This window comes from Balaenoptera musculus, chromosome 3 (genome assembly GCF_009873245.2).
Source record: "Balaenoptera musculus isolate JJ_BM4_2016_0621 chromosome 3, mBalMus1.pri.v3, whole genome shotgun sequence".
Lineage (NCBI taxonomy): Eukaryota > Metazoa > Chordata > Mammalia > Artiodactyla > Balaenopteridae > Balaenoptera > Balaenoptera musculus.
In genome coordinates, this window is record NC_045787.1 from 167847212 (window position 1) to 167913826 (window position 66615).

Here is a 66615-nt window from a genome sequence, read left to right on the forward strand (position 1 = left end):
GAAGAGGGCCATGTAGACCCCCGGAGTTCCTGCCGCCGCAGCATCCCCATCTTCCCCGCGGATCCGATAGAGGATGGATTCTGGGTATGCGGGACTGGCCAGAATGGACCGGGGTAGTAATTTGGGGAGGGGAGCGGCGATCAGGCCCTCCACCAGGACAAAAGCAGGGTGCCTTCTCTTAGGTCACTCCTCCACCCCCCACCCCCGCCCCCGCCCCCAGCGCCGCCGGCCGCCCACCTGGCTCCGCCCTCCGTTCCGCGCCGCCTTTGCTCCGGGCCGGGTTTTGCGCGGCTCCGGCCCGGCTTGGTAAGGGAGGGTTGCCGGGGTGGGGGGGAGGGGGGGCGGAGGTGGCAGAGTCGCGAGTCGCAGCGGCGGCCGCGGCGGGCAGAGGAGATGCGGCCGCGGCGCGCCCCCGGTCCGGCCGCCGCGCAGCGCCCCCCCCGGAGCCGACGCCAGCGTGCCGGGGGCCGGGGCTGAGCCCCCTTCACCAGCGCAGCGCAGCGGGCCCGGGGGCGGGGAGAGCGCGCGCCCCCAGCCCCCCTCCCCACCCCGGGATGCCTGGCTGAGCCGGCCGGGCCGGGACAGGTGCGCGCACGAACCCCCCCACCCACCCCCCACCCGCGCCCTCCCGCCCTCGAGCTCCCTCCCGCGCACTCGCGGCGGCCGCGGCTCCGAGGTAAGCACCCCGGGGCGTCTGCAAGAGGGGGGGCTGGGGAGGCACTATCCCGGGGGTGTCTGTCGGCACGCAGCTGGGGGCTGAATTGTTGGCTGGGGTGGCCGGGTCAGGCGCTATAATGGGGGGCCTGGGGGCCCCGCCACTGCGAGGGGGATGGATTGGGGCCGGAGAGGGGGTTTGTGGAGCTCTGTAACGGGAGGATCTGCCGGCAACGCAACTGGGGAGGGGGCTGGATTTTAGGGGGGTCGCAGTATGGAGCGATATAATGGGGGTCCAGTAACAACGCTTTGAAGGGTCTGGATTTGGGCCTGGGGCGCTGAATGAGACTCCATAATGGGGGTGTTTAATGGCACCGCAGCTGGGGGGGGCCTGGATTGTTGACTGGGGGCCTGTATGTGGAGCTATAATGGGGGTTCTGTCGGCACCGCAACGGGTGGAGGTTTTGTCCGGGGGGACCGTAGGAGGCACAATAATGGGGGCTCGCGGCTGCGCCGCTGGGGAGCTGGATTTGGGCCCAGGTGGGGGGTTCAGGGCAGGCAGGGGGCCTGCTGGCCGGGGGTGAGAGGTGGTGCTGGGGGGCGGGGCCCTGGGCGCTAAGTCGAGGGCCCCCCGGGGCTGGTGCGGTGGTCCCGGCGAGGTGAGGCCCCTCCGCCCCACTCCGCGGTCCAGCCGCCGCACCTTGGGCGCCCCTGAGCCCTCTCCAGTCTCACGCCCGGCCCAGAAGGAGTCCAGGGCCCGGGCCGCGGGGGAGGGGCCGCGGCGGGGGGAGAGAGTCAGCCGGTCCGGATCCCCCCCGCTGCAGTGGGAGCCCAGGGGTTCGGGGCCCCCCAAGAGCTGACAAAGGGACAAAGAAAGCGTCTCTCTCCGAGAGCGCTGGGAGGGGTGGGGGGCGCCGAGTGTGGCCCCTTCCCGTGGGCGCTGATTGGTCTCCAGGGTGGGGGTCACGTGCCCCCTGTCCCGCTCTCCCCCTCGGGGTGCCCTCCGAGTTTGGGGCACCTCCGCCCTGCTCTGCCCCTGCCCGGACTTGTAGGCGCTGAAGCTGGGAGTTTTTGCAAGCGTCCTGGGGCTGGGGGCGATTCCCAGACCCTCAACCCCTGTTTGGCCCTCTCTGGCTGAGGTCTTTGGCATCCTCCCCGTGAGGCTGTCATCTTTGACCCCCAGACTGGAGGGGAACTGGGGCTTGGGGTTAGGGGATTGGGCCCTTAAGTTTTGGGGGTCTCTTTTGGGTTTAAGGAGGAAGGGGGGGGACTAATGGCTGGGGCTTCAGAAGGGCCCCCCAGTTTGCAAAATTGCATTGCTTCATATTTTTCTGGGTTCCCTCAGCTTCTCAAGGGTACAGCGCAGCCTCCAAAATCAAAGTTCAGTACCCCCGGGGCATCCCCTCCCCTACAGACACTGGCCAGTTCCTTTCCCACATCCTAGTAGATATGTTTTCTTTCAAGGATGAAATTTTTGAATGTATCTGAGCAATTGCTGAAACTCTATTTAGACAGAGTACAGGGTGTGGGGACAGGCTGGGAGTCATAGGTGGGGTCAGGATTCTCCTGGGAGGGGGTCCAGAGCTCTTAGGGAAGGTAGCTGGGGGGTCCCTGTGGCACAGCGGACCTTGGATATCGGGTAGGTGGCAGCCTGGCAGGAGACTCATTAAACTGTAGCGTGTCCACCCTGAACTGGCCCATTCCCAAGAACAGACAGGGTGACAGAGGCCCAGGGAGGCGGCAGAATGGGTGGAGAGGGAAGCCAGGCCTCTCCACTGCTGGGGCTGTTAGATGGGGTCAAGGGGGAAAGGAGCCTCCACATCTGCTGAAACCCAAAATGCCAGCCCAAAGGTTTCCTTGGAAACCCCGGCCCCCCACCCAGCCAACCTGGGCAGGGCAGAAATTAGACCTGGAGCTTCCAACGCCCCACCCCTCTCCAAAAAGAAAAAAAAGCATCATAGAGAAGGCTGGGGCCTGAGAGGAGGGGTGCTGCTGTGTGGCCTCAGACAGGTCTCTAGCCCTCTCTGGGCTGCGATCTCCCCAGAAGGTTTTAGGACCTGAGTGGACGGAGATAAGGCAGAGAGAGGTCCCAAGGAATACCCTGGATTTGTAACCTCTCCCTCCAGTCCCCACCTGCCTTCTGCCAGGGCTGAGCACCCATGGGGCCTAAGGGTCCTGTCGCCTCCTCTGCTTTGAGGTGAGAGCACGACTCCCAGCGGAGGTATTGAGTCACCAGGGAGGGGCCATTCACTTCTGTCCTCTGGTCAAAGAAGGTGCTGGAGATGTGAGCTGCAGGAGGGTTTGGCATCTGCAGTGGCCGCCCAGGGCTTGAGCCGAGAGTTGCTGGGGTTACCGGGGGCTGGACCAGGAAGATAGAAATCAAACTGTCCTTGCAAAGGTGACCCTGACGTCAGCTGGCGGGACAGGTAAGCTGGGTCCCCCGGGGCTGAAGGATGTGCCGGTCGCTGCCCATCTCCCGGGAAGGAGGGTGTCCCTAACTGACCCTGTGGTGTGGCCCTGTCCTGTGTGCCCTGCCCTTTGCCAGGTGATGATGGGGAACCCAGAGAGGACTCAGCCCGGGTCAGGACAGGTGGAAGCAGGGATGCCAGTGCCAGCATCCCCTGCCTGGAGGAGGGGATGCTGGCACTGGCCTTGAGGGGTGAGAAGGCGGTTGCCAGGAGGCGAGGGGGACAGGGATTCCAGGTGGAGGAAGCAGTGGGGAAAACCACGGAGGGGTGTGTTGGGGGACTCCTGAGTGACTGGGCTATTTTAAGGGTGGGAGACAATAAACAATGAGGCCTGAGAGGTGACAGGGGCCGCGGATGCCAAGCTGGGGAGCGGGCTTTATCCCGAGGGCAATAGGGAGCCATCGAAGATCTTAGAGCAGGGGAGGGAATGGGCCACGTTTCAGACCTTGAGCAGCCGTGGGGAAGGATAACTACCAGGAGACAGGTTTTCCAGAATGCTGGAAAAATGTTTAGGATACAGTGATTCCAAAATTCTTAGCCATTTAAGGGGCTGCAGATTCTCAGACTGATTCATCCAAGACCCAGCGGTGATTGGGGTTGACCGTGGGTGGGGCCTCATTTAGCAGAAACAGGGACACTGAGGCTCATGGCAGCCTGGGAGGGGGCCCCGGCCGCCTGCCCCACATCCCGTGGTCAAATTATCTAGGAGTCGGCTTCAGGGGACAGACCCGCACGCTAGATACCCCCACCATTGTGATCGGTGTAGGTTTGGCTTGCCAGAGCCAGGGTTTGATGTGTGGCCTGAGAGGTCTGGGCCTGAGCCACATAATTCTCTCTTATTATCACAGTCGTTCATCACCTGCCCTTGAGGGATGTCCAGATGAAGTGGCAGGCATTAAAATGCGCTAAGGAGGTGACTTGGGAGGCCAAGGACCCCTCTTCCATCTCTTTGGGCAGGGATACAGGGGTGGCCCCCTACCAGCCACCCTTGAAGCTCCTTCACTGGCCCCAGGGTCCAAAGGTGGTAGCCCCAGGGCCTGCTGGGAGGGAAGCCCAGTCTAGTGAGGACTACATTTCCCAGGATGCATTTTGTCCCAGGCTGAGCCTGCCTTCCAAGAGCTGACCTAGGAGAGAACTTCCCAACTGCAGGATCCCAGAGAGGATTGTGGGTACATGGGTTTTCAGGAGGGCCGAGGGGGAGACCTGGTCCAGAGCGGTAGGGGAGGTCAGTCACTAAACAGATGCTCCCAGTGGCCTCCGTGTGCCTGGCCCTGGGCTGGGTGATGCTGGGATCGCAGAGAGGGAGATTTAGCTCTAGTGCCTGGTTGGCTCTCAAGGGTCTTCCAGGCTCAGGGAGGGGAAACAGGCAGACCCTGGCCCTCTTGGCTACATGGGATCAGAGTTGGGGCAAAATGGGGCTGAGGAAAGCTGGCTCTTCCCGGTGGATCAGAGAAGATGCATCGAGGAGGGGCATTGCCGCTAAGACCATGACGGATGTGTAGGAGTTCACCAGGGGGGGAAACCACATGTTTTCTGATAGTTTCAGAACCTTCTCCCTTTCCTGAAGGCCCAGTTAGAATCCCCTGGGGCAGTTGAGACAGCCCCTCTGAATTTTTGTCTTTAGAGATTGCCACAACAGTTGGAGCAGACTTACCTGGGTTGGAATTCATCTCTTCATTCACTCACCCCCTCATGCCCCCTCTCTAAGCCTCAGTTTCCCCATCTGTGAAAAATGGATGCTATTCTCTCTCCCTTAGGGTTGAACATTTAAACAAGAGGATGCAGGGAAAATGCCAGGTCTGGACCTGTTCTTTTCTTACTCTAGAAAAAGGAATAATTATTTTTTTTAATAAGTTTTATTTATTTATTTATTTATTTATTTTTGGCTGTGTTGGGTCTTTGTTGTTGCACACGGGCGTTCTCTAGTTGCGGCGAGTGGGGGCTACTCTCCGTTGCGGTGCGCGGGCTTCTCATTGCGGTGGCTACTCTTGTTGTGGAGCACGGGCTCTAGGCGCGCGGGCTTCAGCAGTTGTGGCATGTGGGCTCAGTAGTTGTGGCTCGCAGGCTCTAGAGTGCAGGCTCAGTAGTTGTGGCACACGGGCTCAGTTGCTCCGCGGCATGTGGGATCTTCCCAGACCAGGGCTCGAACCCGTGTCCCCTGCATTGGCACGCGGATTCTTAACCACTGCGCCACCAAGGAAGCCCAAAAAAGGAATAATTTTGAAAAGCAGAAGCTTGTGGCCTCTGGTCCTGATCTCATTGAGAGCTGTGGGGTCTTTGCTCTCATTTCATGAGTTGACAGATATTTAATGACTGCCTACTATGTGCCAGGTGCTGAGAACCCAGCAATGACCAAGGCAGACCAGGCCCTGCCCTTGCCAAGCTCACACTAGATGGGAACATGGACACTAAGGAAAGAAAGTGAATCGAGTGTAACAAGTGCCCCGAGGACAATGACACTGAGAAGGGCGGGGCTCTTTTAGCTGATGATGTCAGGGAGGGTGTCTCTGAGGAGGTGGTGTTTGAGCTGAGACCTGGAAAATGAAAAGGAGCCAGTCATGCAGAGAACTGGAAGAGCCTTCCAGGCAGAGGGCACAGCCCGTGCAAAGGCCCTGGGGCAGGACCGTGCATGGTGTGTTGGAGGAACAGTGAGGAGGCCCCTGTGTCTGGAGCAGAGGGAGCGAGGGGGAAAGAGGGAGGAGAGGAGGGCAGGGAGGGGACGGCGCAGGTCATGCAGGTCCCTGTGGGCCACAGGGAGGACTTGGGCTTTTATCCCAGTGAGGTGGGAGCCCTGGAGGACTCTGGGCAGAGGAGAGGCGGGGCCTGACTCAAGTGCTCACAGGCGCCTTTTGGCTGCTGCAGGGAGCACAGACTGTGGGCAGCAAGGGCCAGAGCTGGGGAACCAGGGTGGAGGGGTCTGTGCTGGTCCAGATGAACCATGATGGGGGCCAGCCAGGGTGAGGCAGTAGAGGGGAAAAGAAGTGGGTGGGTCAGGGTAGATTTTGGACTTGCTAGATGTGGGGGACTGAGAGCCCCTTTCTCTGGGGGCACATAGTGTTAAGGTTAAGAGTGTGGTGTCTGGACCATATGGCCTGGGTTCAAAAACCAGTCTGGCCTTTTCCTAGCTGTGCAACCTTGGGCATATTACTTGCCCACTCTGAGCTGCCTACAATTCCTCACCTGTAAAATGGTGAGGAAACCCCTCCTACCTACCCCACCAGTACTTTCTGCAAAGCTCTTTGCACAGGGCTTGGAACACAATAGGTGCTGTATAAATGTTTGCTGTTATTCCCCTTTGAATGTCTAAGTCCCAGGGTCTGGGAAGAAATGAGGCACAGATTGGGGTGGCAAATTCCCCGAGGTCACCCAGCAAAACGGGGGCCCCTGTCCCCTCACCGTTTTGCTCCATTGATGCACAGTTCTCACGTCCCAGCCCCCAGAACCCACGTCACTGTGCCAGCATCTCCACCATTCCTGAGCCCTGACTCACCAGGACTTGTGGTCCGCTACGACCCCAGGACCATCCCCCAGGACCCATTTCCCGCCTTTGTCTTCTTCAAGTTCATCGCCAGGTCTTCCTTTCCCAGCAGCACTTGGCACGGCCCCTCCTGCCTCCCGCCCAGCATCGCTCAGCGGTGTCCCCCTCCAGACCTGCCTTTCTGGTCTCATCCCACTTGGGGATCCCTGTGGCCTCCCAGACAGGGCCTCTAGGGAGGAACAGTGACTGGGGGACTTCTGGTTGGGAGGATCAGCCTGGGGGAGAAGAGGGCTCCCAGAAACCCAAGTGAGAGGGGCCGGGCTCACCATCTTCTGCTTCCTCCAGATAGAGGACCACAAGGGCGGGGACCAGATCTGTTTGCCCTCCCTACAGTGGAGCCCCCTAGAGCCGAGCCTTACTCCGCTCTGTCCCCCAAAGCTGGGTCCCAAGAGCAGCACCCTGCTCTTCTGTGTTTCCTCCAAATTGTGGTTGAGACCGGGGTACGTTTGCCCCCAGGCCGGCTCAGGGCCCCCCACTTGGGAATCTGTGGGTTCCGGACCCCCAAGCCCCAGCGCCATCCCGGATTCCCTAGGAGCCCCCAGCCCCCTCGAGTGGCCCCCTCCCAGGCCCCCTAATTACCCGCTGGGCATAAATGACACTTTAATTTCCTCGGAATGGTCGCCGCATCACCAAGAAAGCAGCGCCCCCCTTCCCTATTCCTAATTACAAGTTGCTGCTTCCGATTTGCCTCCTGGCAGCCAAGTTTCCAAACAGTGATTAAAATTAATTACCCAGGAGCACCCCCTGTCTGTCTGGCTGGGAGCCCCGGGGACCTGTCCATGTCCCCCACTCAAGGTCCTGCTTCTGCCACCTGGTCTCCCCACTGGCTCTCTGAGTGGCCTGGCACTGGGGCAGCCTCTCTCTGGGTCTCTGCTTGCTTATCTGCAAAATGTTCAATTAGGCTGTGCAGCCTCGTTGACAGATGGCACATTGTGGGCACCCGGTAAATGTCAGCAAGAGGCAGTTTAGCCACGTGGCCTGGGTTCGAATCCCAACTACACCCTTCTGTGCTGTGAGACCTTGGCCAAGTGTCTTAACCTCTCTGAGCCTGAGTTTTTCCCTCTGTGAAATGGGGATAATGGTGCTGGTCGCTGCCTCATAGGGTTGACGTGGGCAGGAAACCAGTTCAAACATGTGAAAGGCCTGGTCCAGCAGCCGGCACACAGTAGGGGCTTCATCAAATTTTAGCTTAAATCCCTGCCCTGCTGGGCTGCTGTGGGGTGCACCGGGGAGTCGGCTCGGGTACTCTGAGCACCATCCTCTTTAAACGAGATGCCCAGCATTAACTGGGTGCTTACTGCATGCCCGGCTCTGTGCATGATCCTGGTCAGGGCTGAATCCCCGGCCATGTTGGCACACGGTAGGTGCTCAGGAAGTCTGGAATAAACAGATCCTTGTAGCTCTTTCATAAATTGGATCTTTTTGTGGGACATTCATTCAGCCTGTATGTGTTGAGTGCCTACTGTGCACCAGACCCCTTGCCCCCGGGGAGCCAATGTTCTCATCCCTGATTTACAGAGGCAGAAGCAAACCCAGAGAGGGGAAGGATGTAACCCTAGGCTGCACAGCAGTCAATATTTATTAAGCACCTACTCTCTGGAGCTCATTTACCCATCCTGATAACCCGTTGGGGATGGTTATCATGCTCAAGTCACTGATGGGGAAGCTGAGGTTCCGGGAACCGAGAACACAGGGAGGTAAGGCTGAGGACCAAGGGGATGTGCTGGCCGCCTCCCAGGCTGGGGAGGGACGAGTTAACCAGCGTGGTGCGAACGTTGCGGGGCGAGGGAGCCCCTCTCCTCAGCGCCCCCGTGGCCTGGGCCCCAAGGGACTCCCTCTGGCCACTCTGCCAAGTTCCTAGACAGCCCCGGAGCCCGGCTGGGCTGCGCTGGGGGCAACTGAGGCAGGTGGAGGAGGCAGCTGTAAGCAGAGCTGGTAACTAGACCTGGACGACGCAGGGGCCCGGCTGCCTGGCCAGGTTACTTGATCCCCCCGGGGACGCCGGGCCCCGGAGCTGGAATCCTGGGGCGGCCAGGCTGACAGGAGCTCCTTCCATGGAACTGGAGACGGGCATCCCGCCCCCATCCTTGCCACAGCAGATGGAGAAACAGGGGCTCCGAGCCTGGCCTGGGGTCACTGAGTCACCTGCTGTGGTATGGAGAGGCCCAGAGAGGGCAAGCTGCTGGCCCAAGGTCACTCAGCAAGGTCATTTCACAGAGAGTAAACACGTGTGCCAGGCCCTGTTCTAGTGCCTTATTTTACAGATGAGAAAATTGAGGCTCTGTGTCTTGTCTGGAAAAGGGGGAAAGTCCCAGGGCTCCTCTCTTATGATATGGCAGCCTCCCCGCCCATCGGCATCTCCTTGCTGTTCCTTTGACGGTTCCAGCCTCCAGGGCTTTGCCTTTTCAGTTCCCTCTTCAGGAAATCCCCTGACCACCATCCAAAGCAGCCCCTTTGCCATCACTCTCCATCATTCTCTGCATTTTCATCTTCAGGCTTCGATATCATTGTCAGAAGCTGAGTTCTGTTTTTTGGTAATGCGTGTACCCCTATCTCCCCACTGGACTGGGAACCCCCCAAAGGCAGGGCTTTGCAACTGTCTTGGCCATCGCTGCGTCCCCATGCTGGGAACAGTGTCTGGCACACAGCTGGTGCTCAGTAATTGCTCATCCAATGAGTGAATGAATAGTTTCCAATTTGGGGTACTAAGAGCCAGAGCTGGTCATAGATGCGCCCAAGTTGGTGAGGTTGGGTGGAGCCGAGGGCAGGGTCATGGCTGGGGGAGCCCGGGGAAACGGAGCTTGCCAGGGAAGGCAGTTAGAGAAGGCTTCCTGGAGGAGGGGGCGTCCCCGTGTAGACTTTTTTTTGGGGGGGAGGGGGCTGCACCTCACGGCATGTGGAACTGCCCCGATCAGGGATCGAACCTATGCCCCTGCCATGGAAGCGCGGAGTCTTCAACACTGGACCACCAGGGAAGTCCCAGGACTCAGCATTTCTAACCGCTCCCAAGTGAGGCTGCTGCTGCTGGTGGTCCGAGGACCATATTCGAAGTAACAGAGTGTCTAGAGGACCCTTTGAGAGTGTGACACTGGACCCCAGGTGGGAGGTGGGTGCATGAGGAGGGAAGGGGTTGCTAGAGTCCAGCGGTTGGGGGTGGAGACCTGAAATAAGGAGGGAGCCATGTGGGTATCTGAGAGAAAAGGCTTTCAGGAGTGAGGAACAGCCCGTGCAAAGGCCCTGGGGCAGGACCGGGCCTGGTGTGTTGGAGGAACAGCGAGGAGGCTCACGTGTCTGGAGCAAAGTGAGCAAGGGGGAGAGAGGAAGGAGAGGATGGCAGGGAGGGGACGGGGCAGGTCGCACAGGGCCTTGTGGGCCCCAGGAGGACTTGGATTTTTACTGGGAGGGAGGTGGGAGCCCTGGAGGGCTGGGGGCAGAGGAGGGGCGGGACCTGACTCGGGTGCTCACGCGCGCCCTCTGGTGGCGGCTGCGGGGAGGACAGACTGTGGGGATGAAGGGTGGGAGCTGTGGACCGGGTGGAGGGGACTGTGGGGTCCAGGCAGCAGGTGCTGGGGGCCGACCAGGGAACAGACTAGTGAGGGGTGAGAATTCTGGATGAATTTGGCAGACCCCACAGGACTTGCTGGCATTGGATGTGAGGGTGAGGAAAGAAGGGGCCGGTGCTGAAGGGAGTTCCGGGGCGGGGGGTGACTCCCAGGTGGGGCCTGAGCCATTAGCGGAGACAGGGAGCCTGTCCGTCAATAGATCAATTTGGTCTATGCGTTCAGCACCATTCCGGTGAAAATCCTAACAGGTTTTATGTTTTATGTTATTTGTTTTGGAACTTACCAGCTGATCCTAAAATGTATGCTGAAGCCCTGGGGTAGCCCAGGTAGCCCTGGCCAGGTGGGAAAAAATGTTCCAGAAGGAAATTTGAACTTTTGACGAAGCTAGAGTAGCTAAGGCCATATAGCACCTGGGAAGGTCGATGGGAGGGTGAAGCCGGGTGGCTTGGGGGGAGTTTCCATCCCTGCCTCAGTTTCCTCATCTCTATAGTGGGACTGTACCAAGGCTTGGAGTGATGGTTGGGAGGTCAGGCAGAGAGCCCGTGCCACAGCGCAAGCCCTCCCGGCTGGGGGTGGACCTCTATCTCTTTATGACCGTCCCTCCCACCCCCATGTCTCCAGGGCTGCAGGCAGGCAGACACGTGGATGCATGGGTGCCCTGCACGCCAAGGGGTGCACACGCTGGCCACGCAGCTCCCCACACCCGGCCCCGGGGTTGGGAGGTAGTGCGGCTCCCAGTGACCAGGTGCCAGGGCCGGCGGTGGGGCCACTTCTGGGCAAGTGGGCGCCGGGCAGCTGCTGGCAGAGACGCCTCGAGTTTCATGGAGAGAAGCAGATGGTCTTGGAGGGGTGGGAGAGGTGCCACCTCTCCGATAACCCCAGGTCAGGGGAGTAAACTGAGGCCAGGTGCAGTGGGTTGGCCCCGACGTGACCCAGACTCCCCCAAAGAGCATGTGGGATTCAGCTCTGCATGATCGTCAAACTAACAAATGTCGATTGAGCGGGTTTCAGTCTTGGCTCCACCGTTTCCATTTGGGCAAGTGACTTCGCCTCTCTGTGCCTCAGTTTCCCCGTCTGTGTAAGGGGCACAGCACCCACCTCTCCGATGTGTTGTGCGGATCAAATGAGTTCATTTAAGTCCTTAAGACAGTGCCTGGCACATCACAAGTGCTTGGTGTTTGCTACTTTTATTCTTTTTTTTTTTTTTAACTTTGGGTTCATTTTTATTTATTTATTTATTTATTTATGGCTGTGTTGGGTCTTCGTTTCTGTGCGAGGGCTTTCTATAGTTGTGGCAAGTGGGGGCCACTCTTCATCGCGGTGCGCGGGCCTCTCATTATCGCGGCCTCTCTTGTTGCGGAGCACAGGCTCCAGACGCGCAGTCTCAGTAATTGTGGCTCATGGGCCTAGTTGCTCCGCGGCATGTGGGATCTTCCCAGACCAGGGCTCGAACCCGTGTCCCCTGCATTGGCAGGCAGATTCTCAACCACTGCGCCACCAGGTAAGCCCTACTTTTATTCTTTATTGAGCTTCTACTGTATGCCAGGCCTTATGCTGGGCAGTGGGGACACAGTGGTGGCCAAGACAGACTCAGTCCCGCCCTCTCGGGGAGCTCAGAGTCCAGTGGGGAAGATGAACAGTTAACCAGGCATTTGGAAGATAGGGTGAGCAGGACCCTCCTGCACAGGCAGGCAGGAGCCCAGAGGAAGTCAATCCGGGCTGATCTGGGGAGTCTTCCTGGAGGAGATGTCTGAGACCTGATGAGCAAGCGTGTTCACCAGGTTACTGGGAGCAGGAGGAAGGTGTTCCAAGCAGAGGGAACAGCATGTGCAGATGCTCAGAGCTGGAGATGGAAGGGAGGGGACTTCATTTCAAGGGCACTGGGGAGCCATAGAAGGGTTTAGAGCAGACGTTCTCAGCTTGGGGTGGTTTTGCCCCCCCACGGGATACTGGGTGGTGTTTGGGGACATTTTTGGTTGTCGCAATTGAGGGGTGCTCCTGGCATCGAGTGGGTGGGGGCCAGGAATGCTGCTCCACACCTGGCAGTGCCCAGAGCCTCCCCACCCCAAAGAATGACCTGGCCCTGAATGTCAACAGTGCCGAAGGGGAGAGACCCTGGTTTAGATCAGGGAAGAAACAAGTGAGATTTGGGTTCTAGAAAGATTCCTTTGCTACCTTGAGGAGGATACTGAAGGGGCGGGACTGGAAACCAGGGGACCAGGTAGGGGGTGGGAGCTGGGCTATGGGGCCTTCAGGGCAGGGGAGGGACTGGGAGGCCGACACCCTTGTCTTTGGCTCAGGAACAACGGGGCTGGTAAGAAAAGCCCAGTTTGGATTTCAGGGTTCCCAGGGTGGTTCTGAGGGGCTAGGGGCAGCTATGGACAGAGGGAGGACAGGAACAGCCTTCTAGCCCCGAGTTGCTGCATCACAAAGTTATGAAAACCAGGAGAAAAAATGAGCCGTGAGGTCCCATCCCGACCTGGGGCCTCAGTCTTCCCATCTGTGAACCGGGTGTTAAGTAAATGCTGGCCTCACTGGGTTGAGGGATGATGGAACAGGTGGTTATTAATCTTGCCATGACCATTCGTACGCTTAACCCCCAGGAGCAAAATCCTGGTAGCAGAGAGCCCTGGGTTCAGTCCAGCTGCCACATCCTCTCTGGTGGGTCGTGGCCCCTCAATCAGCCCCTCAGTTTCCCCATCTGCAAAATGGGCTGAACGTTATACCAACCGTACTAGAGCCATCAGGGGTCTCCATGAAGCAATTCCTGGAAACCACCCAGCCCGGCCTCTGATACTCAATATACCAACAGCAACAACAATAATAATAATAATTAGCATTTACTGAGCACCTGCAGCATGCCAGGCACTTTGCTAACACCACAGGCCTGTGAGGTCGATACTGTTACCATGCCCATTTCACAGATGAGAAACTGAGGCCCAGAGGGGTAGAGTGACCTCTTCAGGGTCACACAGCATGTACATAGCAGAGCTGGGATTTGAACCCTTATGGCCTTGGAGCCCCTCCCCTCACCACAATAATGCATGGCCCACGAGTGGAAGCTGTTGTCCTGAAGTTTCTGAAGTTAAATATTATTCTGATAAGACATGGGGTAAAAGGCACAGAGCACCACCTCACACCCATTAGGATGGCTACTATCATAAAACAGAAAATAGTGTTGGCAGGAGAAATTGGAACGCATGGGCAATGCCGGTGGGAATGTAAAATGGTGCAGCCGCTGTGGAAAAGAGCATGGCAGTTCCTCCAAAAGTTAAACATAGAATCACCATACGATCCAGCAATTCCACTCCTGCATATACACCCAAAAGAATTGAAAGCAGGGCCTCAAAGAAATGTTTGCACACCCATGTTCATAGCCATTCACAACAGCCAAAAGGTGGAAGCAGCCCCAGTGTCCATCAACAGGTGAATGGATAAATAAAATGTGGTCCATCCACACAGTGGAATATTACGGAGCCTTAAAAAGTCAAGGTATTCTGACACTCATTACAACATGGATGAATCTTGAGGACATGATGCTCAGTGAAATAAGCCAGACACAAAAGGACAAATACTGTCTGATTCTACTTATCTGAGGTCCCTAGAGGAGTCACAGCCATAGAGACAGAAAGTAGATGGTGGGGACCAGGGGCTGGGGGAGGGGATGGGAAGTCAGTTAATGGGGACAGAGTTTCAGTTTGGGAAGATGAGAAAGTTCTGGAGATGGATGGTGGGGATGGTTGCACAAGAATGTGAATATACTTAGTGCCACTTAAAAATGGTTAAGATGGGGCTTCCCTGGTGGCGCAGTGGTTGGGAATCTGCCTGCCAATGCAGGGCACAAGGGTTCGAGCCCTGGTCTGGGAAGATCCCACATGCCGCGGAGCAACTAAGCCAGTGAGCCACAACTACTGAGCCTGTGCGTCTGGAGCCTGTGCTCCGCAACGGGAGAGGCCGCGACAGTGAGAGGCCCGTGCACCGCGATGAGGAGTGGCCCCCGCTTGCCGCAACTGGAGAAAGCCCTCTCACAGAAACGAAGACCCAACACAGCCAAAAATAAATAAATAAATAAATAAATTTATTTTTTTTAAAAAAATGGTTAAGATGGCAAACTTTGTTATACATTTTACCACAATGTTAAAAAAAAATGTTTAGGGACTTCCCTGGTGGTGCAGTGATTAGGAATCCGCCTGCCAATGCAGGGGACACGGGTTCAAGCCCTGGTCCAGGAAGATCCCACATGCTGCGGAACACCTAAGCCTGTGCACCACAACTACTGAGCCTGTGCTCTAGAGCCCACGAGCCACAACTACTGAGCACACGCACCGCAACTACTGAAGCCCGCGCAGCTAGAGCCTGTGCTCCACAACAAGAGAAGCCACTGCAATTAGTAGCCTGCGCACCACAAGGAAGAGTAACCCCCGCTCGCCGCAACTAGAGAAAGCCCAACGCCCAGCAACGAAGACCCTACGCAGCCATAAATAAATAAATAAACAAACAAGTAAGTAAATAAATCTTAAAAAAAAAAAAGAAGGCACAGAGCAGACAGAACACCAGAGGTGGGGTGCCCCGGCAGGTAAATAAATACATCAATCAATCAATCAATCAATCAATCAATCTTTAAAAAAGAAAAAGAAGGAACAGAGCAGACAGAACACCAGAGGCGGGGTTCCCCAGCAGGTAAATAAATACATCAATCAATCTATCAATCAATCAATCAATCTTTAAAAAAGAAAAAGAAGGAACAGAGCAGACAGAACACCAGAGGCGGGGTTCCCCAGCAGGTAAATAAATACATCAATCAATCTATCAATCAATCAATCAATCTTTAAAAAAGAAAAAGAAGGCACAGAGCAGACAGAACACCAGAGGCGGGGTGCCCCGGCAGGTGTTGTAGGGAGGAAGCGTGTAGGGTGGGGTAGGCAGCAGCGGGGCTGGTGATCCCGTTGGGGGTCTTGAATGCAGTGTCTGGGGCCTGGCTCGGGGGTCGCTGGGAGCCACGGGACGTTGCTAAGAAGGGGAGGAGCCGGGGAAGGAAACTCTTAAGGAAGCAGAGCCAGATCCGCGCACACGTGAGATGCTGGCGTCCGCTGAGTCACAAATCCTGGAAGTTCAGGGTCACAGAGAGGAAACTCCGCTGTTGCACGCAAGGCCTTCCTGTTTTTTGGCCCTGAATCCTCAGAGGCAGGCGTTCCAGGGCCAAAGTTCCCGCCTCGCGTCCACCTCCACGGGTTCGGGATCCCCGCACCCCGAGGCTGGGGCAGGGCTCAGAGATGTACCTGCTGCTCAGACGGGGAAACTGAGGCACGGGGCTTGCCCGGAGGCTGCGGGTGTCTTCTTGGGGCCTCCGGACTGCACTCCTTCTGGAAGGGGCGTGGAGGACTGGGTTCCAGAGGGTGAGTTCTGCTCACACCGCCCACCAGATCATCACTTGGGACGGGTGGGGGGTGGTCTCCACTCTACACACCTGGAAGTTTCTTCAACTTCCCTTGAGCGGGAGCGGGAAACAGGCCCCCTGTTTCCCTCGACAGGAGGTCGTGAGGTTCCTGTCACAGAGGTATTCCGGGAGAGGGCAGAAAGGCTGTTATTGGGAAGGAAGTCAGATACCTTACCGGGGCCTCTGAGGTCCCTGGCCAGCTAGAATATTCTGCATTCTAAAGTACTGCAGTTCCCAGATTGTGGTTTATAAAATTCCAAGAGCCTTTGAATTTTTGTTTTTTGAGACTTTCATTTTAAGATTTTTGTGTTTTAATTCTAAGAATTCTTAAAACATACGTTTTGAGGTTGAATTTTTTATAAATATATGTTTTGAAATGTTTTTTAAAAATAAATTTATTTATTTATTTATTTATTTTTGGCTGTGTTGGGTCTTCGTTGCTGCACACGGGCTTTCTCTAGTTGCAGTGAGGAGGGGCTACTCTTCGTTGCGGCGCGCAGGCTTCTCATTGCGGTGGCTTCTCTTGTTGCGGAGCACGGGCTCTAGGCGCGCGGGCTTCAGTAGTTGCAGCACGTGGGCTCAGTAGTTATGGCTCGTGGGCTCTAGAGCCCAGGCTCAGGAGTTGTGGCGCTCGGGCTTAGTTGCTCCGCGGCATGTGGGATCTTCCCGGACCAGGGCTCGAACCCATGTCCCCTGCATTGCGAGGCGGATTCTTTTTTTTTTTTAATCTTTATTAGAGTATAATTGCTTTACAATGGTGTGTTAGTTTCTGCTTTATAACAAAGTGAATCAGTTATACATATACATATGTCCCCATATCTCTTCCCTCTTGGGGAGGCGGATTCTTAACCACTGCGCCACCAGGGAAGTCCCTGTTTATCTATTATTATTATTAATTTTTAATTTAAAATCATTTAATTTTTAAAATAAATATTCTCATGATTATCCATTTTTTGTTAGAAACCGGTTCCTGAGCTTTCACTAAAATGTGGTCAGAAAATTGTTCTGGTAATTAATAAGTGCTGGTGTTGTTATTGCCATGATTGTTGTTATTTGTAAATGATTACCCCCCCCCATGGGAAATTTTTCTGGAAATTGAAGGTCCCCGCCGCTGCGGCTCTCGCGCTCCCTCTGCTGGCAGCAATGGGGACTGCAAGCCACACGGCTCACCGCATGGCCCCTCGCTCGCAGGTGTCACCTCCTGTCGCCCTGACCTCGCCATGCGGACCCCGCGAGCGCCCCCTCCCCGCCCGGTCCTACTGCTCCTGCTGCTGCTACTGGGAGGCTCCCACGGCCTCTTTCCCGAGGAGCCGCCGCCACTCAGCGTGGCCCCCAGGGACTGTGAGTGGGGGGCCTGGAGAGGGGAAGTCCCGAGGGAGGGTCTTGCTCCCCAGCTGGATCTGCTGCCCCTTCCCCCGGGGGCTCACCAGGCCAGGCTCACCCTGGCCCTGGATCACACCCCTCCTCACCCTCCCCCCAGACCTGAACCACTATCCCGTGTTCGTGGGCAGCGGGCCAGGACACCTGACCCCCGCAGAGGGCACCGACGACCTCAACATCCAGCGGGTTCTGCGGGTCAACAGGACGCTATTCATCGGGGACAGGTACGAGGGACTGTCGGGCAGGGTGAGGTGTGGGGGAGTAGGTGGTAGCATTTTAGGGAGGTTTGCATGCTGGGGCCTGTTGTTTGGCTGGAGTGTGAATGTGTGTCCCTGGGGTGGGATTTTTAAGGGTGCTGAACTCTGGGTGTGGTTGGAGCCCAGAGCTTGCTATGATGTGTTACCAGGTAGGGACAGCTGTTTGGTCAAAATTCACTGGGTGCTAGAGGGGGTGCTGAAGTGGCACCCCAAAGGCTTTTCTGAGAAGGTGACATTTGAGTTGAGACCTGAATGATGAGGAGCCAGCTATAAGGAAATCTGGGGGAGAGGGAGAAGTCAGGGCATAGGACACAGCCTGTGCAAAGGTCCTGGGGCCGGACTCTGCCTGGCATGGTGGAGGGATAGCAAGGAGGCCCGTGTGGCTGGAGCAGAGTGAGTGAGGGGGAGAGAAGGAGGAGGGGAGGGCAGGGAGGGGATGGGGCAGGGAGGGCAGGGCCTTGTGGGCTGCAGGGGAGGACTTGAGCTTTTACCCCCAAGGGAGGTGGGACCCTGGAGGGCTGTGGGCAGAGGAGGGACAGGACCTGACTCAGGTGCTCACAGGTGCCCTCCGGTGGCGGCTGGGGGAGGACAGACTGTACTGGTGAGGGCAGGAGCCACTAGACTAGGGCAGAGGGGACAATGCTGGTCTAGGTGGGCAGTAATGGGGGCTGAACTAGGGTGGTGGTCATAGAGGATGTGAGAAGTGGGTGAGCCCTCGCTAGATACTGAAGGCAGAGGTGACATATTGGGAGGGAAGGAGAAGGGAGTTGAAGGTGACTCCCACGTCGTGGGGATAGAGTTGCCTCAGCCAAGATGGCTGACAGGGCGGGAGCAGATTTGGGGGATGGTCGGGTGCCGTGTGGCCAAGCTGAGTGTGAGACAGAGTATGAGACACCTTTGAGCCCCCTCGTGGAGACCTTGAGGGTTAGCTGGACCCCAAATCTGGAGCTCAGGGGAGGCCCTGGCTGGAGACAGGACTGTGGGTGTCATCTGGGCAGAGACGTGGTTCCAGCCCTGAGAGTGGACAAGGCGGCCCAGGAGGGGTGTGGATGGGGGAGGGAAGAGGCCAGAGGACCCAGGTGTGGGCCCACCAGCGAGAGAGGAGGGCCCGGAGAGGTGGGAGGGAAGCCAGGCAAGTGCAGGGTCCAGGGACCCAGTGAGGATGGAGTTCTCAGGAGGAGGGTGCACTGGCCAGGGGAGACACTGTGGAGAGGGGGAGGAGGACAGAGAAGTGACCGCTGGACTTAACAGGGGCCAGTGACCTTGATTAGGGTAGTTTCTGCGGCATGGGGGGAGGGGTGAGAGCCTGGGGGAGACCGAGGGGTGCTGAGGGGGGGACAGCGGATGTAAAGGCATCAGACAGTGCGTTGTGTTGGGTGTAGGCCATGGGGTGTGTAAGCGTGAGGTGGCGTGGTAAGGCATGTGGGGTGTGCTAGAACCCGTGGCTCACTTTAGGGCACGAGGAGGCGTGTTAGGGCATGCACATGCGGAGCTGCACGTGGCAGGGGCGCTGGCACGCCCCTGTTTGGCACGTGTTGGACCTCACGTCTGCTGTCAGAATAGTGGGGGGGGGGGAGGCTCTCTGATCTCATTAACTACACCCCTCCTCTAGGGACAACCTGTACCGGGTGGAGCTGGAGCCCCCCACGTCCATGGAGCTGCGGTACCAGCGGGTGAGGAGGGGGTGCAGGCGGGAGGGGGGGCCCGGACACTGAGCTGGGGAGCAAGGTGGATTCGGGCCTGCTTAGCAGGGTTCCTAGGGCTGTCAAGGACCCCGCTCACCTCACCAGCTCTCTGTGTCCCAGAAGCTGACCTGGCGCTCCAACCCCAGCGACATCAACGTGTGTCGGATGAAGGGCAAGCAGGAGGTAAGTGGGTCCTGGCTACGCCTCCATCAGCCCTGGCCACGCCTCCAACCGTGCCCCAATCCGTCCTGGCCACCCCCCAGGGCAAATCTGCTTTCATTCTAAGCCAGGGCCCTGGTGTTGCCATGGCTACTCCCAGAGCCTGGCCACGCCCCCAAGGTGGTCCTCAATCGTGGCCGTGCCCTTAGCCCTCGTCTTGCCATAGCTCCACCCCTTCAAATGCCCTATTTCCCTGTCTGGGCCCCTCCCTTAGTCATGGCCTCGCCCCCAGCCTAGTCCTAGTTTAGCCCCCTGATTTTGCCACGCCCACATCCCTGGCCCCTCCTTGCAGGCCCCGCCTCTGCCCTGGCCCCGCCCACACCCGTGACCACACCCACCCTGGCTTCTCTCTTCCCGCTGCCCCAATCCAGGGCGAGTGTCGAAATTTTGTAAAGGTGCTTCTACTTCGGGACGAATCCACCCTCTTCGTGTGTGGTTCCAATGCCTTCAACCCCGTGTGTGCCAACTACAGCGTGAGTCACCGCTCTTCGAAGCCCTGACTGCCCCAGGTTCAACCTCCACGCCTTTGCTTACCGGCCCTCCACTGGTCATGCCCTATCCCCAGGCCACATCATCTCCTGCAGGAAGCCTTACTGGATATGCCCTCCCAGGTCCCTCACCCGGAGCTCCAGAGGAGGCTTCCAAAGGAGGCCTGTACAGGCTGCAGCAACTTAAACTACAAACCAGTTATAGGATGAATTAGGATCGATTCAGACCCATTTATTACAGATCAGTAAATTGAGCCCCAGAGAGGTTAAATGACTGACCAAGTCACACAACATCCAAGGTGGCACCAGGATTCCCCTTGGAGGGGGTGGCTGGGGGAGCCAGGGGCTGCTAGGTATAGACAGGAGCTCTGTCATTCAGTCCCTGTCCCCCCTGCAGATGGACACACTGCAGCCCCTCGGGGACAACATCAGCGGCATGGCCCGCTGCCCATACGACCCCAAACACGCCAATGTTGCCCTCTTCTCTGGTGAGTGCCCCCAATTCTGACCATCTGATGGGGCCCCAGTCCCCAGCAAGACATGGCATTTCCCACGCTTGGAGTCAGGTCATTTAGAAGGTGGCTGGGAGACCATCTCTCCAGCTATGAAACAGGCAGAATCTCAAGGGCAGGGCTCAGCCGAGGTTGGGGATGAGCGGAGGAGTTGGGGATCAGCCTGAAGTCAGGGCCTCGGCAGGGTTGGGGCTCAGCCTGGGGCTTAGGGCTCACTTAGGCTCAGGGCTCAGTCTTGAAGTCAAGTTTTGACCCACCCAGCCTCCGGCCTCTATGATCTAATCTCTCACCTGCCTCCCCCTGACTCACCCCCATCCAGAAGGGATGCTCTTCACAGCCACCGTTACCGACTTCCTAGCCATCGACGCCGTCATCTACCGCAGCCTCGGGGACCGGCCCACTCTGCGCACCGTGAAACATGACTCCAAGTGGTTCAAAGGTGGGGCGATAGGGGCAGACCTGGTAGGGCTGACATTCATCAAATTCCCCCACCAGAATAACAGTCCCAGGGGAGACAGGCAGGGAACTCCCATCTCATCTTTGGAACCTACTAGCCTCTTTTTTTTTAAATTTTTTATTTATTATTTGTTTATTATTTTTATTTTTGGCTGTGTTGGGTCTTCGTTTCTGTGCGAGGGCTTTCTCCAGTTGCGGCAAGTGGGGGCCACTCTTCATCGCGGCGCGCAGGCCTCTCACTATCGCGGCCTCTCTTGTTGCGGAGCACAGGCTCCAGACGCGCAGGCTCAGTAGTTGTGGCTCACGGGCCTAGTTGCTCCGCGGCATGTGGGATCTTCCCAGACCAGGGCTCGAACCCGTGTCCCCTGCTTTGGCAGGCACATTCTCAACCACTGCGCCACCAGGGAAGCCCCTACTAGCCTCTCTGAAGATAAAGTTAGAGGAAAGATTTAAGTTGGATCTAAAGTAGAACTTGCTGGAAATGGGTGGCTTAGTAACCCGAAATGGAACAGCACGAGCGGTATGGTAGGAGCTCAGCTCAACACATGAGGGAGGAAGGTGACAAAATAATAGACGTCGCTGTCTGTGGAAAGAAGACACGGTGATTTTAGGATTCTGACACCTACTCCCTCCAAAAAACCCCCAAAACTTTGGTCTCTTTTATTTTGCCTGGGTAATCAGCTGATATTCCCTTCACTGTAAAAGCAGCCAGCCACCCAGGCTACTGTGTTCCCAGCCCCAGAAACTCCCTTTCTCCTGTCACGGGCTGAGTTCTGACCCCTCCTCTCCTCCAGAGCCCTACTTCGTCCACGTGGTGGAGTGGGGCAGCCACATCTACTTCTTCTTCCGGGAGATCGCAATGGAGTTTAACTACCTGGAAAAGGTAGGGCCCTATTTCCCCTCCCAAAGAGGCCCAGGCAGTGGGGCATGCAGCTGAGAGGCTCTGATCTCGGGAAGTGGGGAGCAGAAGTGGGTCCATGAAACTCCACCTGGGGCAAGAGGGTCCCTCTGGTCCTCAGGGCCCTCCACTCCAGCCGGGTCCAGGCCCCTGGGGCTTGAAGACATTTCTGGAGCAGCCCTGGGTGAGGGTCCCGGGTCTGAAGTCAGATACACCCCTGAATGCAGTCCCAGTGCCGTTGCTGTTCGCCCGTCCACCCACCCATCTACCATCATTTATCCATCCTTCCTCAACGGCCCATCTGTCTGCCCACTCACTCTCCCACTCAGCCGCCCTCTCACCTACCCATCTATCTGTTCTTCAGCCCACCCACACTTCCAATCAAACCACTTATCTATCCATCCGCCCACCCCCTGACTCAGCCATCCTCCATCAATCCGTCCACTCATCTACCCTTCCATGCACCTATATATCCATCCACCCACCTCCCACTCATTGACTTCTTCATCCATTCATACACCTACCCGTCCATCCATTCATACACCTAACCATCCATTGATCTATCCTCCTACTGATCAGCTCATCCATCTACCATCCATCTCTCCCTCTACCTGCCCACCCCTCTATAAGCCAATTATCTATCCCATCTCCTCCTCATCACCTGCTCATCCACTCCATTCAACCTTCTATCCACCCATGGATCCACCCATCCACTGATCCGTCATTACCTCCTTCATCTGCCTTTCCATCCATCCATTCATCCATTCCTCTACCCATCTCTCCACTCATCCACACTCACATCCATCTATCCATCTGTCCACCCATCCATCCTTTCATCCATCCATCCACCCACCCGTTCATCTACCCATCTATCCATTCATGCGGACTCACACCCATTTACTCATCCAACCATCCATCCATCCACCCATTCATCCACACACCCATTCATCCATCAGTTGATTATCTCCTTCTTCCTTATCTTCACTGTCCATCATTGTCTCCTTCAAATTCATCCATCCATCCACTAATCCATCCATACATCCATCCCATCCCTCAATCCATGGAGACATTTAAGTGCACAGACTGCCACTTACTACTAGTGTGACCTTGGGCCTCGGTCACTTTCCTTTGTCTGTGCCTCAGTTTCCCCTCCGTACCACGGGGATATCAGTAGGCCCTCTTCTGTAGAGCTTTGGGAGGAATGTGAGAGATGAGGAGGATAAAGTGCCTGGTACTTAGTGAGTGATCTGTAAGTGGAAGCGATGATGATTACGCTTGTCGTGGTGGCTGTGATCATCGTCATCCCCACATTTCGCTGGGGAATCTGGTGCTCAGGGGGCTAGGGTGACTGGCTGGGGCACCCACAGTGACCCGGGGCCAGGCTCCTGCATCCCATCCTGGGTAGCGGGCAGTCCGACCTGCGGGCAGGCCTTGCGGAACACAGGGCTCAGGCCCCCCCCCCCCCCCGCCTGCTGATGTGCCAGGTGGTGGTGTCCCGTGTGGCCCGGGTGTGCAAGAATGATGTGGGCGGCTCCCCTCGCGTGCTGGAGAAGCAGTGGACGTCGTTCCTGAAGGCACGGCTCAACTGCTCGGTGCCGGGGGACTCCCACTTCTACTTCAACGTGCTGCGGGCCGTCACGGGCGTGGTCAGCCTGGGGGGCCGGCCCGTGGTCCTTGCTGTTTTCTCCACGCCCAGCAACAGGTCAGCGGGCACCGTCGGGAGCAGACTGGGAGCACCGGGTGGGCACGGGCATAGAGTTCCCATGTTACCTCACCACATACTCCCTGGGTCCTGCACTGGGCAAGATTGGACTCCCGGGAGGCCTCGGTCCCAGGCCAGGGGGCACCAAGACAGACACTGACCCTCTGAGGCCCTTTGGCCAGAACTTGGCAGATGGGGGTGAGGGGGGCGTCCTCATCCTCTGCTTTTGGAGGAGGGGTCGGGGAGGGCTTTCTGGAGGAGGCATCAATGGTTGTGAGATGGAAGAAGTGGGAAGAGCATTCCAAGTTGGAAGAACAGCCTGTGCAAAAGCCCTGAGGCTGCAATGAGCTTGCTATGTTTAAACCATAGGGAGGAGGCCGGTGTGGCTGGCGTGGAGGGAAGCAAGGGGGAGAGTGGAGGATATGAGGGCAGGGAGGTGACAGGCTGTGGGGAGGAGCCTGGATTTTATCCTGAGAGCACTAGGGAGCCATGGGAGAGTAAGGAGCAGAAGAGGGACCAGGTCAGGTTTGCGTTTTTGGAAAACTCCCTGGGGAATGGGTTGAAAGGGAGCAAGAGTGGCACCTGGGAGACTGGATATCCAGGCAAGTGACAAGGGGGGGCCTGGACACGGGTGGCTGTGGAGGGGCTGAACTATGATCCAGTCTGAGAACCGTTCAGCAGGTGGAGTGACTGGATTGGACGGGGGGTTGGGGGGGCAGCAACCTCTGGCCCAGGTAACTGAACATGTGACAGCTCCGGAGGACAAACACTCCTCCACCTGCTTGCCCAGGGAAGTCCCCCCCGCAACCAGGCTCACTGCTCCCTTTCATCTGCCCGCACCCACAGCATCCCCGGCTCGGCCGTCTGCGCCTTTGACATGACACAGGTGGCTGCCGTGTTTGAGGGCCGCTTCCGTGAGCAGAAGTCCCCTGAGTCCATCTGGACACCCGTGCCGGAGGACCAGGTGCCACGGCCCCGGTGAGAGCCCCCTCGACCCTGAGACGGGTGCCTGGGTAGGATCCTGACCCTGGACCAAGGGCTGGGACTTCCAGGCAGTTAGTTATTTCAATAGCTGTTGCCGAGTTCAGCTGTACCCATTATGCAGGTGGGGAAAACCGAGGCCCTTTGGGCAGGGCAGCAGGTCCCCTGGTGAATCAGAGCCCCTATGTGGGGGCCTCCATGTCCACCCTGACCACCCCCTCGTCCCCACCCAGGCCCGGGTGCTGTGCGGCTCCCGGCATGCAGTACAATGCCTCCAGCGCCTTCCCGGACGAGATCCTCAACTTCGTCAAGACACACCCCCTGATGGACGAGGCAGTGCCCTCACTGGGCCATGAGCCCTGGATTGTTCGGACTCTGATGCGGTCAGTCCCTACACGGGGCCGGGGTCCTGGTGGCCGAGCCTGGGTGGGAAGGAGAGCCCTGGCCAGGGTGGTGGGCAAGGAGGGAGCAAAGGGCCAACTTTGGACACAAGGAGGGGAGCCGGACACTCAAGACAGCTGGGCATGTGGCTCCGGGGCTGCCCGGAAAGATGGAGACAGAGGGAGACACAGAGAGAGGGAGAGAGAGACCATCTGACACAGAGAGATGGAGGGAGACAGGGAGAGAGACAGGCAGGCCCAGGTAGGAGTCGGGTTTGGGGGTCTGTTTCTCTCCATGATGTGCCCCCTTGGAGCCACGCCCATGTCCACCTTGCCGGGCATGGGTGGTGTCTCTGAGTGTGCCCAGGACCCCAGGGAGCTGGGAGGCAGCCTGACCTCTGCCCAACCCTGGCCCCAGGTACCAGCTGACGCGAGTGGCCGTGGACGTGGGCGCCGGCCCGTGGGGCAACCAGACTGTCGTCTTCCTGGGTTCTGAGGCGGGCACTGTCCTCAAGTTCCTTGTCTGGCCCAACGCCAGTGCCTCGGGCACCACCGGGCCCAGTGTCTTCCTGGAGGAGTTTGAGACCTACCGGCCGGACAGGTGAGGCCAGGCAGAGGTCAAGGGACAGGGCCAGTGGGCAGGGAGATAGGGCGTGCCCCTTGAGTCTTACCAATCTGCTCACCCCCAGGTGTGGACGCTCTGGGGGTGGCGAGGCAGGGCAGCGGCTGCTGAGCCTGGAGCTGGATGCGGCCTCAGGTGGCCTGCTGGCAGCCTTCCCCCGCTGTGTGGTCCGAGTGCCCGTGGCGCGCTGCCAGCAATACTCAGGATGCATGAAGTGAGTACTCCCGGGCCAGCTGTGGGCAGGGGAAGTGAGGGGAGGTGAGCACGGGAAGAGGGAGAGAGTCAAGTTCAAGTCCAGGCCCCAACAGCATCCTGACTCACCGAACGGTGAGCAGGGCAGAGGGCAGAATATGTGCAAAGGCCCTGGGGCAGGACTGGGCCTGGTGTATTAGCGGAACAGAGAGGGGACCCGTGTAGCTGGAACAAAATGAGTGAGGGGGAGAGAGGGAGGAGGGAGGTCAGGGAGGGGACGGGGCGGGGGGTAGGTCGTGCAGGGTCTGTGGGCTGTGGGGAGTACTTGGGCTCCTTCCCCCACCCCTGGAGTGAGGTGGGAGCCCTGGAGGTCTATGGGCAGAGCAGGATGGGATGTGACTGACATTTCTAATAGCAGCAGGAGCAGAAGCTGGGGACCAGGGAGACAGCTGTTTGTCTGCCTCTAAAATGGGTGGGAGGGACTTCCCTGGTGGTCCAGTGGTTAAGAATCCGCCTTCCAATGCAGGGGACGTGGGTTCAGGCCCTGATCAGAGAACTAAGATCCCACATGCAGCAGGGCAACTAAGCCCACGTGCCACAACTAGAGAGTCCACGCAGCCAAAAATAAAAAATAATAATAAAATAAATTTTTTAAAATTAAAAAAAAAAAGACAAAATGGGTGGGAGGGATGTCCCTGGCGGTCCAGTGGTTAAGACTCCACGTTTCCACTGCAGGGGGCACGGGTTCAATCCCTGGTCGGGGAACTAAGATCCCACATGCCGCATGGCACAGCCAAAAAATAAAATAAAATAAAATGGGTGGGAAGATCACATGCAGATAAAACACTGGCACATCTCTGGACTCACAGTGTGCCCTTCACACGGAGCACCCGACCCTGTGCCCGCCGACTTGGCAATAATGATGCCATAGCACACACCCAAAGCACAGACTCAGAGGCAAGCCTGCCTCGGCTCCAACCCTGGCTCTGTCCCTTGGGCAAAAGTAAACTTCCCTGAGCCTCAGTTTTCTCATCTGTAAAATGGGGAAGGAATAGCCCCCACCGCTAAGACGTGCCTTGAGAACTCCCAGAGTTGACAGTAAGAGGTGCCTCAGAAGGGGCTGTGGTTGATCTGCCCTCCGGGTCCCTTGTCTGCTCCAGGAACTGTATTGGCAGTCAGGACCCCTACTGCGGCTGGGCCCCGGATGGTTCCTGCATCTTCCTCAGCCCTGGCACCAGGTACTGGGGACAAGGGAGGTGGGGGGCAGTTATGTGACCCACGTGATGATCGGGAGTCCCCCCCCCAACCACAGCTCTGTGCGAGGGGTTTCTGCTGACTGCGCCTCTCTGCCCCCCTGCCCTCATCAGAGCCACCTTTGAGCAGGACGTGTCCGGGGCCAGCACCTCAGGCTTAGGGGACTGCACAGGTAAGTGGGGGAGAGGGGAGGAGGCCTGGGGACTCGGAGTCCTGGTCCGCCAGGGTTCTCACACCCTCTGCTGCCCATGCCCAACGGGGGGCGGGTACTGGCTTCTGTCAGGGCTTGGGAAGGGCAGGGGGCCCCACTTCCAGGTAGGGAGGTGGGAAAAGGACCGACAGATGGCGAGGGGGCGCTGGGGACCGCAGAGAGAGAGAGACCAGGAGACAGACAGATGGGCAGACAAACTTTAAGACAGATGCCAGGGGACAGAGATGGGCAGACGGGCGTTTAAAGGGTCAGAGAGGCGCCACGAAGCAGAGAAGCAGACAGACGTTGAGTGGGTAGACCAGCCGGAGGCCGCGAGAGGTGCGCAGGGGACCGTCCCCGGCCGGGCCCCTCACACGCCATCCTCCCGGCCAGGACTCCTGCGGGCCAGCCTCTCGGAGGAGCGCGCCGGGTTGGTGTCGGTGAACCTGCTGGTGACGTCGTCGGTGGCGGCCTTCGTGGTGGGCGCCGTGGTGTCCGGCTTCAGCGTGGGCTGGTATGTGGGGCTCCGCGAGCGGCGCGAGCTGGCCCGCCGCAAGGACAAGGAGGCCATCCTGGCGCACGGGGGCGGCGAGGCCGTGCTGAGCGTGAGCCGCCTGGGCGAGCGCCGGGCGGGCGGCCCCGGGGGCCGGGCCGGGGGCGGCGGCGGGCCCGGGGTTCCCCCCGAGGCCCTGCTGGCGCCCCTGATGCAGAACGGGTGGGCCAAGGCCACGCTGCTGCAGGGCGGCCCCCACGACCTGGACTCGGGGCTGCTGCCCACGCCCGAGCAGACGCCGCTGCCCCAGAAGCGCCTGCCCACCCCGCACCCGCACGCCCTGGGCCCCCGCGCCTGGGAGCACGGCCACGCGCTGCTCACGGCCTCCGTCTCATCCTCCCTCCTGCTGCTGGCCCCCGCCCGCGCCCCCGAGCCGCCCCCCGCGCCCGGCGAGCCGGCCCCCGACGCCCGCCTCTTCGTCGCGCGGCCCGGCCGCGCCTCCCACGGCGACTTCCCGCTCACCCCTCACGCCAGCCCGGACCGCCGGCGGGTGGTGTCGGCGCCCACGGGCCCCTCGGACCCGAGCTCCGCCGCCGACGGCATCCCTCGGCCCTGGAGCCCACCGCCCACCGGCAGCCTCCGGAGGCCGGGCACGCACGCCCCGCCCGCCGCCGCGCTGCGCCGCACGCACACGATCAACAGCGGCGAGGCCCGACCCCGCGGCCGCCACGCCCGGCCCGGCACGGACTTGGTCCACCTCCTCTCGTACGGGGGCCCGGACAGGACTGCGCCCCCCGTGCCCTAGGCCGGGGCCGCGCGCCTCGGCGGTGCCAGCCACGGGAACCAGGAGCGAGAGACCGGGCCAGCTCCGAGTGGGTGCTCAGACCCCCGGCCCAGCCGCGAGGGGTGGGGGGCGCCCTCTGCCGCCCGGAAGCACAAGGGGCTCGGCTCCCCGCCCCGCCGCGCCCCGGGGCCGCAGGACCCTGAGGCGGTCTGGGGCAGGCGGGCGGGCGGGCGGAATGTGCTGTGGATTTGAGGTTGACCTTCTGCGCGTGGATTTTTGGTTTGTTTTCCAATTTGCGTTTCTTTTGCAGTTTTCTAACCAATTGCACAACTCCGTTCTCGGGGTGGCGGCCGGGGGCTTGGCGGTGGGAAGGGGAGGGGGCACATCTGCAGACCCCAGCTCCCCCCCGCCCCACCCAGAGGCTCCTCCTCGACCCGGCCCCCGGCGTGTGTGGGTGTGTGTGTGTATGTGTGCATGCCGTGTCCGTGTGCAAGGGGCCGGGAAGGGGAGGGAGGCGTGCGCGTGTGCCCGCGGGCTGCTGCGGCGTGTGCGTGGGGGCGGCCACGTGCGGTGTGCGTGTCTGTGTGCGAGCGCGGAGGCCCCAGCGGCCTGGGCGTTGGCTGAGCCGATGCCGTGGCTTCCAGAAAGCCGGGGGCCTCCAAGGTGCCGGTTAGGAGTTTGAGGGGTGATGAGGAAGGGGTTTCAGGCAGGGGGTCGGGACGGCCTGCCCAGAAGTCGTATTGGCGGCTGTCTAAGGGCTCGGGCGGTCTGGGGGATGGCGAAGGCGGGCGGGCTACCCTGTAAATACGGCCCCAGGGTGGTCAGAGGGTCCCATGCCACCTGTCCTCTGTGACCTCCCCCTTGACCTCCAGCTGACCATGCATGCCAGCCGAGTGGCCAGCTGAGAGTCCTGGACCCTCTCTGGAGTTTGCCTCCCCCAACCCCCTGTCAATAAAACTGTTTACAACCACCGGCCCCCAAGGCTCTGGGTCTGCTCTGTCTCCTGGGGGTGGGACTTGGACAGTGGCCTGGCCTGGCCTGGGGCAGTTGGGAGCACCCGAGAGAGTCCTGGCTGGGTCACTGCAGCAAACAGAATGATGGGGAGCTGGGTGTGGAAATGTGGAGAGCTGCAGGGGTCCCAGTCTTCATCTGGATGGGGGCCAGTCTCTGGTCCTTCAGCAAAAATTTATTATGCACCTACTGTGTGCCAGCCACTGTGTGGAGACAAAGACCCCTGTCCTCATGGAGTTCGCAGCCTAATGGGGAAGACCAACCACATACAAGCAAATTAGGACTTGATTTGAATTAGCGATATGTGTAATGAAGAAAAAGCCAGATAATGTGTTAGGTAGGGGGTGACTGTGTATGGGGGGGGGAGTTGAGGAGAGCCTGCCAGAGGAGGTGACATGTAAGCTGAAATAAGATGGGCTAGAAGGAGCAGCTGTGGGGAGATGTGCAGAGTGTTCTAAGCAGAGGGAACAGCCAGTGCAAAGGCCCTGCGGTAGGAACAAGCTTGGAGGAGGGCCCAGGCCATTAGTATGCCTGGAGCTGCCACACTAGGTGAGTGAAAGGGGAGCAGCTGGAGATGAGGAGGGAGAGGAGCACAGGGCCCCAGGCAGGCAGGGCCTCACCAGTGAGGAGTACAATTTTTTTTTTTAATTGTGGTAAATAACATATACGATCAAATTTACCACTTGAACCATTTTTAAGTGTACTGCTCAGTGGCATTAAGTACATTCACATTGTTGTGCAGCCATGCCCACCATCCATCTCCAGAACTTTCTCGTTTTCCCAAACTGAAACTCTGTCCCCAGGAAACACTAACTCCCCACTCCCTGCTCCCTCCAGCCTTATGAATTTTAAGTGGAACAGGAAACCATCAGAGAGTTTTAAGCAGGAGACATGATCTGATTTCATTTTAAGAGATCACTTTAGCATTATGTCACTACAATTCACAACTCTTCCGGCCCATGTCGATTAAGCACCTACTGTGGGCTGGGCTCTGGGGATAGAGCAATGAACAGGACAGACCCCCTGTCCCCCGCTTATCATGGGGAGACTGATTTAAACAAAGAAACACAAAACACCATGATGGCATCTAGCAGCTCCTCCTGTACCTGTGTGTCTTGTTTTTTCAGCTTGATTGAAATATATTTGACATATAACATTGTGTAGGTTTCTGGTGCATATCTTGATGATTTGATATATTTGATATATATTGTAAGATGATTATCACAATAAGGTTGATGCATCCATTACTTCACATAGTTACTTTGTGTGTGTGTGGTAAGAACATTCAAGATCTACTCTCTTAGCATCTTTCAAGTATACTGTACAGTCTTGTTAACTAATCACCACGCTGTACATTACATCCTCAGGACTTATGCATCTTAGAGCTGGGAGTCTATATCCTTTGACCAACATCTCTCCCTTTCCCTCACCCCCGAGTCCCTGACAACCACCATTCTACTCTTGGTTTCTATGAATTTGGTTATTTTACATAACTGAGATCACTCAGTATTTGTCTTTCTCCGCCTGACTTATTTCACTTACCATAATGCCCTCAAGTTTCATCCATGTTGTCCCAAAGGGCAGGATTTGCTTCCTTGTTATGGCTGAATTATATTCCATTATACATATATACACCACATCTTTATCCATGCATCTGTGAATGGACACTTAGGTTGTTTCCATGTCTTGGCTATTGTGAATAGTGCTGTAATGAACATGGGAGGGCAGATATCTCTTCAAGATACTGGTTTCATTTCCTCTGGATACATACCCAGAAGTGAGATTGCCAGATCATATGGTAGCTCTATTTTTAAATTTTTTTTTTGAGGAACCTCCCTACTGTTTTCCATAGCGGCTGCACCAATTTACATTCCCACCAGCAGTGCACAAGGGTTCCCCTTTCTCCACATCCTCACCAACACTTATCTCTTGTCTTTTTGATGAAGCCATTCTAACAGGTGTGGGTGACATCTCGTTGTGGTTTTGATTTGCATTCTCCTGATGATTAGTTATGTCAAGCACCTTTTCATGTACCTGTTGGCCATTTGTATGTCTTTGGAAAAACATCTACTCAGGTCCTTTGCCTGTTTGTGTATGTGTCTGTTTTTGTGTGTCCATCTCTGCAGATATGTTGTTCTCTTCTGTGTGTCCTGCTCTGTCTGTGTCTCTGGGTCTGTCTATGTATTTTTCCCTGTCTCTTTGTCACTATGTATGTCCGTGTATTTCACGCAGGTGGTTATCTGTCTTTCTTTATCTGTGCCGGTCTATGCCAGCCTGTGTGTTCCCCTCTCAGCCCGTATGTCCACTAAGAGAATGCTTAGTCATCCTCACAGCTGAATAGGGACAAAACCCTTCAGAGATTGGGCTGGGAGAAAGAGGCCATAGTCAGGCATGCAGATAAAGATAATACATCACACCTGAATGTTTAGAACTCAACAAGAATTTAAGCACTGAATAGCCAAACCTGTGAGATGCAGTCAAACAGTTCTCAGAGGGAAGTGTGAGCCTTCAGATGTACTTATTAGGAAATGAGAAAAGTCCAAAACAAATAGCACATCAGCTTCAGCTGAAGAAAGAAAGAATGGAAGGGGCTCTCGGAGACTGAGTTCAGCTTCACAGATGGGGAAACTGCGGCCAAGAAAAGTTAAGCCACTTGCCCAAGTTCACAAAGCAGAGCAGTCACAGAAGAGCTGGGATTCAGAACCAGGTTTAGTTCCTCCCAGACCATTGTTCAAAGACTGTGGAGACTTTTGGCATCACTTGCTTTTGAATTCTTTTTTTAAAATTATTTTATTAAAAAAAAATAAGACTATGTCATGAATATAAGACAAGTGTTTTTTTGTTCTCTTCACTGAGCTTCCTGGTTGCTCAAATTTATTATAAATAGTACCTCTTGCTCAAACAGTTGTCCCCATCTCCCAGGACAGACTGGCGCCTTACAAACTTGACCCTTGATTCCTAGATTGGGGGAAGTGGGGACTCAGCCTCAGAGACTCTTGGGTACCCACTCCCCAAAAGCAGGACTCAAGGGAAAGAAAAACTAGGTAGAAACAGGGTCGAGAAGGCGGTGGGCAGCCCACCTTCTGTCCTCCCCCTGCCAGGAAGCAATTTTGCAATCCTGACCCCTCCCTTCCCCCTGGCTGGCTCAGGTCCAGCCCCTAACGGGAACAGGATGTGGGTGGAGACTTCCCCATGGCTGGTGCCCCTGTCCCCAGCCCAGGCAGGTATAAGGCCACCTTGCCAGACCAAGGGAACCTGGATGGAAAAGAGAGAGGCCGCCATGTCCTCTTGGAGCCCAGAGCAAAAACAGAGGTAGGTCCCCACCCCGCCCACCCTGGGCAGGCCCGGACACCAGGCAGTGCAGAGATCCATGGACATTCCGTCTGACCCACTGAAGTCACAGGACCAGACGTAGGCCTGCAGGCTGGAACAGACTGACACTCAGGCTCTATCTATGGACAGACTCATTCCCATACACACACTTACTGCAGAAGGCCCAGGTGGTCCACGGGCTGTAGTAACCAAGGATGTTCAGGTGGTCTCTAGTGCTGCTGGGCTAGGGCATTACTGCTGGAGGGACCGGGAGGAGCAGAAGCCCCAGCCCTCGAAGGGTTCCAGTACCAACTGTAAATCTCACCATCCCAAAGCCAAATGCCTGCCTCCAGACCTGTACAAGACAGGATGCACTTTTCATGCTCAGAGTCTCATTTGTATCTGGAGTCCTGGGTTGCACCCCAGAACTTTGGAGCAAGATGGGGCTGGGCACAGATAACCTAGACAGGGCTAGACAGAAAGAGGAGCAGCCCAGAGGGGGAAACTGAGAATTCTGCTTGGAAAGGTCAGAGAAAGCTTTGTGGAAAGGGGGCCATTGGAGCTGGGGTTTTGCAGGATGAGTAAGAGTTCATAGGCTCTGCCTTCAAAACATGGAGCCAGGGAGACAAGAAATGACCCAGAAAACAAGTGAGAGCAGAAGAAATTAGCAAGTTGGACTGCAAATAATTAACAGTCCATTGGGGCTGGGCTGGCAATGGGGAAGGGTAGTATGTAGGGGTCAGACTAAGAAACTCAGGTTTCATAGAATTCTTCCTGGAACAGGAGCTACTTCTGGCAGCTGTGGGGGGTGGGGGTTGAGGGTGGAAGCCAGGAGAGGAGGAGGAGGGGACTACTACACTAGTCCAGGCCAGCAATGAGGTGGCATGGTCCAGGGTGGTGAAAGTAGAGGTGGGAAGAAGTAGGCAGATTCTGGGTATATTTTCACTTTGCTGGGTATATAATATCATTATTTTGATTTATTAAGCATTTTCTGTCATTGCCTGCAGCCCAGTAGGCTGGGACTCCCATCTTTCTAGAATCCTCTTCCTGCTGCTGTTATTTGTGGTCTCAGCCCAGGGGGTCACCCCAAATCCAGACGCCTGCCTGGTGTCCCACTCGGGTAACGGCAGCTCCGTCTCCTGCCAACCACCTGCCAGAATCCCCCACTACTTCCCAGCTGACACCGTCTACCTGGCCGTGGAGTTCTTCAACCTGACTCAGCTGCCTGCCAACACCCTCCAGGGCATCCCTAACCTCCAGGAACTGCACCTTTCCAGCAACCAGCTGGAGGACCTCTCCGCCAAGTTCCTGCTGCCTGTGCCTCAGCTAAAGGTGCTCGATCTGACCCGCAACGCCCTGACCCGGCTGCCTCCTGGCCTCTTCCAGGTCTCAGCTGCCCTCCACACCCTGGTGCTGAAGGAAAACCAGCTGAAAGTTCTGGAGGCCTCGTGGCTGCACAGCCTGAAAGCCCTGCGGCATCTGGACCTATCCGGGAACCAGCTCCAGACGCTGCCCCCTGGGCTGCTGGCCAGTTTCACCGACCTGCTCATCCTTGACCTTGGCAATAACCAGCTGCAGACTTTGCCCCCTGACCTTCTGAGCGGCCCCTTGAGGTTGGAACGGCTGCACCTCGAGGGCAATAGGTTGCAGGAGCTCGGAGAGGGCCTTCTGGTGCGCCAGCCAAAACTGCGCTACCTCTTCCTGAATGACAACAGGCTGGCCACAGTGGCAGCCGGCGCCTTCCGAGGTCTGCAGAAGCTGGACATGCTGGACCTCTCCAACAACTTGCTGACCACCGTGCCCGAAGGGCTCTGGATGTCCTTGGGGAAAGCTGCTGGGAACATGAAGGACGGCTTTGACCTCTCAGGTAATCCCTGGATCTGCGACCAGAAACTGGACGACCTCTATGAGTGGCTGGTGGCCAACGAAGACAAGATGTTCTTCCGCAATGACACACGCTGCGCTGGCCCTAAAGCCTTGAAGGGCCAAATGCTCCTAGCAGTGGCCAGGTCCCCTTGAAGCCTAGGGCTGGGGGCGGGGTGGGGAGGCAAGGCTTGGCAGGACGCCGCACCCCACTTAGCAAATAATCCCACCTTCTAAGGGTGAGGCTGGGCTTCCCATAGTTGCTGGGACCTGTTTCGCCCATGTTGCCCCAAACACACCTCGGGCTCTTCCTGCTTCCTTGCCTCTGCTCAAGCTGTATGCTCTTCCAGAAATCTCTTTCCCCTCTTTCCCAGGTCTCTTGGTCTCTGGCCCCTCCAACCTGTCCTGGCCACACTGGGGTTGGCTCAATCCGGCTCTGTTTCCCCCAGTTTCAGGGGTTCTCTGAGTGCAGGGCCTGGGGCTGGGTTCCCTCTTACTCAGCATCACTCGGTTTGAGGTCAGACTGGAAGGGGTTAATAAATAACTGTTGAACAGAATTGGATGTATTCGCTGTGATCCTTGCATTCTCCCAAGGCGAATTCCTAGGTCTCCAGAATGAAGCAGGAGGAAAGGAGAGGCGTGCCATGAAATCCCAAACGGGTAGCAATTGCGATCTGATGGTTGTGACTGCTCCTCTCCCTTTCCCCATCCTTGGATTTAACTGGAAATAAAACCCTGACCATTGCCCAAGGTGTCATTTTACCAGTGGATTCCTTCCAGAGCTTGTGTCCTGGGGAAGGTTTAAATTAAACCAGATTGCTTCAGGGCTCCAAACAATTTTTCATGCTGGCCTGTGATAACCAGGGGAGCAGCTGCCCAGGACGAGCATGGGCAGGCTGGATGGGGCTGAACAGCTGGGCAGAGGCCCTGGGGGCTGTGTTTTCACAGCTCCAGAACCTCAGGGCCACCTTCCAACACAATGTTGGGCGTGATGGGGGTCGAGGTCAGACTGGGGGGACCCTGGGATGTTTGGGGCATGCTCGGTTTTTGCAGCTCCCTGGAAGGAGGGTCATGCCCACGTTGGTGGTCATTCCAGGTGTGGTGATGAAAGCCAGGGTTCTGCAATCTGGCAGAGCTGGGTTTGAATCAGATTCCTCAGTCCTAGGCGACCCAGGGCAAGCGGTTTAAGTATTCTGATCCTCATTTTGCTCATCTGTAAAATGGGGATCCAAGTGAATGGGCTGGCCTGTCTTCCGGCTTAGTTAAGCGGCAGATTTTAAAAAGTAAAAAGAAAGACCTTGAGGACTTGCCCAAGGTCACTGGGCGAAGCGGTGGGGGGGGCTGTGATCGCCCTCCACCGTCTCTGCGGCAACAGCAGTGAGGGTGACAGGTGGCCAAACTTAGCCAAGGAAAGTAGCTCAATCCTTGGCATACAGCGTCCCCAAGTTGCTATAGCAACCGCAGGGCGCTCTGGGAGCCCCTGGGTAGGGCGAGGGGGCCCGGAGCCCCGCCCCGGGCACTCCCCCCTCAGGCCTCTCCCTATTGGTCGGTCCCCGAAGGTCCCGCCCCCAAATCACTATAAGGCGGGCGGGGAAGGCTGGCGTCGGAGGTTGGAGTTTAAGTGTGGGGTCTGTCGCAGTACCTGGGGGCTGAGGCTGAACGCGCCCGGGTGAGTGCCTCGCGGGCGGCGTCCAGGAGTGCCCAGCAGGCCCAGGGGCGCGGTGGGTGGGTGGGAGGGCGAGAGTCCAGCGGCTTGGGGAGAGGAGTGGTGTGACAGGCCGGAGCAGGTGGCTGAGACCCTTGGTCCAGTTGGCAAAAGCTCAGGACCCAGTTGGGAGAGGACTAGGGTTCTGAGGGCGCTGGGTGAGGACGGGGGAAGAACTGCAGGCGGGGAGTCTGAGGTCGAAGTCCCGCTCTGAGTCTACTTAGCTGAGTGACCTTGGGCCCACCATGGACCTGCTGTGTGCTTCAGTTTCCCTGTGTGTCAAACTGGACTGTGGGTTTACTGGGGTTCTGCGGCTTGCTCGGTTCCATCCCGGGCCAGGGCAACAGGGATCTTCCCTAACTGCAGCGGAGGCAACAGCCCACACAGGTGAAGGCATTTGCCCAAAGTCACACAGCAGGTAATGGCAAGACTCGAACTCAGGTGTCTCTCTGCCCAGAGCCCATGCTTTGAATCACTGCAGGGCCTCCACTTTGTCAGAGGTTCTCTACTATGCACCTGCTGTGTACAGAGCCCTGTGCATGCATTGTCCCTGCCCAGGGCGCTCTGAGGTAGGCATTATCATTACCTCATTTTGCAGATGAGGAAACTGAGGCCCCAAGAGGGAAGGAGACTTGCCCGGGTCACCAAGCCCAGCCAGACAGAACCCAGGGCCTGGGCGGGAGCCGGGAGGGCTGGCGTGCAGGGACCCGTCACTCTGTCCTGCCCCCAGGGTGACCCTGTTTGCAGTAGGCATGTCAGAAGACGAGGCGGCTCAGGCCCCCAGACCCAGCTTGTGGGAGCAGGACCAGCAGGTAAGGGGCTTCACCTCCCATGGAGCTCAGCACGGGAGGAGGTGGGGGGGCAGTCCCTCCTGGGACAGTTTCAGACTGGGTCCCCCTGCCCTTGCTTCGAGCACCTTACTCTGAGGGCATTTTGGAGCATGGTTGGGGGAGGCACATTCTACCCATTTCCCAGAGGGGCAAAGTGAGGCCCAGGGAAGGGTGTGTCTCTGGGATGTGTCTCTCCAGACACTCTCAGCCAGCTTACCTGGCCTCTGCCCAGCTCTCTCCCACTCCCATCTCTGGGTCTCTACCTGTATCTCTCTGTTTCTGTGTCCACCATCATGGCACTCTTAACAACAACAACAATAATAATAGCAGCAATCACAGCCTATACTCTGCATCATTCACTGTTCCAAGCGCTTCACATATTGTACTCCTTGAATCCCCATCACAGCCCTAGAAACCCATTTTACAGATAGGGAGACTGAGGCACAGAGCAGTTCACACACTTGCCCAAACTCACACAGCTTGAAAGTGGAGAACCAGAACTGAACGCAGGTGGTCTTGCTCCAGAGGCTGTGCCCTTAATGACCAGACACTAATGGCTCTTCCCTCAAGGAGACTTGAGTCTTTCAGAACCGGTCCCGCTCTGTGTATGCTGTTGAGAACAGGAGCTCTAGGCGCACCTCGGCGTGGGTGTCCATTGCCTGCACGCAGCTGCGCTCAATACACTTCCCCCCCCCACCCCTCTCACCTGCCCCTCGTCCCGGCCCAGAGAGGGTGAATGGGCTCTCTAGCATGTGGCTGAGCCCCCCACCTCCACCTGGGATCCCTCTGATGCCACCCCTTCCTGCAGAACGTGGTGCAGCGTGTGGCGGCCCTGCCCCTGGTCAGGGCCACGTGCACCGCGGTCTCCGATGCTTACAGCGCCGCCAAGGACAGGCACCCGCTGCTGGGCTCCGCCTGCCGCCTGGCTGAGCACTGCGTGTGCGGCCTGACCACGCGTGCCCTGGACCACGCCCAGCCGCTGCTGAGCCACCTGCAGCCCCAGCGTGAGTCCCCCTGGCCAGAGTCCTGGGTCCTGTGGTTTGTCCCACTGCCCCACCCTCTCATGCTCCATCTGCATGACAGGTGCTGCAGTGGACCCCCTGAGACGGGTGTCCCTCTGCAGTCTCACCTATGCTGCGTGCCTTTACTCTGTCCACCGGCCTGTCCCCCATCCATCTGTGTCATCCCCTCTCTTGGTCCTTCTGCCTGTGCCATCTCACCCTCCATTCTCTGCCTGTCCCATCCCCCATTCTACCTGCATCCCTTCTGCCCTCTGTCTCTGCTTATTTGTCCCTCTGTAGTTTGATCACCTGCCCGTCTGCCCTTAGCTGTTTCCTTGGGGCCCCCCTCCTTTTGTCCCCATCTTGTCTCACTGTCCTCCTCCCTTTGGCTAGCCTGATGTGCCTTGAGTCCCTTTGCCTGTCCAATCTCCCTCCCCTGTCTGCCCCTTCCTCCACCCGTCCTGAGCCTGTGACCAGCTCAGGGGGTCCAACCTGGCAGTGGGGTTGGGGGACAGAGAGACCCTTGGCCTCGCATCTGACCAAGGAAGGGGATCACCTGAGGGTCCCAGCCCAGGGCCTTGCCCGCCTCCTTCTCAGCCGGCTTGTGTGACCTTGAGCCTGCTCGCTGGGGCGTCTGAGCTGGACATGGGTGAGGAGTCACCTTGGTGCTGGCAGCAGCGGTGGCAGGGCAGAGGCGGGAAGGGCAGAGAGGCAGGGTCCAGCCTGGTGGCTCACCCACACGCTCAGGGTCCCGGCCCCTTGCAGGGGGCCAGCCAGGTGCCCCCTCTGTCTTTCCCTCCGTATGTGTGTGTGTCTCCTTTTTTCTCTGCCTCTCCCTCCAGCATCCCCTCTCTCTATGTCCCTGTGTCCCTCTCTCCCTCGACATCTCCCCAATTCTCGCTCGCTGCCTCTCTGTCTCCAGTGGCCACAGTGAACGATCTCGCCTGCAGGGGCCTGGACAAGCTGGGGGAGAAGCTGCCCTTTCTCCAGCAACCTTCAGAGACGGTACCCAGCACCACCAGATTGTGGGGAAGCTGTAGGGGGTGGAGGTGGCAGTGAGAAACACAGCCTAAACACCTGGGTCAGCTGGACTCCAGGACCCAGTCAGGCTTTGGTCAACTGGAACAAAACAGCAGCCAGATGAAAATCATTGACAGCCGTGTTTACTGAGCACATAATATGTGCCAGCTGGTGCTGGGAATCCCTTCAGCAACCCCATGAGGAAGAGATTTGATTTTCCTCCACTTTGTAAGAGGGGAAATTGTGGCCCAGAGCCAAACAGGGGCCAGGGGTCCTTGCCCCGCGGCCCCAGGGAGCTGGGGGCAGGGGAAGGGAGCCGGAGACCTACAGCAACTGGAGCTGGGCCCCTTCCGCCAGGTGGTGAACTCGGCCAAGGACGCAGTGGCCAGTGGCGTGACAGGCGTGGTGGGCCTGGCTCGGCAAGGCCGCCGCTGGAGCGTGGAGCTGAAGCGATCCATGAGCCACGCCGTGGACGTCGTGCTGGGCAAGTCAGAGGAGCTGGTAGACCACTTCCTGCCCATGACTGAGGAGGAGCTTGGTAAGGCCAGAGCCCTCCCCGCTCGCCCCTGAATCCTCCTACCCATCCCTGGCGGTGACGGATCAGAGAGGTCCCGGCCTCACCCAAGGCCACATAGCAGATCAGTAGGGAACATGGAGCTCCAGCCCAGGCCTGACCTCCCCCAACCCGCATCCTACTAGAAATCTGACTACCCAGAGCCCCAAGAGTATATGGGGCTTATAGACTTGAGGGCCACGGCCTCCAGCTGCTGGCCCCCCATACTGTAGTATTTGGCCTGTGCAATGCCTTTAAAATGGTTTAATTCATCACATGCATTTAAAAATCAGGTTTTGCCCTACAAATCCTGATTTCTAACTTGCCTTGGAAAATCAGACGTTTGGGTTGAATGGCGTCCTCCCCTTTACGTGGTTCCCTTAAACCCCACCATTCTCCAGTGTTCTACATCTGGTCCGTTGACCCTGGAGACAATCTGACTTCCAAACCCTGCTTTATGGCACTAGAGGAACATGGGGCGTGCCCCCTCCTTCGCAGAAAGGTTGTGAGCCATTTTTGAAGCACCTTCTGTGGGCCAAACACTTGTAAGCAACTCTTTCATTATTATAAGCTCCATTCACAGATGAGGAAAATCGAGGTAAAGAGACCCGGGATTCGAACCGAGGCAGTCAGTAAAGTGGTTACGAGTGCCTGGGTTCGAATCCCGGGTCAGCCTCTTGCACCCCGTGGGACTTCACCTCTATTTACCTTGGGTTTCCTCATCTGTAAATAGAGCTAATAATAGTGCCTACATCGGAGGGCTTGGGGATGGTCGCATGAATTGATATTGTAGAGGGGAAATATACAAGCTGTGGGAGAGCCCATGGGCGTGTCCACCCAGAAGCAGAGGGCGTGGGCACGCTGACTCCCCTCCCCATCCCATCCTCCAGCGGCGCTGGCAGCGGAGGTTGAGGGCCCGGAAGTGGGCTCTGTGGAAGAGCAGCGGAGACAGCAGGGCTACTTTGTACGCCTGGGTTCCCTGTCGGCGCGGCTCCGCCACCTGGCATATGAGCACTCTCTGGGGAAACTGAGGCGGAGGAAACACCACGCCCAGGACACACTGGCCCAGTTGCAGGAGACTCTGGAGCTGGTGAGAGCCCTCTGCCTGCCCCCCTTTCCCACCTCGTGATGCAGGCCAGCATGCGTGGATTGAGTGCCCGCGGACTACCTGGTCCCCTGCTAGTCTGAAAGGGGGAGGCGGAACCGTGTATGTGCAGGGCTGGGGCAGAGGAGGGACCCGGGGCTGGAGGCATTCAGTGGGGGTCAAGGCTCAGCCTGGGGAGGCAGGAAGAGGTTTTGTGGAGGAGGGGAAGTTATAGGCGGTTAAGATGGATGGGAAGAGAGTGAAGGTACCTCTTCCCGGGCTCTCCCATCACCAATCACAATCTTCCCAGCCTTTAGGTTCTAGCTGATAACCCAGCTTCTTTCCCCGTTGTGCATCGCTCCCTGCTCCAAAGGAACATAACAGCTCCTGTTTTCTGGGTTTGATGAGTTCAGACGCCCCCAACCTGCTCCTCCTGCATCCCTCTCCCCATCTCAACTGATGACAGCCCTGTCCTTCCAGGGCCTCAGGCCAAAACCTGGGAGTCACCCTCAACTTCCCTCTTCTCCTCCTCTCCCACATCCGACATATCAGCCAGTACTGTTGGCTCTGCCTTCAAAGTCTACCCAGAACCCGCCCACACCTCCTCCTTTCTCTTGCTCCACCTGGGTCCAGCCCCCGTGATTGCTCAACCTGGTCCTGGTTTCCCATCCTGGACCCCACAGTCTGTCCTTCCTGAAGCAGCCACCAGAGGGCACCTGTGAGCACCGGAGTGGGCTAATTTCACTGAGCAGAGTGTCCTCAAGGTTCATCCATGTTGTAGCGTGTTTCAGAATTTCCTCCCTTTTTAAGGCTGAATAACAGTCATCGCTCAGTATCTGCGAGGGATTGGTTCCAGGACCCCCCACGGATACCAAAATCCGAGGATGCTCAAGTCACTTCTGTAAAATGGCGCAGTACAGTTTGCCCTCTGTACCCACCGGTTCTGCATCCACGGATTCAACCAACTGCGAACCTTGGTTGAATCCACAGATGCAGAACCCGCGGATACAGAGGGCAGACTGTGTTCTACTGTGTGGATCACAGTTTATTTCTATTAATCTTCTAATACCTGCCCTGTCCTGGGCACTGAAGGCACAGTGGCCCCCTCAGGACACTCACAGGCCAGTAGGGGGACTAGGGTCATGATGGGAGAGCATGCTGGGTTCTGTGGGACCCGGAGGGAGGGATCCACCCAGCCAGGAGCCGGGGAAGGGAGGCTTCTTGGAGTGGGTGACGTCTACAGTGAGACTTGAACTGAAGTGAACCAGGCAGGGGGATGGGATGGAGAGAAGAGTGTTCCTAGCAGAGGCACAAGCATGGGCAAAACCTGGCAGTGAGTCTGAGTTTCAGGGGAACCACAGGTCTCAGGTCTGACCACGGGCAGGGGAGAAAATGGGCAGATCGGCCAGGCTGGATCCGTAGGCGCGGAAGGTTTGCATACAGTGGATGTTCCGGAAATGCCTATTGAGGCCAGATCCAGGCTGGGGTCCTGGTCCCCCCAACATTCCAAATCCTCCAGTTCTGACTACTATGGTCCCTGTCCCCACAGATTGACCACATGCAGTGCGGGGTGATGCCCATCACCCCAGCCTGCCCGGGGAAGGTGCATGAGCTGTGGGAGGGCTGGAGCCAGCACTCCCCAGAGAACAGCTGCCGCAGTCAGGTAAGATGGCGTGGAGGAGGGGGGCTGGGGGGGGCGTGGGGGGGTTCTGGATCTGACAGGGGTTGCCAGGGGCTGGGGCTCCAGCCGGCTCCAACCAAGTACTGAGGTCAGCTGGTTCGAGAGTCCATGGGGAAACTGAGGCAGGGCGGGGGTCCTGGCGGGGGTCCATCCGGGACACCCAGGCCCCTCCCCTCCCCTCCCCTCCCCTCCCCTCCCCCGCAGGCGGAGCTGGAGACCCTGGTGCTGTCCCGAAGCCTGATGCGGGAGCTGCAGAGCACCGTGGACGCGCTGGAGACCAGCGTGCGGGGCCTGCCCCCCAGCGCCCAGGAAAAGGTGGCCGAGGTGCGGCGCAGTGTGGACGCCCTGCAGGCCGCCTTCGCCGACGCCAGCTGCTTCGAGGACGTGCCGGCGGCCGTGCTGGCCGAGGGCCGGGGCCGCGTGGCCCGGGCCCAGATGTGCGTGGAAGAGCTGCTGGAGCTGGTGGTGCAGGCCGTGCCCCTGCCCTGGCTGGTCGGGCCCTTCGCGCCCATCCTCGTGGAGCGGCCCGGGCCCCCGCCCGACCTGGAGGCCCTGGTGGACGAGGTCGTGGGGGGGCCCGACCCCCGCTGGGCGCACCTGAACTGGCCGGCCCAGCAGAGAGCCTGGCAGGCCCAGTACGGGGACGGGATGGGCCTCCCCGGGGACATTCCCGAGGAGGAGCCTAAGTCCCCCAGCCGCCGCAAGCACACCCTGATGCCAGAACTGGACTTCTGACCCGATGGGGCCGTGGGACCGCGAAAGCAGCTGGAGGCCGTCCTGCACCCCGAGATCCCTGCTGCCCCCTAGCGGCCGTGCATCAGCATTACTAGCCGATGCCTTGGCCTTGGCCCAGGCACGGAGTTGGGGGCTGGGGACCTAACTCTGAATCCTAGACCAGCTTCACTGATATTAGACCATCCCCAGTCTTTCCCTTGGACATATGAGGACTTGAACCTAATTCAGGTCTGACTAGCCCCAAGCTGCGTTCACTGGCTGTGGTCCCGCATTGCCCCACCCCAAGAAGCTGATCAAAACTCCCCAGAGAGTCGCATGTTTTGCCCAGATAGAAGCACACGCTTCTGTTTGGGGTTTTGAAAAGTGAGTGTCCCCTTCCTCCCCCAGCTTGTCTATCCCGGACTGAGGGGTCCCCAAAGATGCTTCAACAGCTGGACCTGCCACACCCACTTGCTTTGCTGTTTGGGGTTTTGCTCTCCAGAATAAAGGTGCTTCATGTTGTCCAAAGGCCAGTGGCCTCTGTTCCAGCCGAGGTGGGTCTCAGTGTCGGGGTGCTGGGGGCCTCAGAGGTGTGCAACTGTATGGCACAAGCCAGGGTTCGAAATTTGAAAGGAGTGACGCCTCCCTGACCAGCTTGACATCTTGTCTGGAGTTCCCCGTTAGTGCCCCACCCACCCGGGTTAAGCATTCGGATGTAGGTTCCTGGAATGGAAGCTGTTCATACTTTAATGAATTTCTTGGAAACCGCAAGGAGCGGGATCGAGAGGAGGGGGCTCAGAGGGAGCAGCTCCTCCTATGCCCTCCTCCCTGGACCTGTAGGAGCTGAGCTTGCTGTGGCTTCTCTGGCTGCACTGGTCAGGATGGGGGAGACAAACGCAGGGTAAGGGGCACAGGCCAGTCTCGTGGGGGCCCCCCGTCCTCTGACCGTGTTCTTGGCTGTCCCTCAAACTCCCCTGTGGCCAGGCAGGGTGTTGGGAAAGCACGGTCTGATGTGGTGAGGTCAGGGTGTTCCCTGCCTTCCTTGGGATCTGGTCCATGGGTGGCTCTGGGAGTCCCAACCACTTCCCACCAGTTAGATTCACCTCCCTGCCCCTCCTCGGGAATGTCCGTGGCTCCCTTTGCCCTCAGACCAAACATCCACGCTCCTCACCCTGGCATTTGAGGACTTCTGGTTTCATCCTTGGGCTGACAGAGACACTGCTGCAGTCCCACTGAACTGTGCACATTCCCCCACCTCAGGGCCTTTGTTCAGGCTGTGCCTGGAATGCCTCCCACCCTCCCCACCATCTCTCAGATACATCTCATCCATCCTTAAGCCCAGCCCCAATGCCACCTCCTCCAGGAAGCCTTCCCTGACTCTCCCCTGGTGGGATAGCTCCAACCCTCTGCAGCCCACCTTCTTGGGGCTCCAAGTGCTTTCTACCTGGATATAAACCACAGGCAGCCTTGCCTTCTCTTCCCTCACAAGGCTGGGGGCTCCTGGAGGGCCAGGCTTGGTGAGGATGAGCCGAATGACACACAGAAGGGGCATGTGACAGAGGGACCGGCTCAGCCTCAGGCAAAGGCACGGCAGTGGGGAATCAGTTTGACCAGCACTGAGGGGAGGGAAAGAGCATGAGGTAAGTCCTGGAATTTGGGGGGAGGGAGCAGTAGTTAAGGCCCTCAGGTTGAGTCCCCCCCTTGCCTACAAACGGATGGGTAAGCAACTGCTCCTCTCCAAACCTCAGTTTTCTCCTCTGTGAAACGGGTATGAAAGTAGGAGTAAGGTAGCCCTTACTACCTTAAGTAAGTAAGCCCTCAATCCTAGTAGGCCGTTCACCTGTGGAAGCTATCGTTCATTCACTCATTCGTTGGTTCATTTAACAAATAGTTATTAAATAGCGCCTGCTGTGTGCCAGGCAGTCTTGTACCTTGCGGGCACGGCAGTGAGCAAAATGCAGAAAAATTCTGCCCTCTAGGAGGGACAGACCATAAACAAGAAAAATACGTAAATTATTTGTCTTAGTAGGTGATGAGAAATGAAAGCTGGAGGATGGGGGAGTGTGCAGGGGTAGAAGGAGGGCGATATTTTTTTAAATAGGAGAGGAGGGGTCCAGGAAGACCTTTCTGAAAAGGTGACATATGTGCAAAGATGGACGAGCATTCCTCACAAAGGGCAGCTGGTGCAAAGGTCTGGGGGCAGGACCGGGCCTGGTGCGTTGGAGGAACAGTGAGGAGGCCCATGTGTCTGGAGCAGAGTGAGCGAGGGGGAGAGAGGGAGGAGGGGAGGACAGGGAGGGAACAGGGTGGGTCTTGTGGGCCACAGGGAGGACTTGGGCTTTTACCCTGAGGGAGGTGGGAGCCCTGGAGGGCTGTGGGCAGAGGAAGGAAGGGACCTAACTCGGTGTTTATGATCATTTTTGTTATTTTTGCTGGGTTTCTCCCCCTTCGCTATGCTGTGGCAGCCCTGCAGAGAGGGGAGGGGAGGGGAGGGGAGAGGCACACCCTGGGTTTCCCACCCCCCTTCTCCACCACCTTTGGGAAGCATTGGCTGAGGAGAGAGTTTGGGAGACACCCCTGTTTTGTTCCCCAACTGTTTGGCAAACACAGTGATGGCTCCAAGGAAACGACCTGGGGGTCATCAGGCCCAGTGGCTGGACCTTCCCTCCTCCCAGCTTAGCACCCAGAGCCATCAACTGGACACAGCTGGGACCCCTGTCCCAGGGGCGGGCAGGGGGCATTCAGGGAGGGCGTAGCAGTCATTTCTCTGCCTGCACACCCACCCACAGACAGCCTGCTGGCATATAGGCTCTGGGTCTGGGTTCAAATCCTGTCTCTGCCACTTCCCAGCTCTGTGGCCTCAGGTACAGGATACCTCTTCCAGGAATCCACCCTCGGTTGGCCCAAGCCCACCAGGCCTGGATCTCACTTCTAGGGCACCTCCAGTTCTGTTGGTGTCCTGTCTTGGTCTGTATTTAGGCCCTTTCTCAAGGGAAGTCCCTTCTGGAGAGTGACACGTCCCCTCACTGCTCAGGACAGACCCTGCTCATCTCTTTCTGCCTGGACAATGCTAAGCTGATGTTTGTTGAGCACCTGCTAGGTACCAGGCACTGGGGTAAACAGGTTACACGCATGACCTCATTTCATGCTCACAACTACCCTATGAGTTGGTCCGTTTAGCCAAACATTTATTAAGTTGCCAACTGTGTGCCAAGTATTGTTCTATTGCAGGGGACACAGCAGCGAACAAAAGACAGGCCTGGTGGAGGTGAGGGAAGAAGCTGTGTGGGTGTCTGGGGAAGATGCTCCAGGCAGAGGGAATAACAGGTGCAAAGGTCCTGGGGCAGGGCCAGGCCTGGACATTTGGGGGAACAGAGAGGAGGCCTGTGTGGCTGAAGCATGGTGAGTGAGGGGGGCAGAGAGGGAGGGAGATGAGGGCAGGGAGGAAGTAAGACCTTGTGGGCCACGGTGAGGAGTCTGGAGGGGGCAACTGAGGCACAAGGATGGTAACTGGCCAAGGTGGCCCAGCAGAGCGACTTGAACCATGCCCGTCACACAGATGGAAGTCAGAGGCCGAGAGCGTGCAGGCTGTGCCTTGAGGGTACAGGACGGCCCATGAATCACTCAGTCTGGTGGGGGTGGGTGCCATGGGCAGAGGCTGCCCAGTGCTGAGAGCAGGGGAAAGGTGCTGGGCCCGGGGCCCACGCTGGAGCGGGCAGGCACGTGACTAGCCAGGGCCCTCCCCTGGCCCACTGGCCGCCTGCCTCTGCCGGCCAGGCCTGCACCACCCCAGACCCTATAAGGCCTGGGAGCTGAGAGCAGAGCCAGATGCCAGCTGTGCTTCCCGTCACTCCAGGGGACCCTCACACGGTCCAGGTGAGCAATGCCAGGGTGAGGCTGGCCTCCGGGCGGGTATCGGGGGACTGCTCAGGGTTATGGGTGTGGGGCAGGAGGCCCGGGAGCCCCCATTCATGCCCCCTCTCTGCCCTTCCAGCTGCTTAGAGGATTACCATGTCTGCTCAAGATGAAGGAGGCCGGGATCCCCCCAAACCCAAGGGCAAGGTGAGGGCAGGAGTGGGAGGGAAAGATCGCAACTGGGGCCTGGAGAGACCACAGAACCTTGGGAAGGTGACCTCCACAGTCCTGGGGTCTGGAGGGGCTTCCCGGGGGGGTGGTGGGGGAGGGATCTGAAGGCCACAGTGCCAATCTTCCCTCCAGTCCCAAGCTGGAGGGTGGGGGGTGGGAGAATGCACTCAAACCTCAGTTCTTTCCTTGCTGTGTGACCCTGGGCCAGCCTCGGCCCCTCTCTGAGCCTCAGTTTCCCCATCTGAGAAATGTGGGCCATGTAAGGAAAAGGAGAGACCCAGAGAATGAACTTTTTCTCTGTCCATGGGAGGCAGGCTGAACCTGCCCATTGCTCAGGCGAGGAGACTGAGGCTTAGTGGCTGAGGTCATCCAGGAGCAAGGGCCTGAGGCGGTTTGGGAACCCAGGGCTCTCTGATGCTCCCCTCACCCCACCCCCACCATGGCCTGGCTCTGCTCATGCTGCCCCCCACCCCATGTAGACCCTGGGCAGCTTCTTTGGGTCCCTGCCTGGCTTCAGTTCTGCCCGGAACCCGGCGGCCCACGCCCACAGCTCAGCGAGAGAGGCCCGGCCGGTCGCCCATCCCGCAGATGCTCCAGCCGCCGAGACTGCCCAGCCCCAGGCTCAGGGTGAGTGCACAGCTCCGTGGAGGCGGGAGCTCTGGAGATGGACCCCAGCAGGGACTTGTGCCCATCTTGGGGGTGCTTCATAGGTGCCTGCGTCATCTCAACAGAGCCCACGCAGCTGGCATGCTCATTTAGTGCCAGATGGGGACCTGAGACATAAATATGAGTGGCCCAAGGGGGCACAGCCAGCAATGCCCCCCACATTCTCAACCCCCCCTCCGCCTTTCATCACCCCGTTTCTGACACACTGTGGACCAGGGGCTGGGCGTTCTGCATGTCTAAGCTCATCAAAGATTTTGATCCTGGTTCCAGAGAGGGGCAGCAGTTTCCCGGGCGTCACACAGCCTGGTGTGTTCCCCATCCTCCAGTTGCTCAGCTGGGGTGCTCGGGGCAGCCCTAGCCCCAAGTCCTGAAGAGGGGCTGGTGCAGGGGAGCCCAGGCTGGGGCGGCCGCTCTGGGCCTGGAGCCGCAGGCAGCTGACTTCTGCTCCATATACCCAGGCCTGGCAGGCGGCTGCCAGCTGTGGTGGAGTGGGGCAGGGCGGGGCCCCGAGTCCTCTCCCTGCATCACCCCGGGTGGGCATCCAGCATCCAGGACCCAGGCAGAGAAAACTCTAGAGAACCCCTGCTCCAGGAGACCGCCCCTGGGGTTTGAGGGAGCCAGACCCACGGCCGTGGATGTCACCTTCTGCCGTCCCTGGCAGGGCAGCTGGGACATTCCTGACCTTTTGGGCTGTGCCCGCTGATTGTGCAATGGGCTTCAGGGTGGCTGATGCCAGCGCGTGTCCCTCCCTGGGTTGCCTGATTAGCTCTTGTCCCCACAGTGGCCACCGACCCGGAGCAGACGACCAGGGGCATTGAGAAGACGCTGCCGCTTTCAGACAGGGTGAGAGGGGCTGGCAGAGCCTGGTCTGGTCTGATGGGCTCCGCCTCCCCCTGGGTACCTCCTCCTGGGATGTTTCAGTTCCTGCCATTTGGGGGTTGTCATAGGCCAAGGAGCAGGCAGACACCCCTGTGGGATTCCAGGCCAGTCTTCCCCTCTGAGCCTCTGTTTCTACATCTGTAAAATGGGTGCAGTACTGCCTTACTGCTCGGCACCATGAGGCTCCATCCGGTCTACAGACACCCCCCACCCCCACTCCAGTTCTGTGCCTAGCACATTACGACCCAAACAGTGGTAACTCACTCACCCTGTGTCAGGCTCTGGGCTCAGTGTTTACATGTGCTGCTTAATAGTTAACCCTCCCAACCGTCCTGCGAGGAAGGGAGCAATAGTACCCCACACAAAAGCTGAAGCACAGAGAAGCCAAGCCACCTGCCAAAGGTCACACAGCAAGACACTGTAGCATGGGATTTGAACCTTGGGCAGTCAGAGGCTGAACAGTGGCCAACGATGCATCCACCCTCGGTCCTGGATGACCGGGGACCGCCCATATAACCATGTCCTCAGGGCCAGGGCAAGCGGAGTGGCTGATGTAAGACTGCTGAGGGCCATAGCAGGGTGACAGAGCCCTGATACAACCCTTCCGCCCAGCACACACCCCACACTGGCGTCTTCCTCAACTCCCCTCTGCCCTCAGCTCGGCCAGATCTGAGCATCTCGGAGGGCAAAGAACCACCGGGCTCACCCTGTGGCCCAAATTAAAATGGACCCCGGCAGCTGAGGGCCCCCCTCCCCACTTTTTCACTCCTCCCCCTCCACCCCTCTTCACTTGCATTAATGGAGCATCTGTTGCCTGCAAAGTGCTTCAGGCACCTTGACTCAGTTTTCTCTGCCAATCTTTGAAGGAGGTGCTGTTTTTATTGTTTTTTGTTTGTTTGTTTGTTTAAATGGCTGGGAGGGGATTTTTTTAAATAAATTTATTTATTTATTTATTTATTTATTTATTTATTTATTTTTGGCTGCATTGGGTCTTCGTTGCTGTGCATGGGCTTTCTCTAGTTGCGGTGAGCGGGGGCTACTCTTTGTGGCGGTGCGCGGGCTTCTCATTGCGGTGGCTTCTCTTGTTGTGGAGCACGGGCTCTAGGCGCGCGGGCTTCAGGAGGTGTGGCTCGCAGGCTCTAGAGTGCAGGCTCAGTAGTTGTGGCGCACAGGCTCAGTAGTTGTGGCGCGTGGGCTTAGTTGCTCCGTGGCATATGGGATCTTCCCGCACCAGGGCTCGAACCCATGTTCCCTGCATTGGCAGGCGGATTCTTAACCACTGCACCACCAGGGAAGTCCAAGAGGTGCTGTTTTAATTGCCGCTCTTCAGATGAGGCTCAGAGAGGGGATGTGGCTTGCCTGAGGTAACACAGCAAGTGTGGGAAAGAGCTGAACCCAGGTTTCTGTGGGCAAGGTGCCCACTTGAGACGATGCTGGGCAGGAGGCAGGTGGTGAGAATAACATTTCAGGGCTTCTCAACTTCAGTCGTCTGGCCAATTCAGGGCCGGGTCATCCTCTGTGGGGGGCCATCCTGGGCACCGGGGGGTGTTCAGCAGCACCCCTGACCCCACCCACCCACTCAGTGCCAGGAGCTCCCTCTTCCCTGAAGTTGTGATCGTCACAGATGTCCCCAGACATCGCCCAGTGTTCCCTGGGGGGGGGGGCGGGGGCAGGATCACCCTGGGTCACCCCTAACCCTGGGTTAAGAACCCCTGAATTGGAAATAGGAAACTGCTGGTTGAACCTGGGTGGTGGCAACCCTGAGGCCATCACAGCCCTTCAGCAGTTTGGATGAACAAGAGGAAACTGCCCTCATTTTTGACCTACCAAGTTATCGACAGTTTCCTATGGCTCAAACCCAATACTTGGCCCTGTACTTTTCCAGTTATTACTCTTCTAAACATAGATACCCAGATCCCCTTCTCTTACTTGAATACATTCATGCTAACAAGCATTTGGCCTCCTCAAATTTCTCCCCGTGATGGGGAAACCAGTCTCAAAATTGCCATAGAGATTAGGCAAGATGAAGAAAACACGTAATTCAATGGCTTGCTGAGTACAAGGCTAAGGGATATTGAGCAAGGAGGGTCCCAGAGGTGCTAGGGAATAGCTGTCAGCAGTGGGGGATCTATTGTGTCAGGGGAACCACGGGGCGCTGGGACAGAGCTCAGTAGGCTGTATCCTGGAAGCCAGGGAGGGAGGTATGTCGGGGTGGGAGAAGAGCAGGCTGGGCCTCTGGGAGGAAGGTCCCACTCCCCGGGTCATGTTAGGGATGAGGTGGAGACTGGGGAAGGGTGGGGAGTGAGGTGTCTAGCACTCTCTGCTTGATCACGAATGTCCTTCCTCATCAGGTCATCTCCGGGACAAACGACTTAGTGTGGTCCGAGATGACCAGGACCAAGGATGCCTTCTCATCTGGGATGGCCAACATCATGGACACAGCTAAAGGCATGGTCCAAGGAGGCCTGGGCATGACCCAGTCCACGCTCACAGGCACCAAGGATGCAGTGTCCACTGGGCTCACTGGGGCAGTGAACCTGGCCAAGGGCACCGTCCAGACTGGCATGGACACCACCAAGACTGTCCTAACAGGCACCAAAGATGCAGTGTCCACTGGCCTCACTGGAGCAATGGGTGTTGCCAAAGGGGCCGTCCAGATGGGTGTGGACACCACCAAGACTGTCCTGACAGGCACCAAAGATGCAGTGTCCACAGGGCTCACTGGGTCAGTGAACATGGCCAAGGGCACCATCCAGACTGGTATGGACACCACCAAGACCGTCCTAACAGGCACCAAAGATGCAGTGTCCACTGGGCTCACTGGGGCAGTGAACATGGCCAAGGGCACCGTCCGGACTGGCATGGACACCACCAAGACTGTCCTCACAGGCACCAAAGATGCAGTGTCCACTGGGCTTACTGGGGCAGTGAACATGGCCAAGGGCACCGTCCAGACTGGCATGGACACCACCAAGACTGTCCTCACAGGCACCAAAGATGCAGTGTCCACTGGGCTTACTGGGGCAGTGAACATGGCCAAGGGCACTGTCCAGACTGGCATGGACACCACCAAGACTGTCCTGAGAGGCACCAAAGATGCAGTGTCCACTGGGCTTACTGGGGCAGTGAACATGGCCAAGGGCACTGTCCAGACTGGCATGGACACCACCAAGACCGTCCTAACAGGCACCAAAGATGCAGTGTCCACTGGGCTCACTGGAGCAATGGGTGTGGCCAAAGGGGCCGTCCAGATGAGCGTGGACACCACCAAGACTGTCCTAACAGGCACCAAAGATGCAGTGTCCACTGGCCTCACTGGAGCAATGGGTGTGGCCAAGGGGGCCGTCCAGACTGGCATGGACACCACCAAGACTGTCCTCACAGGCACCAAAGATACAGTGTCCATTGGGCTCACTGGGGCAGTGAACATGGCCAAGGGCACCGTCCAGACTGGCATGGACACCACCAAGACTGTCCTAACAGGCACCAAAGATGCAGTGTCCACTGGCCTCACTGGAGCAATGGGTGTGGCCAAGGGAGCCGTGCAGATGGGCATGGACACCACCAAGACTGTCCTGACAGCCACCAAAGATGCAGTGTCCACTGGGCTCACTGGATCAGTGAACATGGCCAAGGGCACCGTCCAGACTGGTGTGGACACCACCAAGACCGTCCTGACTGGCACCAAAGATGCAATGTCCACTGGGTTCACTGGAGCAATGGGTGTGGCCAAGGGAGCCATCCAGACCGGCGTGGACACCACCAAGACCGTCCTGACTGGCACCAAAGATGCAGTGTCCACTGGCCTCACTGGAGCAATGGGTGTGGCCAAGGGGGCCGTCCAGACTGGCATGGACACCACCAAGACTGTCCTAACAGGCACCAAAGATACAGTGTCCATTGGGCTCACTGGGGCAGTGAACATGGCCAAGGGCACCGTCCAGACTGGCATGGACACCACCAAGACTGTCCTAACAGGCACCAACGATGCAGTGTCCACTGGCCTCACTGGAGCAATGGGTGTGGCCAAGGGAGCCGTCCAGACTGGCGTGGACACCACCAAGACCATCCTGACTGGCACCAAAGATGCAGTGTCCACTGGGTTCACTGGAGCAATGGGTGTGGCCAAGGGGGCCGTCCAGACCGGCGTGGACACCAGCAAATCTGTCCTGACTGGAACCAAAGATGCAGTGTCCACTGCGTACACTGGAGCAATGGGTGTGGCCAAGGGAGCCGTCCAGACCGGCGTGGACACCAGCAAATCTGTCCTGACTGGAACCAAAGATGCAGTGTCCACTGCGTACACTGGAGCAATGGGTGTGGCCAAGGGAGCTGTCCAGACCGGCGTGGACACCAGCAAATCTGTCCTGACTGGAACCAAAGATGCAGTGTCCACTGCGTACACTGGAGCAATGGGTGTGGCCAAGGGAGCCATCCAGACCGGTGTGGACACCAGCAAATCTGTCCTGACTGGAACCAAAGATGCAGTGTCCACTGCGTACACTGGAGCAATGGGTGTGGCCAAGGGGGCCGTCCAGACCGGCGTGGACACCAGCAAATCTGTCCTGACTGGAACCAAAGATGCAGTGTCCACTGCGTACACTGGAGCAATGGGTGTGGCCAAGGGAGCCGTCCAGACTGGCGTGGACACCAGCAAATCTGTCCTGACTGGAACCAAAGATGCAGTGTCCACTGCATACACTGGAGCAATGGGTGTGGCCAAGGGAGCCATCCAGACCGGCATGGACACCAGCAAATCTGTCCTGACTGGAACCAAAGATGCAGTGTCCACTGCGTACACTGGAGCAATGGGTGTGGCCAAGGGAGCCGTCCAGACCGGTGTGGACACCACCAAGACCGTCCTGACTGGCACCAAAGATGCAGTGTCCGCTGGGTTCACTGGAGCAATGGGTGTGGCCAAGGGAGCCGTCCAGACCGGCATGGACACCACCAAGACCGTCCTGACTGGCACCAAAGATGCAGTGTCCACTGGGTGCACTGGAGCAATGGGTGTGGCCAAGGGAGCCGTCCAGACCGGCATGGACACCACCAAGACCGTCCTGACTGGCACCAAAGATGCAGTGTCCACTGGGTTCACTGGAGCAATGGGTGTGGCCAAGGGAGCCGTCCAGACCGGCGTGGACACCACCAAATCTGTCCTGACTGGAACCAGAGATGCAGTGTCCACTGGGTTCACTGGAGCAATGGGTGTGGCCAAGGGAGCCGTCCAGACCGGCGTGGACACCACCAAGACCGTCCTGACTGGCACCAAAGATGCAGTGTCCACTGGGTTCACTGGAGCAATGGGTGTGGCCAAAGGAGCCGTCCAGACCGGTGTGGACACCACCAAGACCGTCCTGACTGGCACCAAAGATGCAGTGTCCACTGGGTTCACTGGAGCAATGGGTGTGGCCAAGGGAGCCGTCCAGACCAGCATGGACACCACCAAATCTGTCCTGACTGGCACCAAAGATGCAGTGTCCACTGGGCTCACTGGGGCAGTGAACATGGCCAAGGGCACTGTCCAAACTGGCATGGACACCACCAAGACCGTCCTCACTGGCACCAAAGATGCAGTGTCCACTGGGCTCACTGGAGCAATGGGTGTGGCCAAGGGGGCCATCCAGACTGGCATGGACACCACCAAGACCGTCCTGACAGGCACCAAAGATGCAGTGTCCACAGGGCTCACTGGGGCAGTGAATGTGGCTACAGGGGCTGTGCAAACTGGGCTGAATACAACCCAAAATGTTTCAGCTGTCACAAGGAACACCGTCTCCAGTGGCATGGCTGGTGCCATGAATGTGGCCAATGCTGCTGCCCAGTGGGGTCTGGACACCTCGAAGGCTGTCCTCACAGGCACCAAAGACGCCGTGTCCACTGGGCTCACCAGGGTAGGGAACGTGGCCCGAGGAGGTGTGCAGACTGATTTTGGAACCATCCAGAACTGGTTACCTGGTTCCCAGGATGCTGCCTCAGGTGGACTCGCCACTTCCGGAGCCCCAGATGAAGGAGAACAAACCATCCTGAACCCTCATGAGGCTCAGTCCTGCGGGGTCTCCAGGCCCCTGGACACTCTGTGTGCACACCTGGACCTTGCTGGGAAAGCCACCACCAATACCAAGGGCCTCGTGTCAGCTGAGGTGACATTCACCCAAGGGGCCGCCCTGGGCAAGGAGGATGACGTAGGGCCTGGGGCCACCACTTGCGGCCAGGAAGGAGCCCGGGGCTTTGCAACACTCCGGGATGAGCTGGAGGAGCTGGGGGAGATCTTCCAGCCCATGAGCACCGAGGAACAAGGTGAGAACAGGACAGGCTGGTCCCAGCTCCCAGGGGCCCGGTCGTCTGTACGCGCATGCCCCTGACGCCCGAGGGGCCTCTCAGATTGAGCGACCGTCTTCCCTTTCAGCTCGGCTGGCTGCCTCCCAGCCCCGGCTGAGGGAGTCCACGGCCGACCAAAGCAGCTACTTCGTGCGCCTGGGCGACTTGGACCCCAGCTTCCGCCAGCGGGCTTTCGAGCACGCCCTGAGCCACCTGCAGCAAGGCCAGTTCCAGGCCCTGGACGTGCTGGCCCAGCTCGAGGACGCCTTCTGGCTGGTAAGAGCCCTCCCTTCTGCCGGTGCCTTCCTCAGCCACACGTGGGGGACTCGACAGACACTTACTGAGCACCTAGTAGACAACAGCCGTCGGCCACTCAGTCACGGGTCTGCTCTCAAGGAGCTTGTATTCCAGGGAAGAAGATGGACACAAGACCCAATACTTGCCACCAACGGGGTTGCAGAGAGGGAAACAGGACAGTCGTGCAGAGAGGGGCAGGGCAGGAGTGTGTCTGTTTGAGCCAAGTCATGTGGAAAGTGGGGACCGCAAGGACAGACAGTGGCCTGAGAACAAGCTAGGTGTGTTCCAAGGAGCAGGAGGGCGGCCGGTGGCAGGGGAGGGTAAAGTGAAGGGGCTGACAGGGTAGGGGGAACCGATGCGATCTGGGCGGGGTTTAGTGATGCAAGGAAGGGCCCAGAGGAAGGTGACTTGAACGCCACCGCGGGGACAGGCACCGAGCCAGCGGGGTCATGCTCTCTCGCCAGCCCCACTCACCCCTCCACCCCAGGCTTTCTCCCCCTGCAGCACCACTGACACCCACGCTGGCTCCTTGTGGGTGCTGCTGGGGCTGACCTGCCTGCGGTAGGAAGTTTAGCAGCATCCCATCTGTGGCTGATGCAGACGGTGATGGACCCCCGGGTCTGAGCATCTCCAGGTTCTCAAGGTCATGGGTCGTAAATGTCGAACAGCCCCGTCTACACAGGTGGCGAGGAACCCAGCCATGCTGCCTGAGTGGGGATCCCTGGGATGCGCTCAGGCACCTGTGTTTTGCGTCAGTGCCCCAGGGGTCTGTGGTGAGCCGCAACTTGAGGACCACTGCTCCAACCCAGAGGGTCTCAACGGGGCAGTCGTGCCCCCAGGGGACACTGGGCCATGCCTGGGGATGTCTGTGGTGGTCACCTGGCGGGGGGTGGAGCTCCTGGCATTGAGTGGGTGGGAGCAGGGAGGCTGCTCCACACCCCGCAGCACCCAGGACTGGGGGCCGAGGGTTGGCCTGATGCAACAGAGGTTTTATTTAAGGGGATCCCTCTGGCTACTGTGGGGAGGACAGGCCACCGGGGTCAAGGGCCAGAGCCCTTGGAAATGAGTGAGGTTTCTGCAAAAATCCTGGCAAATGCTGAGGGGGGGCCTTGGGAGTAGCATCGGTGGTGGCAAGAGACAGTTGGGTTTCTGGATGTGTTTCCAAAGCAGACCTACCAGCTTAGGTGTGAGAAGTGGGAGAGAGAAAATACCCTACAAGGTCTCGGGGACTTTTAGCAGGGGACACCTAGAAATGCCCTGGGTGGGTGGGTGGTGAACATTAAGGCTTGGTCTTGGACAGGGTAACCTGGAGATGACTAGTAGGCCCCCCGATGGAGTCGCTGGGGTAAGAGCTGGGAGGGTGATGGAAAGTTGGAGTCAACATTTGGTCTACTTGCTGAGCTCTCAGGAGGACAAGGAAGATTAGTCAATGGGGGTGTGGGGCTCCTATGTGCCAGGGACCCAAAAAGCAAGGAGGAAAAGGTCCTGACAGAGCTCCCACCCAAGGGGGAGAGATAAACAACAAAGAAACTCACGGTAACTCGACAGTGATAGGCCTCTGAGGAGAGTAACAGAGATCTGACAGGGAGGGCCTGGGGGGCCACCGTACTGGGCCAGAGGAAGCATGTTTCAGGCTGAGTGGGCAGCACGTGCAAAGGCCCTGAGGCAACAACATGCTGGACGTGCTCGAGGGACAAAAAGAGGCCAGCGTGGCCTGAGCAGAGAGCACAGCGGGAAGTCAGCAGGAGGTGAGGTTGCAGGTGTCCTGAGCAGGCCACGCAGGCCATGGTGAGGAACTGGATTCGGTCCAAAGGCCACTCACTGGGAGACATGGGAGGATTCTGAGCTGGGGTGTGACATGGTGCCCCTGCCATTCTGCTCTCTGAGCTCCCTGACAACCTCATGAGGAACTTGGATTATTGCCTCTTTACGTGAACCATCCTGGTGCAGCTGGCCCTAAACCTTTCCACCACGCCACAGGAAAGGTAGACACGAAGCTCCAGGCCAGGCCTGGGAATGCTGCCCCCGGGGGAGTATCGGGAAGGTCCCTGACAAGAAGGCCTCATGTCTCTGCTGGGCTGTCTCTTTCCAGATTGAGAAGGCCCAGCAGGCTCCAGACCAGCAGCCGTGGCCGGACCAGGATCTGAGCAGCCAAGCCGGCGCCCGAGAGGTGCGTACCAGGGGGCCGGTGCTCCTGCCCCTCCCCTCCAGCCCCGCTCACCTCCCTCCTTCTGCCCACAGGTGCCAGCCGCCGGGGCTCTGTCCAGGGTCTGCAGCCTTGTCCAGCAGCTCCATGTCGCCTACAGCAGCCTGGCCTCCGGCCTCCAGGGCCTCCCCGCCGAGCTCCGGTGGCAGCTCAGGCAGGCGCGGCACAGCCTCTGCGAGCTGCACAGTGTTGTCTCCTGTGCCGCCTCCGTGGCGGAGCTGCCGGCCGAGCGCCTGGCCCAGAGCCGCCAGGGTGTACGCCAGGCGTGGCAGGGGCTGGAGCAGCTGCTGGAGAGCATGCAGCACAGCCCTCCGCTCAGCTGGCTGGTGGGGCCCTTCACCCTGCACCCCGATGGGCAGCAGCTGTAGGAGCCCCTCCCCCGCCCGAAACCAGCCCCAACCCCCGGAAGCTCCGGGCCCTGCCGGCTGGCGCCCCACCTTTCTCCCAGAGCACAGCTGGCCCCTTTGGCCGAGGAGCCCGGGGCGGCTAAGACCCTCGACGGCGGCGGGGGGGGCCCGGGCTTCGCCTGAAGATCTCAAGCAAGCGCTTCATTTAGGAACAAGAAGGGGAATCGTGCCTGTCTTGAAGGTTCCCCACTCAGCACCCCCAGTAGGGCCCTTTTATCTTTTACCTCTGGGGGGGTCTTCCACCCCAGCCTGGGCCCTCTAGCTATACCAGCTTGGCAGGCGGCCCCGCTCCTCCATCCTGGGCTCCAGGCAGCTCCGTCCTCGCTCTGAAAGCCTACACCCCTCAGCAAACAGCGCATGCCAGAAGGTACCAGAACGCCACCATCATCCTGAGGCAGGTAGGCCCCCACCGCCTCTGCCGACCCGGCCCAGGGGCTTCATGAAGGCAAAGCCGCAGCAGCCACTGAGAGCTGAGGACCGGACTGTCCGGGCGGGGGTGGGGTGAGTACACATCCCTTCCTGCTGCAGCCCACTCACCCGGCAGCGCCCCCTGGTCATGGGTGATCACAAGGATCCCACAGGTGATGTTCTCAGGTCCCTGGGCCCAGAGGCTGCCAATGAAGGAATAAAGGGGCTCCCTCACAAGGGATGGGGCCCTAGGGAGCACGTGACAAAATGTGCTCGGGGGACTTCCCAGGTGGTCCAGTGGTAAGGACTCTGTGCTTTCACTGCCGAGGGTGCGGGTTGGATCCCTGGTCTGGGAACTAAGATCCCACAAACCACAAGGCGCGGCCAAAAAAACCAAAAACAGAAAAACGTGCTCGACACACGTTCAGGTCACGTGCTCCAGGCCGGAGACCAGCAGCCCCGGGACAAGGGCCCCTTCCTTCCCGCCGTGCTCTCCCTGGATCCTTGGGGCACCCTGCGAGGTGGGCTGCACATGGGAAGGTGGGACAACAGAGGGCCACTCCCCCTGCTCCCCGGGGCCCCGGGAGATGCTAAGGGAGCTGCTGCGTCAGAATTCCAGCGGCCCGAGGCTTGTCAAGCCCCCACTTCCCACGCCCGCAGCCCCCCTATCTGGCCACCTCCTTGACGGAGGAAGCAAAGAGGCCCCGCTTCTCAGAAATCACCAGGTGCTCCAAGCCCTGGGATGGACGGGCCAGCTCTCCCCAGAGGGTCACCATGGCTGCCAGGGGCCACGAGGGGCCCTGCACCACAGGAGCTGGCCGAGGCAAGACACGGGGACCAGTCCGGGAACTTCCCCGAGCCCTTCCTTCCTCACTCCCCATCACGGACGGCCATCGGAGGGGGGTGACACTGGAAACAGTCGTTCACAGAAACCGAGCTCAGCGACAACCAAATCCAACCAAACCAAACCTAACCAAACGGGGCAGGGGCGGGGCCGGTACGCCAGGCCCAGGGAGCAAAACCACACCACACCTCTCTCTCAGCCGGGACAGAGGGGCTCGGCCACCGGCAGGACAGGGGACACACGGTGGAGGCCACCGTTAAACCAGCAACCGCCGTGTGCAGATGCCTGGCCGGGTGCCGCACACACATCCCCCCGCATCCGAATCCAAGCGACAGGGGAGCACAGAGAAGCCCAGAGCGTGGGGTGTCACTCGGCCCACGTTACACAGCGAGGCCTGCCCCCAACACCCGCGCCCTGTGAACATCGAGGACAACAGACAGCCCTCAGCATCCCTCCTGGTACTTTTGGAAAGGCCTTGCTCACTGCCTCCGTCAGCCCTGCAGGGCCTGGAGCACCATCAGAACCAAATTCGTATTCGCTGTTCACGGTGACCCTATGGCTTAAAACCCTCTGTCCCTGGACGGCTCCTTGACAACGGCAAACCAGACACGCTAGAAAACCGAGCCAATAAAAGCAACTTTTTTTTTTTCATTAAAAAAACCCTTTATAGTCATTTCATGTCCGTTGGAAATCACAGAAATTAGGCAAAAAAAAAAAAACCCAGGGGGACAAATACAAACGAACAACACAGCGTCTCCCCAACAGTTCTCTGCTCCCTGGGTGCCGGGAAGGAGCCAGGCAGGCCTCGGGGCAGCTGCGCCTGGCGGCGGGGCCCGGCCGCAGGCTGCCCGGCTCAGCTGTCCTCGTCGTCCAGGGACTCCGAGTCCACCCGCAGCCTCTCTCGCTCCTGCCGCTCCTTCCCGGGCCCGTCCAGGTCGGGGCCCTCCCGCGCGCTGCTGGTGGAGGACAGCACGGGCGGGCGGGGGTGAGCAGGCCCCTTGCTGTCTGTCTCCTTCCTTCCACCTACAGAGACCAACGGCCCTCGCCCCCAACCTCCCCCTGCCGTGCCTGCGGCCCCGGGTGCTCCCGTGGCGGGTGTCAGGAGGGAGCCACCCTCCTAGAGCTCAGGCCCAGGCCAGTCAGCCCCGAGCCCAGAGCTCCCTCCGAGGGGCCTGGGGGTCAGTCAGCGTGTGGGAGACTGCTGTCCCTCTGGCCCTTACCCACTGGGAGCAGCTCAGACACCGGGCTGCCTTCTCCGGAAGTCGCCCCTGCGGCCCCGGCGACACTTACTCGTTGTGTAACGGGTCTTCAGAGGAGCCGCCCCCCGGCCCCTCCTCTGAGTTCTGTCCTTCATCCGGCTCCTTGTCCTCCATGCTCTCCCCCTTCTGGGACGTGGCCTCGCCGTTCACAGGGGCTGCGAGATCTGCGGGGAGAGAGGCTCGTGGGACGCTGTGGGGCAACCCCCCTGCAGAGAGCGAGCAGCGTGCGAGCACCCGCCTGTGCACCTGAATTCACCCGCACCCCCGAGCCACCGGACACACAGGGGCGGCCGGCTGCGTGGGGCTCTTCTTCCAGCCGGCCCCTGGCCCGTCCACGCAGCCTGAAGATGGGAGGGGCCGGTAAACAAATGGCCGTGGGCAACACCGGGGAAAGCCTGCCACGGCCGTGTCCAAACAGACGTAAAGAGAAACGCCCCCTCTGTGCTCTCCCCCGGGCAGCCTCGGCTTCAACTAAGCCCTCTCGGTGCTGGCCTTACGGGCTGCTCCAAACATCTCTCACCAGGACCGCATGACCCCAGCAGGAAGGAACGCTCTCCTGTCCCCGCAGCCACTGTCCCCACCGCAGACGCCCTTTCTCCTCTCAGCCCACCCGTGGCCCTCCCCTCCCAGACCTCTGCGACCGCCCGTCCCAAAAACACTCGCGCACCTGGCCGCACACACACAGCCTCCCCTGCTAGCTGGCTCTGAGGGTCTGGATGGAGCCTATGAGCAGCACAGGGGCGTGTGGCCCGGACACCAGCTGCCTTGGGGACACAGCCAGCCTGCGCAGCGAGTACCGACAGGTGGCGCCACCTGGGCGGTCTGCTCAGAGCCCCGCCCGCCAGCTCCTCACCAGCGCTCGTCTCGTCCTCCGCCCTCTCCGCAGGGGCCTCCTCTCCAGCCAGTATCTCCTCGGCCTTCTCCGGCCCAGTTCTGGTCGCCTTCTGGATGGCCTCGATCTTTGGTCCCAGGACCCGAGACTTGAGCCGGGCGTAGACCTCCGCAGCCTTCTCCATCACCTCCTTGTTGGCCTTGTAGCGGCGGATCTGGCCCACCAAGAGGCCTGGCTCAGGGGGCGCAGCCACCTCACCCCCCGCCCAAGACCCTCCCCCATCACCGCACCCCGCAGCGCCTCCCGTGCACACGGCTTCCTCCTCGCTGACCACAGGCGGCCGTGGCCGGAAGCCCAGCGCCCCAAGCAGACCCGTAGCCCCACCACCAGCCCCTTCAACCCCTGGGCTCCCGCCGCACCTTCTTCAACGTGGCCACCACGTCCGTGTTCTTCTGGAGGATCTGTGAGGTCACCTGCAGGGTCCCTAGTTCCTCTAACGCGTTCAGACACCTCTTCACATCCTGCAGGGCAGCGAGGGCAGCGAGGAGGGTCAGCGCCTAGCTGCGGGGGTTCTAGGGGGCCCAAGAGGGCAGAGAAGGACACCCTGGGCTGAGCAACAGGGAGCCCCGGGGACGGTGGTGAAGCACCCAGAACTCGAGGGGTCTTGGGGCCTCGTGTGGCATCACCTGGTGGGAACGCAGAGCACTGCACTCAGGAGGCCAAGATGGGCCCTTATCTGGTGGACGCCCACGTGAACAAGGACCCTGCCCTGCGCATGCGGCCTGACTTTGCCTCAGCGTCCCCAGACTTCTCAGGGAGCTCGAGCGATGAGGGGGCAGGGGAACTGAGACATGACCTCTGCACCCCGAGGAAGGTCTCACCGGATTGTCAACCTTCAGGGCGAACTTGATCTCGCTGTGCAGCTTCTGAAGCTTCTCCTCCACGGAAGGTTCTGTGGCCAAGAGAGAAGGCAGCGCCCAGGCCTGAGCGGGGTCCCTGGTGATGGGAGCCGGCTCCTCCAGGGCCGTCCCTCCTCCCGTTCGGCGACCTCAGGCTGCAACCAGGGCTGGGCAGCTGGCCCCTCACCTTTCTTCTTCTCAACTTTCCGGTCTGGTGGGAACCCTTCTGACCGCTTCCGGGTCCGTTCCACCTTCGCGGGCCTGTGGAGAGTCGTGCCCTTAGAAGGCCCCTGACCAATGTCCCCACTGAGGGCCGGGGGCCTGTGGGGGGACCCATGGCCGCTGCAGAAGGAAACCATCAGGAGGCCCGGGAGGCTGGGAGGAGGAGGCTCAAGGCCCGCCTGACCTGGTCTACGGCAGCACCTGAGAGGACCCAAGACATAACCCTTCCTCTAGAAAGTAAATAATGTGAAAGCCCAGAAATTTTTTTTTTTTTTTTTTTTAAACAAGTGGTTCAGGGTGAGTGGCTAGTTACGTAGACCCCAGCGCATGAGTTACTCTGATATGATGCTGGGAAACGGCAGCAGGCATGTCACCGAGCCTTCGATTCTACATCCTGCTCGGCAGCCTGGCTGCCATGTTCCCAGGGGGCAGGTTCGTTTACTGATGGCTGGGATTCCACACAGAAAGTGGGGAGGGAGATGGGCTCTGTGCTCCCACCTCAGTGGGCCTTGGACTTTAAAAAGCCTGAGAGCCACTGGTCTGGGGACAGTCTCTCCTCCTGAGCACTGGCGACACGGGGGCCACGTCATCCTCTGTGGGGCTCCATCCTGGGCACTGTGGGGAGAGGGGCAGCCTCCCTGGCTCCACCCACTGGATCCCAGGAACCGCCCCCCATGTGACCACCACAGATGTCCCAGGACACTGCCCGGTGTCCCCTGGGAGCAGGGTCACCCCAGGGGGAGAGGCCTGCTCTGGGGAAGGACCACAGACCTGGGCAGTGACTCCTGCATAACCTGATGGGGCCCTCCCTTGAGATGTGGGGACCCCCAGGGGGCTATGGGAGGAGTGGCAGTGCGGGAACGGACCTGGCCCGGGGCTTCTCCTCGGGGCGCCCTCTCTTCTCCTTCTGGCTGGGTCTCCGCGCGGGCTCTGTGCTTTGCAGGTGCAACTTCTTCGCTGATTTCTTCACCTGTAGCAGCCAGAGAAAGGGAAGGGCTGGAGTGGCAGGCGGCGTGGGGCTGCCCCAGACCCCTGAGTTGTTCCCTTAGAAACACAGTGTGACATTCCCTGCTGTCACCTTCGCCTGATGGGAGCTGATGGACTGGGCAGGATGGACCCCGTGTCCAGTCCATCCCCGGGCAGCAGCTTCTCAGGCCCTGAAAGGATCACCCAACAGTGGGGCAGCCCCACTGCATTCCCCTTGCCGAGCAAGACATCTCCCGTGCCAGGGAACTTGGTCCCCCTTTTGTGACAAAACGGAGAGCAGTGGGGAGAGAACAGGGCATTGTTCGGCTCCCCCACCCCTATCGAGTGGGATCCTGGGCTCAGACTAGAAGGTGATGGGCCCGGGGGGCTCGGATTCCTGGACTCAGGCTGGCCTGTGAGAGCCAGGAGGACAGGGAGCTGACGCTCTGTGGTCACGCATGGTGCTAACGGTCACCACCAACATGCACCAGAGGCCGAACTGCTCCCATGCTTACCCCACAAGCCGTTCCCCCGCAGCAGCCAGAGGGCACCTGTGAGCACCCACCCCTCCTCTGCCCACAGCCCTCCAGGGTCCCACCTACCTCCCTTGGGGTAACAGCCCAAGTCCTCCACAAGGCCCTACATGACCTGCCCCGTCCCCTCCCCTCCTCCCTCTCCCCCCCTCGCTCACTCTGCTCCAGACACACGGGCCTCCTCGCTGTTCCTCCAACACACCAGGCATGGTCCTGCCCCAGGGCCTTTGCACGGCCGTGCGCTCAGCCAGGAATGCCTCTCCCCCAGGTATCTTCTCACTTCATTCAGATCCTTACTTAATGTCGGCTGCTCGCCTGAAGCCTCTGAGGTCTGCCCTCTTTGCGACGGAAACCCTCTCGCCCCCGCAGCGCACAGCCCGCCCTGGCTTCCATCTCCTTGGCACCACACACCATCCTCAGGTGGTCCGCTGCCCGTCTCCCTCCCTCGTGTCAGCTCCTTAAGAGCGGGCTCTCTCTGTTTCCCTGACCGCTTGGCGCCCAGCACACAGCGGCTGCTGCACGGACGCCGCCGCACGCACCTCTCTGTCCAGCTCGGCCTCGGGCTCCGAGTCGGAGGAGGACTGGGGGCCCCGGCCGCGGCCCTTCCGGCCGCGCTTCTTGACGGGCTCGTCGTCGTCCTTGAGCTCGTCGCCGCTGCTGCCCGCGCTGCCCGCAGGCGCCGCCTCCCCGCGCTCCCGCCCCCGCCGCCGCTCCTTCTCCTCCTTGTCGCGCTCGCGCAGCCGCCGCAGCTCCTCCTCCTGCTCCTTGCGCCGCCGCGCCTCCAGCTCACGCCGCCGCTCTTCGTCCCGCCGCTTCCACTCGCTGATGCGGTCCACCTCGTCGCTGTCGCTGGGGGTGCGGGCCGGTTAGGGCCCCCGTCCCGGCCTGCCCGCGCCCCCGCCCCGAGGGCCCCGCACCCACCTGTCGCTGCTCGAGGTGGTCGGTGGCCGCTCAGGCTTCGGTTTCCGTCCGCGGGGCTTGGGGGTAGGCTTCTCGGCTACGGAAGGCGTCTCTCGGTGGGCGTTCCCCACCCCCCCACCCACCGCCAGGCCAGGCCCAGGCCCAGGGCAGCACCCCACCGCCTGCCTACCTGGCTTCCTGCCCCGAGGAGGCTTCTTTACGGACACGTCCGAGTCGGAGGAGGAGGAGCAGGAGGAGGAGGAGGACGCCGACCTCGCCACGGCCACAGGCTCAGCCTTCGCCCCGTCCGATTCTGCTTTGGAGTCCGAGTCGGAGGCTGACGGCGCCTTCTGGGGGAGGCCGGGGGAGGTGAGAGCAGCCAGGGCGAGGGGGCCCCAGGCGTCCCTGCAGCGCCCCGCCCCGCCCAAACCCACAACCCTTCGTTCTGGCCCAGAACCCCAGACATACACACGCACACACCACACTCACACACTCATGCACACATACTTGTGTACACACAATACACTTGTACACGCTCATACATGCCTGCTTGCACACAACACACACGCACATACATCACACTTGCACACAGGCGCGCACACGCGTGCATTCTCTCTCTCATGGGGCCCCTAAGAGTGCTTTGCCCCCTTCCGATGCCAGCATCCCAGCATCCCGTTTTCCAAACTGGCCTCTAAGGCCCTCTCGGGGGCAGCAGCGGCTGGGTGGTCTCCTGCTCCGGGGAGGTGCTCCGCGCACACGGCACTCGGAAACCATGGGCCAAAGCCGTGAGTGAAGGTGGAGGCGGATGTCAGCGGGCCCCGGGGTCTCCCTGGGGCCTACAGCCTTCCCTCCTCCAAAACGGACTGACCCTGACCGCAGACCGTGGCTGGTGACCGTGGGGAGATGCTTGAGGAGCTTCCACCGGCCGGTGTGTGAGAACAAAATAAAACACCCGTACCTTTTTCTTCCGTCCTGGAAGGGGGCCCCGCCGTGGGGCCCGGACCACGGCTTTCTTCTCGGGGGTGAAGTCCTGGGCGGAGATAAGGGAGCTGGACGTGGTGCCCACCGGCCGGCTACCCCTCGGCGTCCCCCCGGTGCATCCCTCCCCCTGGGCACCTGCCCGGGGTCCGGCCAGCTGCTCACCTGGTCACTGGTCTTCTCTGACTCGGAGGAGCTTTCCGAGTTCTCCTCCTCGGATGGAGACATGCTGGCTTGATCCAGGTCACTGGAGGCCTTTCGAGCTCGTTTTGAGACCGACATCTGGAAGGGGAGCACACATCAGCAACTGAGAAAGCCCGTGTGCTCGGGAAACTTTGCGGGGAGGAGGGCAGGGACCCCTTTGAGAATCTGATAAAAACCAGGGATACTGATCCTAGAAGACATGATGCTCAGTGAAAGAAGCCAGACACAGAAGGACAAATACTGTGTGATCCCACTCACAGGAGGTCCCTAGAGAGTCAGACCCACAGAGACAGGAAGTAGATGGTGGGCGCCAGGGGCTGGGGGAGGGGGAGGGGGAGTCAGGGTTTCATGGGGACAGAGTTTCAGTTTGGGAGGATGAGAAAGTTCTGGAGATGGATGGTGGGGATGGCTGCCCAACGGTGTGAATGTAAAATGCTACTGAACTGTGCGCTTAAAAATGGTTAAGATGGTGAATTTCACGTTGTATTTTACTACAATTAAAAAAAATGAAGAATACAAACCAGGGATCCTTCCCCCAGAAAAACACATACACATATGTTTTGCAACTAGATAGAGGTGGTGGTTGCACCACACTGTGAATGTATTAAATGCCACTGAGTTGTACGTTTTAGAACGGTTAATTTTATGTGAATTTCACCTCAATAAGAAAGATTTTTTAAACACACACACACATACAATTCTGAATTAGGTTTCAGGGGTTCACAGACTCCCAGATGCCCACTCAAAGAAGCCAATTTAAGAAACTGTATAAAGGAAGAAC

At 58.8% G+C, this 66615-nt stretch overlaps 5 protein-coding genes across 15 annotated transcripts in view; 4 read left to right on the forward strand and 1 right to left on the reverse strand.

Moving 5' to 3' along the window:
• The first annotated feature begins 477 nt into the window (after nt 1-477).
• Nucleotides 478-29146, forward strand: SEMA6B (semaphorin 6B). 2 transcript variants are annotated; one of them, XM_036848770.1, is made up of 17 exons: nt 478-676; nt 16852-17001; nt 17141-17264; nt 18910-18970; nt 19103-19165; nt 19573-19674; nt 20087-20177; nt 20521-20640; nt 21452-21540; nt 23040-23257; nt 24104-24235; nt 24472-24621; nt 25037-25219; nt 25308-25454; nt 26593-26670; nt 26800-26858; nt 27270-29146. In XM_036848770.1, exons 2-17 carry the CDS (start codon nt 16881-16883, stop codon nt 28172-28174), a joined length of 2643 nt encoding a protein of 880 aa, XP_036704665.1. In that variant the 5' UTR covers nt 478-676; nt 16852-16880; the 3' UTR covers nt 28175-29146. The 2 variants fall into 2 exon arrangements, with proteins under 2 accessions (XP_036704665.1, XP_036704664.1); XM_036848769.1 differs by lacking the exon at nt 478-676 and adding an exon at nt 15377-15619.
• Nucleotides 29147-32370: 3224 nt separating this feature from the next.
• Nucleotides 32371-34896, forward strand: LRG1 (leucine rich alpha-2-glycoprotein 1). The gene is made up of 2 exons (XM_036845507.1): nt 32371-32476; nt 33484-34896. The coding sequence occupies exons 1-2, from the start codon at nt 32424-32426 to the stop codon at nt 34493-34495; spliced, it is 1065 nt and encodes a 354-aa protein (XP_036701402.1). The 5' UTR covers nt 32371-32423; the 3' UTR covers nt 34496-34896.
• A 1027-nt stretch (nt 34897-35923) lies between these two features.
• On the forward strand, nt 35924-43468 carry PLIN5 (perilipin 5). Of its 3 annotated transcripts, none has more exons than XM_036849181.1 (8): nt 35924-36008; nt 36792-36856; nt 37683-37878; nt 38798-38880; nt 39253-39433; nt 40339-40538; nt 42082-42195; nt 42418-43468. In XM_036849181.1, the coding sequence occupies exons 2-8, from the start codon at nt 36797-36799 to the stop codon at nt 42946-42948; spliced, it is 1365 nt and encodes a 454-aa protein (XP_036705076.1). In that variant the 5' UTR covers nt 35924-36008; nt 36792-36796; the 3' UTR covers nt 42949-43468. The 3 variants fall into 3 exon arrangements, with proteins under 3 accessions (XP_036705076.1, XP_036705075.1, XP_036705077.1); XM_036849180.1 differs by having other exon boundaries at nt 35930-36008; nt 36775-36856; XM_036849182.1 differs by having other exon boundaries at nt 35930-36008; nt 36795-36856.
• Nucleotides 43469-46695: 3227 nt separating this feature from the next.
• PLIN4 (perilipin 4) lies at nt 46696-59768 on the forward strand. Of its 6 annotated transcripts, none has more exons than XM_036847007.1 (10): nt 46696-46803; nt 46922-46989; nt 47493-47640; nt 48461-48522; nt 50910-53370; nt 53569-54074; nt 54174-54858; nt 54968-55155; nt 57269-57346; nt 57418-59768. In XM_036847007.1, the coding sequence occupies exons 2-10, from the start codon at nt 46939-46941 to the stop codon at nt 57748-57750; spliced, it is 4512 nt and encodes a 1503-aa protein (XP_036702902.1). In that variant the 5' UTR covers nt 46696-46803; nt 46922-46938; the 3' UTR covers nt 57751-59768. The 6 variants fall into 6 exon arrangements, with proteins under 6 accessions (XP_036702902.1, XP_036702903.1, XP_036702901.1 ...); XM_036847008.1 differs by having other exon boundaries at nt 50910-51051; nt 51349-53370; nt 53569-54858; XM_036847006.1 differs by having other exon boundaries at nt 50910-53436; nt 53734-54858.
• The window catches only part of HDGFL2 (HDGF like 2), an 18354-nt gene continuing 11418 nt past the window's right edge, over nt 59680-66615 (reverse strand). The window contains exons 5-16 of one of the 3 annotated variants that reach the window (XM_036847009.1): nt 65796-65912; nt 65611-65682; nt 64843-65002; nt 64674-64749; nt 64292-64601; nt 63120-63223; nt 62219-62292; nt 62014-62084; nt 61552-61653; nt 61154-61346; nt 60332-60464; nt 59680-59997 (exon numbers count right to left, since the gene is read on the reverse strand). In XM_036847009.1, coding sequence (XP_036702904.1) covers nt 59895-59997; nt 60332-60464; nt 61154-61346; nt 61552-61653; nt 62014-62084; nt 62219-62292; nt 63120-63223; nt 64292-64601; nt 64674-64749; nt 64843-65002; nt 65611-65682; nt 65796-65912 — 1515 coding nt within the window. In that variant the 3' untranslated portion in view covers nt 59680-59894. The remainder of the gene's footprint in view (nt 59998-60331; nt 60465-61153; nt 61347-61551; nt 61654-62013; nt 62085-62218; nt 62293-63119; nt 63224-64291; nt 64602-64673; nt 64750-64842; nt 65003-65610; nt 65683-65795; nt 65913-66615) is intronic. The other 2 variants (XM_036847011.1, XM_036847010.1) reach the window with 2 other exon arrangements.

Excerpts from the sequence above, each read along its gene's own strand:
- SEMA6B (XM_036848770.1), top strand. The coding sequence starts at position 16,881 with ATGCGGACCCCGCGAGCGCCCCCTCCCCGCCCGGTCCTACTGCTCCTG. Across the intron at positions 24,236-24,471 it reads GACCAGGTGCCACGGCCCCG|GCCCGGGTGCTGTGCGGCTC; the intron begins GTGAGAGCCCCC and ends GTCCCCACCCAG. Across the intron at positions 26,671-26,799 it reads TTCCTCAGCCCTGGCACCAG|AGCCACCTTTGAGCAGGACG; the intron begins GTACTGGGGACA and ends TGCCCTCATCAG.
- LRG1 (XM_036845507.1), top strand. The coding sequence starts at position 32,424 with ATGGAAAAGAGAGAGGCCGCCATGTCCTCTTGGAGCCCAGAGCAAAAA. Across the intron at positions 32,477-33,483 it reads AGCCCAGAGCAAAAACAGAG|CCCAGTAGGCTGGGACTCCC; the intron begins GTAGGTCCCCAC and ends CATTGCCTGCAG.
- PLIN4 (XM_036847002.1), top strand. The coding sequence starts at position 46,939 with ATGTCTGCTCAAGATGAAGGAGGCCGGGATCCCCCCAAACCCAAGGGC. Across the intron at positions 47,641-48,460 it reads TGCCCAGCCCCAGGCTCAGG|TGGCCACCGACCCGGAGCAG; the intron begins GTGAGTGCACAG and ends TTGTCCCCACAG. Across the intron at positions 48,523-50,909 it reads CGCTGCCGCTTTCAGACAGG|GTCATCTCCGGGACAAACGA; the intron begins GTGAGAGGGGCT and ends CTTCCTCATCAG.
- PLIN5 (XM_036849181.1), top strand. The coding sequence starts at position 36,797 with ATGTCAGAAGACGAGGCGGCTCAGGCCCCCAGACCCAGCTTGTGGGAG. Across the intron at positions 36,857-37,682 it reads TGTGGGAGCAGGACCAGCAG|AACGTGGTGCAGCGTGTGGC; the intron begins GTAAGGGGCTTC and ends CCCTTCCTGCAG. Across the intron at positions 39,434-40,338 it reads CATGACTGAGGAGGAGCTTG|CGGCGCTGGCAGCGGAGGTT; the intron begins GTAAGGCCAGAG and ends CCCATCCTCCAG.